The 67170-nt window shown below is 58.3% G+C and overlaps 4 protein-coding genes across 32 annotated transcripts in view; all 4 read left to right on the forward strand.

The window, feature by feature from the left end:
* Nucleotides 1-1468: 1468 nt before the first annotated feature.
* LOC126942883 (cytochrome b-c1 complex subunit 10) lies at nt 1469-59071 on the forward strand. 17 transcript variants are annotated; one of them, XM_050771022.1, is made up of 4 exons: nt 1469-1478; nt 52962-53065; nt 57553-57701; nt 58905-59071. In XM_050771022.1, exons 2-3 carry the CDS (start codon nt 53016-53018, stop codon nt 57671-57673), a joined length of 171 nt encoding a protein of 56 aa, XP_050626979.1. In that variant the 5' UTR covers nt 1469-1478; nt 52962-53015; the 3' UTR covers nt 57674-57701; nt 58905-59071. The 17 variants fall into 17 exon arrangements, with proteins under 17 accessions (XP_050626979.1, XP_050626976.1, XP_050626971.1 ...); XM_050771019.1 differs by lacking the exon at nt 1469-1478 and adding an exon at nt 7860-7869; XM_050771014.1 differs by lacking the exon at nt 1469-1478 and adding an exon at nt 8685-8694.
* On the forward strand, nt 2411-49455 carry TCF3 (transcription factor 3). Of its 12 annotated transcripts, none has more exons than XM_050770291.1 (20): nt 2411-2718; nt 4691-4801; nt 8550-8622; nt 26878-26951; nt 27165-27243; nt 30801-30868; nt 32513-32645; nt 35081-35130; nt 36676-36778; nt 36867-37036; nt 37118-37250; nt 37773-37831; nt 37943-38021; nt 39057-39130; nt 39427-39585; nt 39666-39789; nt 43286-43421; nt 46298-46524; nt 46879-47024; nt 47380-49455. In XM_050770291.1, exons 2-19 carry the CDS (start codon nt 4730-4732, stop codon nt 47019-47021), a joined length of 1956 nt encoding a protein of 651 aa, XP_050626248.1. In that variant the 5' UTR covers nt 2411-2718; nt 4691-4729; the 3' UTR covers nt 47022-47024; nt 47380-49455. The 12 variants fall into 12 exon arrangements, with proteins under 12 accessions (XP_050626248.1, XP_050626246.1, XP_050626244.1 ...); XM_050770289.1 differs by lacking the exon at nt 46298-46524 and adding an exon at nt 43588-43823 and having other exon boundaries at nt 39430-39585; XM_050770287.1 differs by lacking the exon at nt 46298-46524 and adding an exon at nt 43588-43823 and having other exon boundaries at nt 2431-2718.
* LOC126942749 (uncharacterized) lies at nt 21532-22925 on the forward strand. The gene is made up of 3 exons (XM_050770717.1): nt 21532-22012; nt 22045-22190; nt 22266-22925. Exons 1-3 carry the CDS (start codon nt 21783-21785, stop codon nt 22682-22684), a joined length of 795 nt encoding a protein of 264 aa, XP_050626674.1. The 5' UTR covers nt 21532-21782; the 3' UTR covers nt 22685-22925.
* A 4430-nt stretch (nt 59072-63501) lies between the features above and the next one.
* The window catches only part of MBD3 (methyl-CpG binding domain protein 3), a 16013-nt gene continuing 12344 nt past the window's right edge, over nt 63502-67170 (forward strand). Inside the window, exon 1 of one of the 2 annotated variants that reach the window (XM_050770701.1) lies at nt 63502-63845. In XM_050770701.1, coding sequence (XP_050626658.1) covers nt 63736-63845 — 110 coding nt within the window. In that variant the 5' untranslated portion in view covers nt 63502-63735. The remainder of the gene's footprint in view (nt 63846-67170) is intronic. The other variant, XM_050770702.1, reaches the window with a different exon arrangement.

Genomic DNA, 67170 nt, shown 5'->3' on the forward strand with positions numbered 1-67170 from the left:
TTACCACTGCACTCCAGCCTGGGCGACAGAGCGAGACTTTCTCAAAATAATAATAACAGTAATAATAATAATAATAATAATAATAATTGGTCCATGAATGGATGGTTGCTTCCCTTCCATGGGTGAAACTAAAGGGCTCCTTGGGGGGACTCTGGCTCCCACACTATGGCTTGGACCCAGAATGTGAGTGGCCCACATTGCGTGAGGCTCCAGCCCAGCCTTCAAGAGCCCCCTACACTGGAATGGGGAGAGCCAGACCCGGCCCCAGACACCCTCAGACCCATGGGATCAGGGCTGGGCCACAGGGGAGGGCTGAGGGCTGAAGAGACTGGGGTGGGATTGGAGCTGCTTGGAGACCCTCGCTCTGGAGAGGTGTCTCAGTGGGGGTGGCTGAGGAAGGCAAGCATCAGCTGTGAGCACCTACTCTGTGCCAAACGCCCCCCCTTCCACTGTCCAGATGGGGAAACCGAGGCCCGGAGAGTAGCATGAACTTGCCTGAGGTCAGAGTGAGGTGGAGAGGGATGAGGGATTGCGGCACAGACCCCGTGACCCACAGCCCTCTCCCCAGACCTGCAGCATGTGGGGATCTCTCTGGGCACAGAGGGTCAGACTGTGGACAGCCCAGGTGTATAGCAGGAGGGGCTTGTGGCTTTGGTGGGGGGCCCCTGTGGCCCTGCCTCCCCGCTGCCCTGGCCTAGGAGCGGCATTGAACTGTGATGACTCAGGGGCTCCAGATAGGGGTGGGAATAGCCTCCCAGGTAGAGGGCACAGCAAATGTAGAGGCTCAGGGTGGGGATGAGCTTAGCAGGTGCTGGACCATCCAGAGGGCGGGATGGCTGGAGCCAAGCGGGCCAGCGAGATAGCGGCATCTTCCCAGGCTGGAAGTGGAGCATTTCCCTTTGGGGCCACAGGGAGCCCTGGGACATTGTGCTATTTTCATTTATTTGTTTAGTTATTTATTTTTTTGAAACAGAGCCTCGTTCTGTCACCTACCCTTGAGTGCAGTGCTACGATCTCCACTCATTGCAACCTCCGCCTCCTGCCTCAGCCTCCCAAGTAGCTGATATTATAGGTGTATGCCACCACGCCCAGCTAATTTTTGTATGTTTGTTTTATTTTACTTATTTATTTTTTAGAGACGGAGTTTTGTTCTTATTGCCCAGGCTGGAGTACAATGGCGCCATCTTGCTCATTGCAACCTCCACCTTCCGGGTTCAAGCGATTCTCCTGCCTCAGCCTCTCGAGTAGCTGGGATTACAGGCACCCGCCACCATGCCCGGCTAATTTTTGTATTTTTAGTAGAGACGGGGTTTCACCGTGTTGGCCAGAGTGGTCTCGAACTCCTGACCTCAGGTGATCTGCCCACCTTGGCCTCCCAAAGTACTGGGAATACAAGCGTGGGCCACCGCGTCCAGTCAACTTTTTAAATTATTATTTTAAATTATTTTAAAAATTTTTAGAGATGGGTATAGGGGGGGTTTCACTGTGTTGTTCAGGCTATTCTCGAACTCCTGGCCTCAAGCGATCTTCCCGCCTCGGCCTCCCAAAGCGCTGGGATCACAGGTAGGAGCCACCGCGCCCTGCCCTAGGCGGGGTCACTTTTTGCTAAGATGTAGACACGGACTACTAAGAATCAGGAAGCCAGATCTGGCCTGAGTTCTGTCCAAAGTCAGGTCCAAATTCACAGATACCGAGACGGCGACTCGGGTCGGCAAAGGCACCGCGGAGGCTCCCCGTGGAGATCTCTGACCCAGAGCCGGAGCGAGCCTCGGTTTTCCCGCCAGGAAAATGGGTCCGACGTGGCCCCCTCAGGGCCGGGGTACCCGCTCGCACCACTCGGCACGCAGGGCCGGCCCGATCAACACAAATACAACCAAGCCGAAAGGGCCGCGCGGGCGGCCACGCCAACCTGAGAACAAAACTCCAGGACCCACCCCCGCCGCTTCTCGCGGCCTCTCGCTCGCAGAGTCCCGCCTCTGCCGCGGGGCGGGGCCGAAAAGAAACGAGGCGGGGACTCACCACGAATGGCTAGGATCCCCGCCCATCAGGCTTTCACGCCTTTCGACTGGCCAGACTGTTCTGTCTTATCTTTCAATCTCACGGGCCTTACTCGCTTGCGTAATAGACTAACCCCACAGCTCGTGTGTGCTTCCGCGGAGGGGGATAGTTCGTGCTTTCTACCTACGTCGTGGCCCGACCGCCCCCTCTGCGCGTCCCCGCTCCCAGGCTCTGGACCTCGCGGGGATTCGGGGTCCTTACGAGGGTGCTCTGGAGGCCCAGCTGCGGCGTTCGGGCCCGAGCCGCCCGGAGATGGCGGAGGGATCCGCGTGGGCCGCCGGGCGGGGCACGCGGGGGCGGGGCAGAGGCGGGGCCTGCGCGGGGCGGGGCGGGGCGTCGCGGGGCGGGGGGCGGAACATGTCTCCCGCCGCAGGAAGATGAGGCAGCGGCGGCGGCTGCGGGCGTAGCGGGCCGGAGCGACGCGGCGGCGGGCACCGCGGGCACCGCGCACGCCGCTGCCCCAGGGGCGCCCCGGCCGGCCGCGCGCACGGGCCCCGCTGGACGGGCCACGCGGGGGTGGGAGGGGCCCGGGCCACGCGCGCCGCCGCCGCCGCCCACGCGCGACCCTCGGGGGCCCGGCCGCGACGCCCCTTTGTCCGGGGGGGGCCCCGCTTCATGCCACCGCCCCCCACGGGCCGCGTGCCCGGCCGCGCCCAGCAGGTGAGCCCAGCGGGGGGCGGGGGGCGCGGGGCGCGCCTGGGACCCCCGCGCTTTGTGCCCAGGGGACCCCGTCCCGCCTCGCGCGCGTTTTTGGGGGTCGCGGAGGAAGTCGGAGCGGGGGCAGCCTCGGGGGGCGCCCCGCGGCCCGGGAGTCATTGTTCTTCAACTTCGCGCGGCGCCGGGGGGGCGGCGACGTGGAGGGGCCCGGAGCTCGCCAGGCCCGCGCCGCCCCCGTCGGGCCGGGCACTTCGGGAAACTTTGCGCAGCCCTGGGCTGGGGTGCGGGGGGCGCCGGACGGGCTATGCAACTTGGGCGCGAGGACCGCCCCCCCCAACCCGGGCGCACGGGGACCCCGGGGCGCCCCCTTTTTCGGGTAGAGGGGGGCCCGGCCCGGGCGCCGGAGTTTGTGGGGGGAGCGCGCGGGAGGGGCGTCCTTTTGTCTGCGCGGGGAAGGTGCCGCGCGCTGCAGGCGCTGGTCGGGGCCGGGCGGGCCGCGGGGGGGGGCGCGCGGGGAACATCTGCTCCGCGTTAATGCGGGGCGAGGCGGCGGCCGCGCTGCGAGCTTCAAAGGCTCCCGGGTCGCGCCGCCTGCACCGGCTGCGGGGGGGGAGGGGGTCCGGCTTCCCGGGCCGTCCCCCCCCCCGCCCCCGGGGAAAAAGGCGTTTCAGGGCTCCCCCCTTCGGCGCCGCGCAAAGTGGCTTCGAACATCCTCCAAGTCTCTCAAAGTCCTTGGGACGCCCCAGAAGTCTTCCAGCTCCCCTAGAATGCCCGTTTCAGCTCGCCACCCCCCCCCCAACTAAGTCTGTCTTAAAATCGGTTTCAACTACCCCACGAAAAAGTGCGGTTTCGTAGTCCTCAAAAAAAGTCAGTTTCACACGCCCTCCAAAAAAGAAAAAAACTGAGCGGGGGAGGGGCTGCGCTGGGGCGCCCGCTTCACACCCGGCCTCCAGTTGGCAGACAAAGAGGGGATTTCTATGCTGCTTAAGTTGGGTCTCCCTCGACCTCGGAGGCCCCTCCCCACCCCCAGACTCGGAGGTATCTCCCGGGCTGCCCCCGTCCCCACCTGGGGACCCCTGGGGAAAGTCGAGACTGGAGGGGCCTGGAGTGCATTTCTTGGGGACGGAGATTTTTCTCTGTATCTTTTTCTGGGGGTGGAATGGGTCCTGGCAGGTGGATCCCACATCCGCCATTCTAGAATGGCGGGGGCACCCTGGTCTTGGGACCCTCTCCCCGCTCAGGGAGGGCGGGCGAGGGATGTTGTCAAAGTTTTGCTTAAAAATAATTCCCGGATACATCGTGACAGTAAAGCAGCCTAGGGTTGTTTTTTTTCTTTTTTGAACACTGTTAGGGTTTTTTAGGGGGAGGGAGATTGAGGGTGGAGGGAAGCTTTACTGGTCCCTGCATAGAGTGCGCCCCCCCACTTTAAGTTGTGAAGCTTGTAAAAGAGTTTCGTGGTTTTCTGACTTGTGGATTTCCTTCATGTCGAATCTGGGGGCGACCTTGTCTTCAACGGGCTGTGACGTCTGGGTGGGGGGATCACCAAATTTCCCTCGGAGTGAGGTAGGGCCGGGCTGTTCCTCCTCTTCCCAGGGGAGTAGGGGGGCCTCAGAGGAAACCCGGGGGTGGTTGGAAATGAGAGACGTGGGGAAAGGAGAGGTTCTGGCTGCCCTGCGTGCAGTTTAAACGTGGCAACTTGACGCCCTGGTGGTCTCTGGGGGAGTTAGGGAGTTTATATTTGCACACCCTCCCCCCATTTTTCAGACTCCCGGTGGCCTCTGGGGAGGGCTCTACGGGGACCCAGACTCTGGAATTCCATCTTCCCTGCCCCTGCTCCCAGGGCTCCGCTGGAACTCAGACCCCAGGGCAGTTGAGGGTTTTTTAGGCGGCTTCCCCACTCTGTGTTTTGGCCACTCACACCTCTTTTCTCCTCCCTGTTTCTCCCTGTCCATCTGTCCCCACGTCCACCATGCAGGGTTTCCAGGCCTGAGGTGCCCGCCCTGGCCCCAGGAGAATGAACCAGCCGCAGAGGATGGCGCCTGTGGGCACAGACAAGGAGCTCAGTGACCTCCTGGACTTCAGCATGGTGAGCCAGGACCCCCGCCCAGCCCCCGACACCCCTTTGCCCCACAGTTCACGGGAAGGTTTTCAGGGGACAGTGTTTGCTGAATACGTCAGCGATGGAGCCTCAGCTGTTTGGATGGGAGGGTCCGGTGGGGCTGGGGGTGTGCGTTGCTCTGGCAGGAGGCTGACACCGCAAGGCAGTGGGTGCGCCATGGGGATCTCACCCGGACGCAGCAATGCTACAGTCCACTGCTGTACAAATGGGGAAACTGAGGCCTCAGGGGCGTGGTCCTGGGCCCCCAGCTTGGCTGGGTAAGCCAGCTCTGGCCTTGATCTTCTGATCTGTAAAATGGACCTGATCAGGGTCGCTTCCTCCATTGAAGATACAAAAATTAAAAAGTAAAAGGCCACTGCCCTCCAGCCTGGATAACAGTGAGACCCTGGAGACCTTGTTTCAATAATTGGGAGGGGGCTGGGCACAGTGGTTCCCCCCTGTCATTCCAGCACTTTGGGAGGCTGAGGTGGGAGGATCGCTTGAGGCCAGGAGTTCCAAGTCCAGCCCAGGCAACATAGTGAGACCCCGTTTCTCAAAAAACCAAAACAAAACAAAGCAAAAACAAAACTCAAAAAATTAGCTAATAGAGGTGGTATATGCCTGTGGTCCCAGCTACGCGGGAGGCTGAGGCAAGGAGGATCACTTGAGCCCTGGAGGTGGACGCTGCGGCGAGCTGTGATCGCGCCACTGCTCTTCCTCCGGGGCGATAAAGACCCCTCCTCAAGGAAAAAAGGAGGGGGTGCCTATTACTGAGCAGAAAAGCCTGCATGAACAGGGTGGGCACCACCTTCCCCACACAGCACTGCCCTGGTGGGCAGAGGACACGGGCATGAAACTGACTGTGTGTTTAATTAGTCACACGTGGGTGCTGAAGTTAAGATGCCAGGAGCCGGGCTTGGGCCAGGAGGAGGCCGGGTTAGGATTGAGTGGGAATTCGTGGGCCACTCAGCAGACGGCAGCGCCACCACCATTGTGCCTGTCACGGTTATCACCTCGGAGCAGGCAGGCCCGGTGGGGAGGGTGGGGCGGCTCCCTCAGAGTCTCAGGTTGTTGGGTCTGACCCTGAAAGGCCCATTTTCCAGCTGGGTAGATGGAGGCTCAGAGGGTGCTGGTCCTCAGAAGTCACAGGGCCCAGGCAGGTGCAGTGAGGCTGGAATGCCGGAGCGCCCTGGGGTACGGGGTGCTGTGAAGGCCTGGGGCCTCGGTTTACCTGCAGTCACAGTGGGGCTGTGTGTTGCGGATTCCTGGAGAAGCCCAGGGACCTTGGTTTGTTTCTTCTGGCCTGTCTGCAGATGTCCTTAAATCCTGCTCCCGCTACCCCATGCCCAGTAGCAGCGTTTGGGGTTGAAACAGGTTGGAGGAGGGCACTTTCAGTCTGAATTTAACCCTCCCCCATGTGAGGCGCAGGCCCCTGAAGTCTGTCAAAAACAAAAGTCCCCAAACTGAAACAACACCGGCCACCCTGTGGAAAAAAACAGCCCAAAGGCCGGAGGGCCCAAGGCTGCGGAAGGACCATGCTGGTATTTTTAAGCCGCGTTTTATTTTTGCCTCCCTGGCTGAGTAACCCGAGGTGCAGTTGGGTTGTTTTTTGTTAAACTGACAAGTCACAGACCGCTGGGCTGGAACAGAACGGCGGTGTTTTGGGGGGAGGGGGCACAGGTTCAGCCCCAGGACCTGGCTCCTCACCTCCAGCCACTCAGCACATCTCCCCGTCCCAGGTCGGAGCCAGCAGCCCTGTTCCCAGATGAGGAAACAGGCTGGGAGCAGCGAGGTGCCCGTCCTCTCTGGGCTTCCCCCCTCTGGCTTTACCCAGAACTGGAGTTTCACCTGCCTGGCCAGGACAGGGAGGCAGAGGCGGCCCCCATGACTGCCCGCAGCCCTGCTCTGTTCCTGCATACCTGCCCTCTGCCCCCGTCCCAGAAACTGAGTCCTAAGGGGAAGCACTTCCCTGGACCAGATTCGCGTAAAACGAGAGAACAGGGGACTCGGTTCTCTGGTTCTTGAGGGAGAACGCTAACCCAGGCTGTTCCCAGCGCGCCTTGGTCCTGCCCCAACCCAGGCTAGCTTTGTCGGGAAAGAAGGACCTGCCGGCGCTGGCCTGGGCTGACATGCTCTGCCTGGGTCCCAGGCAGTCCCTGGGCCTCAGTCGGGGGCTTCAGGGATGAAGGGGGAGCGAGTTCCTGGGACCAAGGCTGTTGGAAGCCAGCTCCCCAGACCCTGCCGCGTGCAAGACTCCCATGGGAGCTTGGGTTTTACCACGTCCCACGCAGCCAGAGCCCTGAGTCCATTTCTCAGAAGAGGAAACCGAGGCTCCAAGGGGTGCAGGGGCTGTTCTGGGCTGCTCACGAGGTCCACGGAGCCCAGAGGACACGGCCCGGTACCCCGTGGCCCATGCCACCTTGGTGCAGCGCTGGTGTCGTAGGGGACGAAGCAGGTGAAAACGCAGTGGGCTGCAGCTCCTTCCACGGGCTCGCCCAGGCCTGCCCGTCCCCCACAGCAGGCCTCTGTTTCCCAAATGGGAGGGTGGCCCTTGGAAACCAGGGTCCTGGGGAGGCTGGGCACACCCGAGCCTGCGGGAGGGGGGTGTGGTCCTGGGCGAACCCTGCCTGCAGCCCGGGCACCACTCCTACCCGCAAGGCCGTTCTTCCTCTCCAGGACCAGGGGAGAACGTGGCCTCCGTTTCCTCTTCTGTAGGACCAGGGAGTGGGGGACAGAACCCCGCTTCCTGGGTCCCCTTTGGACTGGAGGATTGTGGCCACAGACGCTGTGCCTTCGCCTCCTGGCTGGCTGCCTGGGGAAGGTGTTGGGGATCTTGGCCGCTCCTCAAAAACCGCCTGGCCCTGATTCCAGCCACTTTGATCACTTGAACCCCAGTGGGAGCTTTAAAACGCAGCCCCTTGGGGCAGGGCGGAGGCGTGTGTTTTTTTCTGTGGCAAAAGGGTTTGTTGCCGTTGGCTTTCCGGTTAATGCTGCTGAGCCAGTTAATCTTTAGGGACTTAGTGCCCTGGGTACGGGTGAGCCGGGCAGGAGGGGGGTGGCAGTCCCGCACCCCTGGCACCCAGGAGCTGGATCAGCGGTGGGGTGCAGCCTCTGCCCAGCCCCTGCAGCTTCCTGCCGGGCCCCGGGCTCCATTCTGTGTCTTCCTCGACCTGCTGCCTGTCTGAGCCTCGGCTTCCCCTTTGGTCGAGCAAACCCATACCCAGCCCTGGTAGGGGGACAGTGGGCGCCACCCCCTGCTCCAGGGCCTGCCATGCAGGGCCAGTTCGTACACCTGAAACGTGGAGTCAGCCAGGGCTCAGGTATCAGGGACCTCTCCACATGTCCCCTTGTTGAGTGTAAACCTGTCAGTTTTTAGAGCTGAAAGGTAAAGACAACATTGTATCACCGTCAAGAGCTGATAAGTTGCATCCTTTGCCTAAATAGGATACCGCTCCCCCCAGAGCAAACGCAGGGGGAACAGCAGGTTTTCAGTGGCAGGGACTCTGTGCCTGGCGGAGCAGCGGGGTCATCGTTGTCTGGAGTTTTCTCATTCTGGGCGTGGGTGTCCGGGGTGCAGTGTCACTTGAGGGCACAGCAGGACGGGCCGGACCTAGATGGAGCCCAGTCTCAGGTCCCTGGACGTCCCCAGCTCTGCTCCCTGCCTGGGTTGGAGCCCAGGACTGTAGGGTTTGATTTGCTGCCCGCCCCACTCACCTCTCCCCTCCCCTCCCTGCAGATGTTCCCGCTGCCTGTCACCAACGGGAAGGGCCGGCCGGCCTCCCTGGCCGGGGCGCAGTTCGGAGGTTCAGGTAGGATCCCGCCTTCCTGCCGGTGCTCGTGGAGTGAGGAGATCGAGGGTCTGTTGAAGATAGTGCATGGGGTGAGGGGAGGCTGGGGGCAGCAGAGGAGGGAAGGGGCCACAGAGGCCAGGTCAGGCAGCGAGCCTGAGGACCCCTGAAATCAGCTGCCCTTGCCTGTGTGACCTGCCTTGGGAGCCCGAGCCCCTCATCCCCTTGTCCGTCCGGCGCCTGGAGCCTGGGTCTGGGGGTGGGTGGGGCTTTCTCTTAGAACCAGGGTTGGAGCTGGACCTGTGGGTGGGTGGGGATCTTGAGCCTCCGTGTCTCCAGTCAATCCACAAGGGGAAAACTGAGGCTCTGGAGGGGCGTGATGTGGGATCCTGGCTCTCACTGGATTCCACCCACCTTGTGAGCCTCGACCGCTTTCATTTAAGCATGTATTAGGTGCTGGCTGTATGCAGGCTCCAGCACCAGGGTGACCGGCCATTGTGGTTTGCCTAGGACAGAAGGGCAGTTCCTGGGACCTGGGGCTTTGAGTGTTGAAACCAGAAACATGCCAGGCTGACCTGGATGAGCGGGTCGCCCTCGCTGATGACATGGCAGTGGGTGGGACAGATAAGGGAGACGTAGGGTCTGGGGGCGGCCTGCACATCACAATCTGGAGCGTGGGTGGGGCCCCCCAGGAAGGTCTCCGCAGAGTGGGTGTCCTGAGGGTGAGAGGAAGGGGCCGTGGGAGGATGAAGGGAAGAGTTTGCCAGGCAGAGGGAACAGCCCATACGGACACCCTGTGGTGGGACCGGCCGGTGGGGTGGGGTAGGAGGCGCTGTGTTCATTACAGGTGCGGCAGGGAGCCCTGGATGGTTGTGAATGGAGAGAGGGTCTAGTCTGATGTGCATTTGGGTGGCCCAGCCTGGCTGTCGACAGGATTTGATGGGGGAGACTGGGGGTGGGTGCCCCCGATGCTGCTTCAGAGCCACGGGTCTCTTTGTGGACATCAGCATCTTTCCGGGGAGTGGGGGCCTCGGGATTGGGGCCTCTGAAGCTGTGTCCGTCCTGCCTCTGGGATCTGGGGAGAAAGTGCCATCTCACAGTTGTCTCCAGAATCCCCCGGGGGTGGACCCTGGCTGGAGTCTTGGGGTTTTTTGAGTGGTGGGCAAGGGGGGTCTGTACTTAGGCACCTGTACCCCCGCACGGAGACACATCGCTTTGCTGCCCCCACTGCCTCACACTGGCCTTCCCCTCTGCCTGAGGAAGTGGCCGCAGGGCTGGCCGGAATATGCTCCTGAGGCATGGAAATCCCCAAACACCACCCTGCCAGCCCCCCGGAAACAGCCCCAGGAACCGGACATGCTGACGCTTCCTTGTGTGAGACAGAGGGTCAGGCCTTGGGGGCTTCCTGGAGGAGGAGGCGCAGCTACCAGGGCCATACACCCTCATTCTCCTGGGCCTCTGCCTGGGCTTACAGCAGGCCCTGGTGGGGAGGGTGGGGTGGGATGCGTCTTCCCTCATCCCCTGTCCTCTCTCACCCCCTCAGCCCTGGCGCGGACCCCTAGCTGTGAAACTGGTGCCGGGGTAGCCAGAGCTGTGGTGTGTGGACCGCCTGGTCCTGAGAATGCTCCCTCTGGGATTGCCTCTGCCTGGACGCCCAGCCCAGTCCCAACAAGAACGCTGTGAATGTTTACAGATTGATTTTCTGTGGTTCCCACAGAGTCTCGTGCCATGCCCTGGCCCTGCCCAATATTGCAGGTTGGGAGTGTCTCGCCTTGTGCCCCCACACATCAGGGAGGCTGCGGAGGGCCCAGTGAGGCCCAGTATGTTGCATTTCTTGCCTTCGAGGGACGTGATGTGGCTGCTGCAGCGCAGGACCCCCCAGCTCCTGGACACAGCGGGGTGACCCCTCCCAGTTCAGTCCGTGTATTAATGCCTGCCTGAGCCTGGGGTGGTGCAGGATGCAGAGCCCCAAGGCCTGAGTTGGTGACACCCTCATCACTGCTTCCACTCCCCCAGGCCCACAGGTGCGGCCCTTCCGAAGCTCCCGCAAGATGGGCTCCTGTTCTGTTCCCTGGTCAGGTTCAGCCAGTCCGTGGGTGCGAGCGGCGGAGGGATCCCGGCAGGGCCGGGAGCTGCAGTAACTCATTTCCCCTCTCCCGGCTTTTCCTCTCTAAGGACCCGGGGAGAGAGGAGTTTGGGGCTCATTAGCAGGATGGAGCCCCGGAGCTGTGGGATCCCTTCCCAAACCTTGGCTTCTTGCTGGAACAGTGGGTGCAGCTTCCTTCCAGGCGGGGCCCAGTTGGCTTCAGGGACCCCGCCCTTCGCCAGGAGTCCCCAGCGCTGATGGGGTCCCCCAGCCGCGTTCTCCACCTTGGCCCCTTCCTCATGCGTCCTATTTTAGCACCCTTTTTAAGTCGCTTTTCTTTTCTTTTTTTTTTTGAGACGGAGTCTCGCTCTGTCGCTCGGGCTGGAGTGCAGTGGCTGGATCTCAGCTCACTGCAAGCTCCGCCTCCCGGGTTTACGCCATTCTCCTGCCTCAGCCTCCCGAGTAGCTGGGACTACAGGCGCCCGCCACCTCCCCCGGCTAGTTTTTTTATTTTTTAGTAGAGACGGGGTTTCACCGTGTTAGCCAGGATGGTCTCGATCTCCTGACCTTGTGATCCGCCCGTCTCGGCCTCCCAAAGTGCTGGGATTACAGGCTTGAGCCACCGCGCCCGGCCTCACTTTGCTTTTCTTAAATTCATTTGAAAGGAATCTTTAGATTTGAGAAGCAGAAACCCAGGTGAAAGGTGTCCCTGAAAATTAATTAGACATAAGCTTTACCCTGTGAAGGTCTACTTGTTCTTCAATATTTATTAATACGTAAAAATTGGTGTCGAGAGAGGAGTTAGGTACTGGGCGAGGTGGCTTACGCCTTTAATCCCAGCACTTTGGGAGGCCAAGGCAGGAGGATCACTTGAGGCCAGGAGGTCAAGGCTGCAGTGAGCTGTGATTGAGCCACTCCACTCCTGCGTGGGTGATTGCGAGACCCCAATTCAAACAAACAGAAAAGGGCCGGACACGGTGGTTCTGCCTATAATCCCAGCACTTTGGGGGACCAAGGCAGAAGGATCGCTTGAGCTCAGGAGTTCGAGACCAGCCTGGGTAACACAGCAAAACCCCATCTCTACTAAAAATACAAAACTTAGCTGGGCATGGTGGCGCACACTTGTGGTCCCACCTACTTGGGAGGCTGAGGCAGGAGGATTGCTGGAGCCTGGGAGGCAGAGGTGGCAGTGAGCTGAGATCACGCCATTGGTCTGCAGCCTGGGTGACAGAGCCAGACCCTGTCTCAAAACAAAAACAAAGCAAAAAAGGCATTAGAGATGAATGAATAGGAAACCAAGATTTTCTGGTTGTGTGGATTGGAAGACATTTAAAACGGAAATAATTTTTGTACGCCTTCTCCTGCCCACCGCCTCCCATTTTTGGAAACCCTCAGGCACAGGTCCCTGAGTGACAGCTCATCTTCTGCCAAAAAAGACAGGATCTGAGGCCATGAGAGACACCAGGAAATTGCTTATTGACAGACGAAAGGAAAGTTCTTTCCTAGTTTTCATTTCCTGGTCGCTTTCTCTGTCCGTGCGATCGTAAGTTTGACACACGCTCAGAGTGAAAATCCACAGAACGGCACCTGCGGATTCTGATTGAGAGAAAACACTGGAGGAACCCGGCGCACGAGTTATTTCCTCCGGGCGCGTGTCTGGGAGTGGGACTGCTAGGTCCGTGGATGTGTTTTCACATTGAAAACGTCCCTTGTGAGGTTGGGTGCGGTGGCTCATGCCTGTAATCCCAGCACTTCTGGAGGCTGAGGCGAGAGGCGAGAGGATTACCTGGGGTCAGGAGTGTGAGACCAGCCTGGCCAACGTGGTGACAGCGTGGCGTCTCTCATTTAATAGGTGACAAAGATCATGTCCTTTCGCCTGCCACTCATTTGATGAATAGAGGGTGGTGGTCTTTTTGGAAGGGGGTTGATCCTGTGAATGGCTTTTTGGTGAATTTTCTGTTACTCTCTTGAGCCCTCGTCCTTGAAGTTGATCCGTTTTTTATTCTGAAGTCATTCGGGATTCACGGGAAGTGGCAGAGTGTTCGCCTCTCACCCAGCTACCCGCAGTCCAGCCACCTGCAGTCCGGCCACCCCCAGCCCAGCCACCCCCAACCCAGCCACCCTGGGGGTACTGTCCCACCCGCCCATGGTGCCGCATCAGACCTAGGAAGCCGACGTGGGTGCCATCCACAGATCCTCGTCAGATTCCACTGGCTTTACACGCACGTGTGTGTGTGTAGTTCTGTGCAGTTTTGAGACGTGCACCTTCCTTAAGCCCGGGAATCAGCAATCTGTTCTTCATCTCTACAATTTTTTTTTTTTTTTTTTTTTTTTTTTTTTGAGGCGGAGTCTCGCTCTGTCGCCCAGGCTGGAGTGCAGTGGCGCGATCTCGGCTCACTGCAAGCTCCGCCTCCCGGGTTCACGCCATTCTCCTGCCTCAGCCTCCCGAGTAGCTGGGACTACAGGCGCCGCCACCACGCCCGGCTAATTTTTTTGTATTTTTAGTGGAGACGGGGTTTCATTGTGTTAGCCAGGATGGTCTCGATCTCCTGACCTCGTGATCCGCCCGTCTCGGCCTCCCAAAGTGCTGGGATTACAGGCTTGAGCCACCGCGCCCGGCCAATTTTTTTTTTTTTTAAGACCGGGTCTCACTCTTAAAAAAAGTGAGTGCACTGGAGTGCAGTGGTGCAGTCATAACACACTGTAGCCTTGAACTTCTGGGCTCAAGTGATCCTCCCACCTCAGCCTTGTGAGCAGCTAGGACCACCTAGCTAATTAAAAAATGTATTTATTTTGTAGAGGGCTGGGTCAGCAGCTCACACTAGTAATCCCAACACTTTGGGAGGTCGAGATGGGAGGATCACCGGAGCCCAGGAGTTCAAGACCAGCCTGGGCAACAGGGAGAAACCCTTTCTCTGTTTAAAAAAAAAAAAAAATTTTTTTCAACTGGATGTGGTGACTCACACCTATCATCCCAGCATTTCGGGAGGCCAGGGTGGGTGGATCACATGAGACCAGGAGTTCAGGACCACCGTAGTCAACATGGCGAAACCCCCGTCTCTACTAAAAATAATAAAAATTAGCTGGGCGTGGTGGTGCATGCCTGTAATCCCAGCTATTCAGGTGGCTAAGGCATGGAAAGCACTTGAACCTGGGAGGCGGAGGTTGCAGTGAGCTGAGATTGCGCCACTGCACTCTGGCCTGGGGGACAGAGGGAGAGCCTGTCTGGAGAAGAAAAAAAAAATTGTATACATGGGGTCTTGCTGTGTTCCCCAGGCTGATCTTGAATTCATGAGCTCAAGTGAACCTCCCACCTCAGCCTCCCGGAGTGCTGCAATTACATGTGTGAGCCACTGTGCCCAGCCCAATTTTTCACTTTTTGAGTATTTTGTGTAAATGGAATCCTGTAGTTTGCAATCTTCTGAGATTAGCTTTGATTCTGTTAGGTTAGCATAATTCCCTGGAGATCCACCCAAGCTGTTGGCTGTATCATTTTTTTTTTCTTCTTATTGATGCCTCATTAACTTTTTTTTTTGAGACAAAGTTTTGCTTTTTTTGCCCAGGCTGGAGTGCAGTGGCGCAATTTCGGCTCACTGCAGCCTCCACCTCCCCAGTTCAAGCGATTCTCCTGCTTCAACCTCCCGAGTAGCTGGGATTGTAGGTGCCTGCCACCACGCCCGGCTAATTTTTTGTAGTTTTAGTAGAGACGGAGTTTGACCACATATGTTGGCCAGGCTGGTCTCGAACTCGTGATCTCTGGTGATCCACCCACCTTGGCCTCTCAAAGTGCTGGGATTACAGGCGTGAGCCACCGCGCCTTAACTTTAACTTTTTAACAACTTTTTAACAACATCAGTGGTACAATTTACATCACCTTTTTTTTTCTTTTTTCTTTTTTTTTTTTTTTTTTTTTTTTTTTTGAGACGGAGTCTCGCTCTGTCGCCCAGGCTGGAGTGCTGTGGCCAGATCTCAGCTCAATGCAAGCTCCGCCTCCCGGGTTCCTGCCATTCTCCTGCCTCAGCCTCCCGAGTAGCTGGGACTACAGGCGCCCGCCACCTCGCCCGGCTAGTTTTTTGTATTTTTTAGTAGAGACGGGGTTTCACCGTATTAGCCAGGATGGTCTCCATCTCCTGACCTCGTGATCCGCCCGTCTCAGCCTCCCAAAGTGCTGGGATTACAGGCTTGAGCCACCGCGCCCGACCCTTTTTTTTCTTTTTGAGACGGAGTCTCACTCTGTCACCCAGGCTGGAGTGCAGTGGTGCAATCTTGGCTCACTGCAGCCTCCGCCTCCCGGGTTCAAATGATTCTCCTGCCTCAGCCTCCCGAGTAGCTGGATTACAGGTGCCGTCACAACACCCGGCTAATTTTTGTATGTTTAGTACAGACAGGGTTTCACTATGTTGGCCAGGCTGGTCTCGAACTCCTCACCTCCTGCCCATCTCGGCCTCCCTAAGTGCAGGGATTACAGGCATGAGCCACCGCTTACATCACTGTTTCTTGAGCACTGTGGATTGGACACGAAGCTTGGCTTATTCCCTGTGAATTCACAGTTCTAACAGGTTAGCAAAATAGGTGCAATTATTACCCCGTTTTACTGGTAAAGAAGCTGAAACTTTCCGAACTAACTGCCTTGTGCCGCCTCCCTGTAACGCCCTGTGCCTAACCCTTTATGGTTCTTACTGAATCGCACACGCTATACGGGAAGGATGTTAGTGTTTTGTTTATGTTGCAGCCTTTTTTCTTTTTTCTTGAGACGGAATCTCACTCTGTTGCCCAGGCCGGAGTACAATGGCGCGATCTTGGCTCACTGCAAGCTCCGTCTCCCAGGTTCATGCCATTCTCCTGCCTCAGCCTCCCGAGTAGCTGGGACTACAGGCGCCCACCACCATGACCGGCTAATTTTTTTTGTATTTTTAGTAGAGATGAGGTTTCACCATGTTAACAAGGATGGTCTCGATCTCCTGACCTCGTTATCCACCCGCCTTGGCCTCCCAAAGTGCTGGGATTACAGGCGTGAGCCCAGCCTGTTGCAGCTTTTTTTCTAACTCTTCGTTTATAAATGTTGATGCAGATTTTTTTTTTTTGAGATGGAGTCTCGCTCTGTCGCCTGGGCTGGAGTGCAGTGGCCGGATCTCAGCTCACTGTAAGCTCCGCCTCCCAGGTTTACGCCATTCTCCTGTCTCAGCCTCCCGAGTAGCTGGGATTACAGGCGCCTGCCACCTCGCCTGGCTAGCTTTTTGTATTTTTTAGTAGAGACGGGGTTTCACCGTTTTAGCCAGGATGGTCTCGATCTCCTGACCTCGTGATCCGCCCGTCTCGGCCTCCCAAAGTGCTGGAATTTCAGGCTTGAGCCACCGCGCCCGGCCTGATGGGGATTTTTAGTTTGTTTTGGTGGCTTACAGGTGTAATTTTCATCTTGCCAAGTCTTTTTTTTTTTTTTTTTTTTTTAAGACAGTCTCACTATCACCAGGCTGGAGTGCAATGGCACTATCTCGGCTCACTGCAATCTCTGCCTCCCAGGTTCAAGCGATTCTCCTGCCTCAGCCTTCCAAGTAGCTGGGACTACAGGCACGCGGCACCATGCCTAACTAATTTTTGTATTTTTAGTAGAGACGGGGTTTCACCATGTTGGCCAGGATGATCTTGATCTCTTGACCTCGTGATCCGCCCGCCTCGGCCTCCAAAGTGCTGGGATGACAGGTGTGAGCCACCGCGCTTGGCCTCTTTTTTTTTTTTTTTGTCCCTAAGAGACAGGGTCTCACCATATTGCCCAGGCTAGTCTTGAATCCCTGCTCTTGCTTCAGCCTCCTGAGTAGCTGGAACTACAGGTGTGAGCCACTGCACCCAGCTAATTTATTTCACTTTATTAATCATTTCATTTTCTTACTTTTTTTTGGCTCTTATTGCCCAGGCTGGAGTGCAGTGGCACGATCACGGCTCACCACAATCTCCACCTCTTGGGTTCAAGTGATTCTCTTGCTTCAGCCTCCCAAGTAGCTGGATTACAGGCACCTACCACCATGCCCGGCTAATTTTGTATTTTTAGTAGAGACAGGGTTTCTCCACGTTGGTCACGCTGGTCTCGAACTCCTGACCTCAGGTGATCCAACCTCAGGTGATCCACCCGTCTCGGCCTCCCAAAGTACTTACAGGTGTGACCACCGGCGCCTGGGCATATTTTTTAGCAGATACGGGGTCTCCCTCTGTTGCCCAGGCTGGCCTCAAACTCCGGGGCTCAAGCGCTCCTTTTACCTCCGGCTCCCACAGTGCTGGGACTGCAGGCGGGAGCCGTCATGCTGAACCTCTGATGGATGGTTTTCTGCCCTGGGTGCCCTTCCTGAAGCTCTTTTTAGTTCTGGGTGGGAAGACTCGATCCCTTCGCATGGGCCTGTTCCCACCACCTCAGGGTGAGGAGTAGGCAGCAGAGGGAGTTAGGGGGAGAAAAGCATACCTGTGCAGCCCCTGGCAGAGGAAGGGAGTGAGAACAGGTGAGAAGCAGGGGACCGGAGCAGTGAAGGGGTCAGGGTGGAGCTGAGGCTGGGCGAACGTCGGCTCTCCCGTGAGGCTGCTCAGGACACACACCTTGGCCCGGGACCGAGCACCGCTATGGAGAAAAGGAAGGCTGGATGGGCCTGCGAGAGAGCGTCCCTGACGATTCCTGGGGAGAAGCACTTGTCTGCTTTGCTTTAAAAGCCACGCCCTATAAATAAGGACCACATCCTTGTTATAAAAATTGGGTATACCTATTTGGTACAAAGAAAACTTCTAATATGAAAGAAAGGGGCCGGGCGCGGTGGCTCAAGCCTGTAATCCCAGCACTTTGGGAGGCCGAGATGGGCGGATCACGAGGTCTGGAGATCGAGACCATGCTGGCTAACACGGTGAAACCCCGTCTCTGCTAAAAAATACAAAAAACTAGCCGGGCGAGGTGGCGGGCGCCTGTGGTCCCAGCTACTGGGGAGGCTGAGGCGGGAGAATGGCGTGAACCCAGGAGGCGGAGCTTGCAGTGAGCTGAGATCCGGCCACTGCACTCCAGCCTGGGCGACAGAGCGAGACTCCGTTTCAAAAAAAAAAAAAAAGAAAGAAAGGAAGGCCGGGCACAGTGGTTCACGCCTGTAATCCCAGCGCTTTGGGAGGCTGAGGTGGGCGGATCACGAGGTCAAGAGATGGAGACCATCCTGGCCAACATGATGAAACCCCATCTCTACTAAAAATACAAAAATTAGCCAGGTGTGGTGGTGGGTGCATGTAGTCCTAGCTACTCGGGAAGCTGAGGCAGGAGAATCACTTGAACAGGGGAGGTGGAGGTTGCAGTGAGCAGAGATTGTGCCACTGCATTCCAGTCTGGCGACAGTGAGACTCCATCTCAAAAAAAAAAAGTATAAGCCATATCTTTTGAGAACAACGTAGTAAAACCAGAAATAAAAGACCAGAAAGCAAAAAATAAACAGCCTCCCTGCTGGGAAGTATCCAGATTCCTTTTTTTTCCAGTTCTTGGGTTAAAGAGGAAATTAAAACGGTTTTGACAATAGACAGAAGTTGGTAGTAAACTCGTAGAAACTGTGAGGTGTGGCCAAAGCCGTGCTTGGGGGAAGAATCATAGTCTTCTGCATTCTCATTATTAGCGCAAGTAGAGCAAAAACAGAAACAGATTAAGCTTTTTTTTGTTTGTTTTGAGACAGAGTCTCGCTCTGTCACCCAGGCTGGAGTGCAGGGGCGCGATCTCGGCTCACTGCAAGCTCCGCCTCCCGGGTTCACGCCATTCTGCATCCTCAGCCTCCCTAGTAGCTGATACTACAGGTGCCCGCCACTGCACCCAGCTAATTTTTTGTATTTTTAGTAGAGATGGGATTTCACCGTGTTAGCCAGGATGGTCTCGATCTCCTGACCTTGTGATCCGCCCTCCTTGGCTCCCAAAGTGCTGGGATTACGGGCGTGAGCCACCGCGCCTGGCCTCATTTGGCTGTTTGAAAATGTTTGGAGGCGCCTGTCTTTCCACCTGCGCCAAAGGGCTGGGATTCCAGGCGTGAGCCGCCGCACCCCGCCCCGTTTGGCTCTTGGATAAGGTTTGGAGGCGCCTGTCTTTCCGCCTGCGCTGGGAGGCTGAGGGTGCCACGGTCCTCAGTGCGCCGACTTTTCGGTGGTTTCTTTGTCCTTGACTCCACTGCCCTGTGCATTTTCTCTCATTGATTTTTCTTCTGGAGGATCTGCTTCATTGGCGAATCAATATTGATCAATTGACTGCTTTTCTCTTTATCGGCATTTCTTCTCTTTCTAAAGTTTTTGGTGACTTTCAGATCACAGGTCCCCTTTGCTGACTTCTGCCGTCTTCCGTTCCATCACTGGGGTGTTGAGGATTCCACCCCATGAACCCCATCCCGTTGGTTTCCATAATGCATGTTTTTCTCATATTACTGACATTTGGTTTTGTTGTTTTTTTCTAATTTCCTCTTCAGGTCAGGTTGCTTCAGAGGTTTCTGAGTTCCAAGTTGGAGGTCCCTTCTTGAGTTCTAGGTCTCCAATGCCAAAAATCAGCTTTGGCTTAAATGGTAGATGCTGTTTGGAGGACGCAGAGCTCCTCTGCCGAGGCCGAAACATGGATTATTTTTGTCCTTCGTGAGTACTTGAGGGACAGTTGGATGTGGAGCTGCAAGGCCTTTGAACCATATTTAGATTTTTAATCTGTTTAATGTCAGGCTGAGAGTAGCACCGTGCCCCTCTGTTCTGTTTGTCGGTTTCTCTGTTGACGTATTTGGATGCCAGGTTTGTAGGCCCTTGTGGGCTGAGACAGTGGGATTTCGTTGTGGGTTGAGCCATCGTCAACAACAAAAAAAACCCTCCCTCGGTTGGTCGTGGTCTCTCACGCCTGTAATCCCAGCACTTTGGGAGCCCAAGGCAGGTGGATCACCTGAGGTCAGAAGTTCAAGACCACCCTGGCCCACATGGTGAAACTCCATCTCTACTGAAATATAAAAAATTAGCCGGGCGTGGTGGCAGGTGCCTGTAATCCCGGCTGCTCGGGAGGCTGAGGCAGGAGAATCACTTGAACCCGGGAGGCAGAGGTTGCGGTGAGCCAAGATGACGCCACTGCACTCCAGCCTGGGCGACACAGCGAGACTCTGTCTCCGAAAAAGAAACCTCCCTTTAATTGAAACTGATACGAATGTTGCGACCCTTCCTTTTTGTTGGCATTGCTTGGCAGCTCTTTGTGCACCTGGTTGTATCTCCTGAGTCGCTTGTTTCAGGACTGTCTTTCGTAGGCATCATGTTTTTAGCTTAAAGACATGAAGCACCTGTCCGTCTTCATTCTCAGCCTTTGCTTCCATCATCTGATTTTATATTTTTGCATCTGTGTGCTTCTGACTCCGGACTGCTTCCCCTGGTGTGTGATTTCTGAAGCTCTATGCAGCTTTGCGGCTCTGCCAGTGGCTCTTTTCCTAGTTTTGAATAACACGTTTAAGGCCACGATCGAATAGTGGCTAGTATTCTGCGTTGTGAATAACACATTAAAACACCGTTTCTCGTGCTCTCAACTTCCGAGGTGAAATCACATCTGCCCCCTTCTGTTGGAAAGTGAAAATTGAGCCTGTGTATTTCTCTTCCCTGCTGGTATTTGCTCTCAGTAAATTGCTACTTTTAAAAAACATTGTCGGCCGGGGGGCGGTGGCTCAAGCCTGTCATCCCAGCACTTTGGGAGGCCAAGACGGGTGGATCACCAGGTCAGGAGATCGAGACCATCCTGGCTAACACGGTGAAACCCCGTCTCTACTAAAAAATACAAAAATCAGCCGGGCGCGGTGGCTCAAGCCTGTAATCCCAGCACTTTGGGAGGCCGAGACGGGCGGATCACGAGGTCAGGAGATCGAGACCATCCTGGCTAACATGGTGAAACCCCATCTCTACTAAAAAATACAAAAAAACTAGCCGGGCGAGGTGGCGGGCGCCTGTAGTCCCAGCTAATTGGGAGGCTGAAGCAGGAGAATGGCGTAAACCCGAGAGGCGGAGCTTGCAGTGAGCTGAGATCCGGCCACTGCACTCCAGCCTGGGCGACAGAGCGAGACTCCGTCTCAAAAAAAACCAAAAAGCAAAAAAAACCCAAAAAAACTAGCCGGGCGAGGTGGCGGGCGCCTGTAGTCCCGGCTACTTGGGAGGCTGAGGCAGGAGAATGGCGTAAACCCGGGAGGCGGAGCTTGCAGTGAGCCGAGATCGCGCCACTGCACTCCAGTCTGGGCGACAGAGCGAGACTCCATCTCAAACAAAAAAAATTGTGTCTGTTCATAATTGTGTATTTGCATCTTACTAGGAAACACTTGTATCATTCAATAGTGACTGTTACTTATTCTGAGGACCTGAGCAAATGGCAGCTATCTTTTGCCTCAGTGTCCTCATCTGTAGAATGGGGATAATGTAGCCATTGCAAGGATTCAGTGAAATGAGAAAACTCACAAAGTGCCCGCAGAGGGCTTTCCTTGTGTGCCTGTCCTGTTACGGGTTCTAGGAGTCTCTGATTTGTGGTTAAACGTGCTCACCATCTCCTTCATTCTCTAGAACCCCCAGGCTCTGCCATTTCTTTGAGGATCCGTGCGGCTTACAGGTTTAGGACAGTCTTCTGGCTTTTTAGGGTAAATCATTGAACTTCTTGAACTTCATCCTTTATATTCTATGTTGGGTTCCCTCTTGTGTCTCTCTTTTTCTTTTCTTTTTTTTTTTTGAGACAGAGTCTCGCTCTGTTGCCCAGGCTGGAGTGCAGTGGCGCGATCTCGACTTGCTGCAGGTTCCGCCTCCCGGGTTCACGCCATTCTCCTGCCTCAGCCTCCCGAGTAGCTGGGACTACAGGCCCCCCCCAACCTTGGCCGTCTAGTTTTTGTATTTTTAGTAGAGATGGGGGTTTCACCCTATTGGCCAGGATGGTCTTGATCTCTTGACCTCATGATCTGCCCGCCTCGGCCTCCTAAAGTGCTGGGATTACAGGTGTGAGCCACCGCGCCCGGCCCCGGGTTGGTTTCTGAGCTTGTTTTGAGGGGTCAGGTTCTCTGATCCCCACACTCGGGTACCGTATGCTGGTGGTTCCCATAGACATGGAAGCAGGAGCGAGATGGGGGTCTCAGTTACCTCTGTGGTCTCTGAAATTCAAAGCGGGTACGTTTCTCTAGTTGTTACTTATATCTGTGCTCGACGCCCACTCTCGGGTCCAGCTCTGCCCTCGTGGGAAGCCCCAGGGCCTTGGGGGAGTGGGGTTGTGAGGCGTCCCCGGTTCTATGGGAGGAGGTTGTCCCCGGTTCCGGCGGAGGAGGTTACGAGGCGCCCCGGGTTCCGGTGGAGGAGGTTAGGCGGCGCCCCTGGTTCCGGTGGAGGAGGTTGTCCCCGGTTCTATGGGAGGAGGTTGTGAGGCGTCCCCGGTTCCGGCGGAGGAGGTTACGAGGCGCCCCTGGTTCTGGCGGAGGAGGTTGTGAGGCGTCCCCGGTTCTGGTGGAGGAGGTTGTCCCTGGTTCCGGCGGAGGAGGTTGTCCCCAGTTCCGGCGGAGGAGGTTGTCCCCAGTTCCGGCGGAGGAGGTTGTCCCCAGTTCCGGCGGAGGAGGTTACGAGGCGCCCCGGGTTCCGGTGGAGGAGGTTGTCCCCGGTTCTATGGGAGGAGGTTGTGAGGCGTCCCCGGTTCTGGCGGAGGAGGTTGCCTGTGTTGCCCACACAGCCTCAGGGTCCCTTTGCCAGAGGGCACATCCTGCCGCTTTAGGGGCTCTGGGGACCCCCACTCTTAGGGTGGTGTGTGGTCTCCACTCACTTTCTGTTCAGCCTCAGGTTTGTCTGCTCACGGGAGGGCCATGGGGCCCTGCTTTGCTGCCCCCCACCGCCAGACACTGGGGCAGACGGAAGAGGGGCTTCGCGGGATGTCCTCAGCGCCCCAGCAAGGAAGGGCTCTGTGCTGCCCCAGAAACGTTTTCTTCCCGACTCCGGATCCTGAGAATGCTGGGAGTGTGCGCCACAGCCTGCGGCCCCTGACCAAGAAGACAAGTCAGAAAGATAAACCCAGGGCAGCTGCAGCGCGCCAGCCAGGCCTAGGGCATCCTGGTGTTTCACCTTCTCCCGTAGCTTGAACTTAGATAAAATGGAGGCTGGGCCTGCTGGCGCACGCCTGTGATCCCAGGGCTTTGGAAAATACAAGGTGGGAGGAGCGCTTGAGTACAGGAGTATGAGACCAGCCTGGGCAATGTAGTGAGACCCCATCTCTACCAAAGATTTTTTTTTTAATTGGCCAGGCATTGTGGCTCATGCCTGTAATCTCAGCACTTTGGGAGTCTGAGGTGGACGGATCACCTGAGGTCTGGGGTTCAAGACCAGCCTGGCCAGCGTGTGAATTACCTGGGTATGGTGGCGGGCTCCTATAGTCCCAGCTATGTGGGAGTCTGAGGCTGGAAAATCACTTGAACCCAGGAGGCAGAGGTTGCAGTGAGCCGAGATCGTGCCACTGCACTCCAGCCTGGGCAACAGCAAGACCCTGTCTCAAGAAAAAGAAAACAATTTTTTTTTTTTTTGAAATAGAGTTTCGCTCTGTTGCCCAGGCTGGAGTGCAGTGGCACGATCTCGGCTCACTGCAAACTCTGCCTCGTGGGTTCACGCCATTCTCCTGTCTCAGCCTCTTGAGTAGCTGGTTCTACAGGTACCCGCCAGCACACCTGGCTAATTTTTTTGTATTTTTAGTAGAGACGGGGTTTCACCGTGTTAGCCAGGATGGACTCGGTCTCCTGACCTCGTGATCCGCCCGCCTCGGCCTCCCAAAGTGCTGGGATTACGGGTGTGAGCCACCGTGCCCGGCCGTTAAGTGTAATTTTTAATGCGCTTGAAAAAATGCTGGCCACGTTTCCAGCGGTTTATAGTGTGGCTCCTGTATTGGACAGCAGAGGTGGAGAACATTTTAATTCTCCAGGAAAATGTTCTTGGAAGCAGTTATTTATGAGTGAAATGAAGATGTTGAGGATGGGTGTTTTGGGGGCCTCCGCTGTGTTTCAAGCAATGCTGAGGACAAAGAGGGGCACCAGGCTGGGAAGGGGCTCAGGCAGGGGGCGTGGGTGGGGGTCACCTCATGTGTTGGGGAAGAGGAGAGTGACGAGGTCAGGGAAGAGTTTGGTCTTTATCCTGAGGATGATGGGAGCCATGAGAGAGGCTAGAGGGAGGGAGAAGAGCCAAGTTTTGCTTCTAAAGGCTCCATCAGGCTGCCTGAGGATGTCGGCAGAGTTGGGAGGAAGCTGCTGCAGGGACGGGGCTTAACCCGCTGCTGTATAGCTATGGGGCGAGCTGCTGTTCTTTGGGAGGAGGGAAGGTGAGAAGACTCCCAGGACTTTAGCCTGAGCACCTGAGTGGGGGGCTCATTGCAGAGCTGGGGCTACAGGATGAAGTCCCAGGCCCGTCTGAAGCCAGACCACCTGGTGGTGTGCTTGAGGGTTTGGCAGGGGCAGTACATAGGGCTGTGCTCAGGGCCCGTGTCCACCAAGAGTTTTGCTTGCCCAGCATGGTAACCCCACTCCTGGTACTGAAGTCTGTCAGTTGGGTTTCTTGTGCAGAGGCAGCTGAAGCCACTTGGGCAGTCTTCTGTATGAAGGTCAGCCAGCCCTCCCCAGAAAGGACCAGGGAGTGAATATTTTTGGCTGTGCAGGACAGATGGTCTCTATTGGAATTATTCAACTCTACTCTTGCAGCAAAAGCAGCCGTAGATAGTACATGGACAAATGGGTACAGTGTGTGCCAATAAAACTTTATTTAAAAAGCAAGCTGGGGGCCAGACTTGGTCCATGTGTACTATTTGCTGATCCCTGCTGCAGACAAATCTCAGTCCTACCCAGTATTTACTGAGCACCTTTTGAAGCCCCCCCTCCCATTTTGCCAGCAAGCCACCAGGCAAGGACCAGTCCCTGGTCCCTCTCAGGAGGGGACCCAACGGGGACTGGGGCTGGGAAGCCACCAGCATTGAGCGTTCCTTGGCCACCGATGGCCTCTCTTGAAGCAGCATTATTCGTTGTTATCCTCATGGCAGCCCAGGCAGGTGGGCAGCTTCCATACCCCTGTGACTGGAATAGGAACCGAAGCCCAAGGGATGGGCAGCTCCTGGGGCCCTCTCCCCAGCTCCCCCATGCCGTCCACTTGCAGGCCTCTCCCTGAGGCAGCCAGGCTGGCCCAGGGCAGGAAGGTGCCCTTCCTGGTTAAAACTCTGCAGTGCTTCACCAAAGAGATCACAGAAAACCAGACTCTGACAGCAGCGTCTTACTCTATTAGTACATTTTAATTAGAAAAGGAGCAGGGGATGCATTGTGAATATTCATGGTAGATTATTAAAATGCATAATTAATCGGTGGGGGGATTTTAATAACTATTAATGTGGGGGCTGTCCCTATTTTTGTCATTTCTAGGAGGAGGAGGCCAAGGACTGGGTGAGGGAGGGTTCCCCGAAAGAGCAGATTGAGGCATTGCCTCTGCCAGGGACCTATTGGAGTGAGCCTCGGGGGCAACCTGGGCATGGGGCCCCAAGGAGGCCCCCCACCATGCCACGCCTTCCAGGGGGTGAGGGCTGGGTGCCAGGAGCCTCCCGTTTGCTCAGTTGGGGGTCTCTGCACCTCCTGGGGAGCGGACTATGGCCAGAGGGGACCAGACAGCGGACAGGTGGCGTATAGGCAAACTGAGGCCCAGAGGGTGCCGGCGCTTTGCCCTCCCACCCACACAGCCAGCGCGCCCTGGCCTCAGCAGCTGCCCTGTTCGCCCGGGCCCACGTGCAGGACCAGGACCTCAGGGTGCAGATGGCCTAGACCTGACAGCGAATGCCGTGTGGATTCCTGGAGACTACAGGAGCCCCCTGCCTGGCCCCCAGCTCAGCCAAGGCAGCATCCCAGCCCCCTACTCATAATCACATTGGAAATTTTTGATTAGAAAACAAAATCTAAATGCGGCATATGAATATTCATTAGACTTGGAGATTAATATGCATAATTATGCAAATCAGACAGCAATTAAACACCAATACTCCCCGGGGGGAATGATTAACACAAAGGCACCGAAATAGAAGGATGCAATTTGAAAGAAGTTTCTGGTGCCCACGAGCAGGGAGGGCAGAGGGGTGGGGCGGAGGAGCGGAGCTGGGTCCCGCAGCCTGCCGTGTGGAGTCCGCGTGGGGAGAACAGCCTGAGGTTGTGCCTGTCACAGACAGCAGCGCTGGGCTGGGTACCCCAGGCCTGGCTCTTGGGAAGCCCCTGGACTTGAGAGTTGGACATGGACACCCCAAGCCCTTTAAAAGTAGGGCCCGTTTGTAATTCGTTTATGGAGAGGGAAACCAAGGCAGGGCATTGGCCCCGTGGCCAAGCTGAGGAGGCCCAGGGCTGCTCCTGCTTCTCCAAGGGTGTGCTCTATGGCCCCCGATGGAAGGGGAAAGGATCCAAGCAGGCCCGCCCTGCCCAGGGCAGAAGATTCTGGAGTCCTGGGCGTTGCCTGCGAGTGTTCTGAGAGATAAGGGCCCCGCCCGCCCCGCCCTGGGACCAAGGTCCTCATCCCGTCCCTTGCTGCACCGGCAACTCCTGCCCCACGCGGGCCTCTGGTGGCACTGGGCTTGTTCCGGGTGACGAGATTCGGCTCCACCCTCACGGGCTGCCAGTCTCCTGCCCAGTGGGTGGGCCTCTGCTGCTGCTTCAGCAAAGGGCAGCCCCACCTCCCGCACTGGCAGTTGGGGACAGGGAGACCCTGGGCCCCCCCAGAGTGCATGGTTCAGCTTCCACACCCTCATGCTCTCATGAGCCTTTCTTGCAGGGTCGGAAGCATCTGCATCTGACACAGACCCCAGCCCACGTAGTCAGGGCTGGGCCAGAGGGAAGGACTTGGGACTGATGGGGAGGAAGCTCGGCGTGAGAGCGAGGTCTCTGCCCAAGGAGGGCATGATGGCTGGGGCTTCAGTGGGTGGGTAGGAGTTTGCCAGCAGAGAGCCAATGGAAGAGTTATTCAAGTTTATGGACCTGTGAATGCTCCGAGTCCCAGGGTGTCTGGGTGTTAACTGCTGACTGGTGTCCTCATGAATCAGACGGGGTGAGCCTAGGTTAGGAAGGGTTCCACAAGCTCCCTGGGTCCGCTGAGGCTTGCCCCTGAGATGACAGAAACCGAAGCTTTCAGAGCTGGGCAGGCGTGAGGGTGACTTGTAACTCTCTCTGTCCTGCCTGCAGGTCTTGAGGACCGGCCCAGCTCAGGTTCCTGGGGCAGCGGCGACCAGAACAGCTCCTCCTTTGACCCCAGCCGGGTAGGAGCCCCCATGAGGCCTGAGACCCTGAGTTTCCTGTCCCCAGAGTGGGGGGCGGGCGGTGTGGGGAAACAAACTGAGAGAAGGGGCCAGTCTTCCAGGGGTTTGGACCAGGAGACGTGGGTTTGAGTCCTTCCTCTCCAGCTGTAATATGGGGGTAGGGGGCGGATTGTGGAGCCCCAGCACCTCTCATCCCCACCACGTCTCCCCTAGACCTTCAGCGAGGGCACCCACTTCACTGAGTCGCACAGCAGCCTCTCTTCATCCACATTCCTGGGACCAGGACTGGGAGGTGAGTGCCCGGCCTGGTGCGGTCCCTCTGCCGTGCACAGCTGTGCAGACGTGGGCCTTGGCGTGGTCAGTGCACGCACAGTGCCAGGCAGGTCCCCGGCATTCACCCAGAGGGTGTCGGACTGCCAAAGCCTCTGCCCGTCCTGGGAGCAGCTGCGGGAGGTGCAGGGGACGCAGCCTGGACTCCCTAGCACGGCGCCCTGCGACTCGGCTTCCCCGCCTGAGTGTAGAGGCAGGGAGGCTGGTCCAGACCCCACTTCCTGGATTTCTTCCTCCTGCTTCCTGGGGAGGGGCCAGCAGGGCCAGCCTGTGCCCGCTGGGAAGTTCTGGAGACTCGGGAAGGCGGCCAGCGTGTGCGGTGGTCAGAGCCTGTGCCCTTCCGCAGACCGCCCGCCCTCTCTCCCTGGGGGGCCCTCCTGTTAACTGAGAGAATCGTGACTCAGGCCGGGCGCGGTGGCTCATGCTTGTAATCCCAGCACTTTGGGAGACCGAGGTGAGTGGATCACCTGAGGTCAGGAGTTTGAGACCAGCCTGGCCAACATGGTAAAACCCTGCCTCTACCAAAAATACAAAAATTAGCCGGGCATGGTGTTGGGCACTTGTAGTGCCAACTACTCAGGGGGCCGAGGCAGGAGAATTGTTTGAACCCAGGAGGTGGAGGCTGCAGTGAGCCGAGATCACGTCATTGCACTCCAGCCTGGGTGACGCAGTGAGATTCCATCTCAAAAAAAAAAAAAAAAAAAAAAAAGAATGACGACTCAGGTCAGGTATCTGGTCCCACCCCACCACGGAACCGGGGCAAGCACCATCCTCTTCTGAGCCTCAGTTTCCCCACTGTAGGAAAGGGACCTTCTCTGAGGGAGAACCTTCTCGGAGGGAGGTGGGTGAGGACTGGCCCAGCTCTGCAGGCCCTGCCAAATGCCAGGTGGGGGTTGGTGCCTGGTCCTGTGACTATCCCAGCCTCAGTGCAGGCCCACCCGTGCTGCAGGGGAACGAACCGATGCTTGGGAAGAGCACCTGGCCGAGGGTCTGTGGCTGGGTGGGGCTGACCTGGGGCTGTGGCTGGGATGGTGTCCTGTGTGCCGTCCCTCCTGCGGGTGACCCAGGAAATCCCCCGAGCTTCACATCCTCCACCTCCTGCGGGAGTGGCAAGTCCTGTGCCCCGGGGTTCGGGGGGCTTAGGCAGGGGTCTTGCGGGGGTCTTGCTGCGTGGGGGACTAGCAAGGGGCTCGGGGGTCCCGCTGTCGTGGTCAGCCTCCTGCCCCAGTGCCTCCGCTGTGGAATTTGTGGTTTCATCCCTCAGTCATCCTGGGAGGCAGGATCCTTCCCGGTCTCTGGAAGCCGACAGTTTGAGGCGGGGTTTCCTCGTGGTTTTCGTGGTGCGGTGGGGGCATGCGCTGCTCAGAAGCCGGGAGCTGCAGAGCGCTGGACCTGTTGCAGGGCCTGGGTGCGCACCGTGTACCCCTCAGCATTGTTGGCCAGGGGGGAAACTGAGGCCCGAAGGACTTCGGGGGACCCAGCCTTTTCTCTGGACCCTAAAGGGCAGCCCCTGGTTCTGCCCCACAGCGGGGCAGGGGTGGTCCTGTCTCACTTTGCCCGGCCTAGGACTTGGAACACAGTAGAGTCGGTTGGTGTCATAAGTAGGAAGCGAATAGTGTGAAGGTGGGGGCGGGTGTGCTTGAGGGCCCACCACCTGCCACAGGCGATTTCTGCCCATTCCCCACACGGGGTAGGTGAGGTCTGGCCCCGGCCCCCCCGCCCTGGGTGGCCCCTGCACCCGGAAGGGCCGGTTCCCCACTGGCTGTTCCTTCTTCCCGGCCTCTTCCTCATGTCCCCAGTGGCCCCAGGGTGGGCAGGGCTGACGCGGGCAGTTCCCACGGCCCAGCCAGCAGTGCCCCGACTCCAGCCATATCCCATCTGCCTCCCCCACGGGTGGGGCCTGGGCCATAGCCAAGCAGCTTGGAGAGGACAGGTGGGGGTCCCAGGGAGGCATGTGGGGGCATAACCTCAGGCTCCTCTGGCCTCAGTTTTGTCACCCGAGTTGCTGAGCAAGCAGCTCCTGTAGGCGGGTGTGGCCTGTGGAGTGGGTCGTGGCTGTCATTTTCCCCATGTCCCCAGGGTCACCAAGATGAGGAAATGGGAGGCAAAAAACAGTAGCATTTGTTCGAGGAGTTGGGATATCATTGAACTTTTAAAATTCAAAAACTGGAGAACTTTTTCCTGGTTCGAGAATAATGTACATTAGTCAGTTGCGCTTTTCAGCCCCTCACAGCAGCCTCAGTCACATTCTGTGCCCAGTGTCAGCTAGAAGGGGATTTAAGTGGCTCAGGTGCTGAGTAATCGGGTGCCTGCTTCAGGCGAGGCTGGATCCAGGCGTCTCTGCAGCAGCCCCAGGCCCTCCACACTGGGGGCTCACCCAGGCAGTCTATCCCCTCTGTAGCCCAGGCCTTCCATGCTGGGGGCTCACCCCGGCCAGCCGTACCCCTCTGTAGCCCCCCAGGCCCTCCATGCTGGGGGCTCGCCCCGGCCAGCTGTTTCCCTCTGTAGCCCCCCAGGCCCTCCATGCTGGGGGCTCGCCCCGGTCAGCTGTTTCCCTCTGTAGCCCCCCAGGCCCTCCATGCTGGGGGCTCGCCCCGGTCAGCTGTTTCCCTCTGTAGCCCAGGCCCTCCATGCTGGGGGCTCGCCCCGGCCAGCTGTTTCCCTCTGTAGCCCCCCAGGCCCTCCATGCTGGGGGCTCGCCCCGGCCAGCTGTTTCCCTCTGTAGCCCCCCAGGCCCTCCATGCTGGGGGCTCGCCCCGGTCAGCCGTCCCCTCTGTAGCCCAGGCCCTCCATGCTGGGGGCTCGCCCCGGCCAGCTGTCCCCCTCTGTAGCCCCAAGGCCTCACCTGCCCGTTGTCACTGAGCACCCCAGGGAGGTGCTTACTGGCGGAGCGCAGGTCACATGCTCATTTGTGAATGAACCCTGGCCTGAAGGCTGCATGCTGGGCACTTTGGGGGAGCCTGTGCCAGGGGAACCCAGGGACCCGTGCGCTGAACCTGATGCTGTGTGCACAGGCCCCGGGGCTCCTGCCAGGGCCCCCAGGCCTGTCCCCTGGGACAGACAAATGCCTCTGAGCTCAGCACCCCAGGGCATCAGCCCCTCAACGCCTGGAACAGAGGAAACAGGCTCAGGAAGGGCAGGGTCCTGGCAGCAGGAAGCACGGCCCCGGCAAGCTCTGCTGTCCCCTTCCCACCCCCCCCATGCAGGGCTTATGTGGGCTGCAAACACTCAGTGTTGACGCCAAAATCATCGGGGACCCCTTCTTGTCCCCAAGCCTGTCGCTGGTGGGCAGGAGACAGGCACACCGAGGGCAGGGCTCTGTGGGAGACGGGCACACTGGGGTCAGGGCTCCCTGAAACGGGCACATTGGGGTCAGGCTTTGCCAGCGTCCTGCCACGGTGCTCTCAGTCGTGTGCACGTACTGAGAGCCTTTGTATGTGGACACATGTCAGGCATTCGGGGGGCCCTCAGGATGCTCCTTGGGGTCACCTCCCACTAACCTTCCTTCTCCTCTTGCAGGCAAGAGCGGCGAGCGGGGTGCCTATGCCTCCTTTGGGAGAGACGCAGGCGTGGGCGGCCTGACTCAGGTGAGGGGCTCAGGCCGGCCTGGGGGGTATTTTAATTGTAAACAAATGTGTCACCCACCCTCGCTGATCTGCAGAAGCTCTCCTGGCTCAGCCAGCTTCTGTTTGCTTCCTGATAGCAATGAAACCAGGCTGGGCCTGGGCCAGGGTGGGCTGGGTGGGTGTGGACCGGGAGGAGTGGGGAAGCAGGTGAGGACCAGGGAGGCCCAGGCCTGTGGGACTGCCATGCTCAGCTGGAGGGGCTCCGTTGCCCGCCCACCTGAGTGGCAGGTAGGAAAACAGGCCACGCAGCAGGCCTTTGCAGGTGTGAACCCCCTGGGGAGCCAAAAGCCTCACCCATGCTGGCCCTGGTTGTGAGGCTAGGGGCGGGGATGTTGGGGGCTGTGACCAGGGGTCACAGGGGTCCCGTGCAGCCTCCAGTCCTGGGCACTCCCAGGGTTCCTCCCTCATCCCAGGACTTCGTCTCTGTCCCTGCCCTCAGCTCCTGGCCCTCGGTGGGGCTCGGCCTTGTCACAGATGGGGCCATCTGTGTGTTCTCTGTGCCCAAGTCAGAACAGCAGCAGCCACCGTGATGGAGGGCCAGCCGGGTACCAGGCTCTGTGCCAGGGGTACACTCGTGTTTCCCCAGTCAGTCCCCACGAGGGGCCCCGGCCTACGTGCCCGTTTTACAGACAGGAATACACAGGTCCGGGGCTCCGCATCCGAGAAGCAGAACTAGGTCTCGGGCCCTGCTCTCTGGCGTTCCCTGGTGACTCATCGAGCCCCGCGATAGCCACACAGGATGCAGGCTCAGGAGAGGCTGGGCCTCGGGAGAAGGCCCTGTCCTGGGCACTGGGCCACCGCATGGGGCCACTGGATGATGATAGAGCAGATGAAATGCAGGAGTCGGTTCCGGGACCCGGCTCAGGGTGGCCCTGGCTCCCCAGGAAGAAAGCCCATTTCACACAAACACATACAGAATCCAACCGAGGGTTTTATTTTATTTATTTATTTTTTTTTTTTGAGACGGAGTCTCGCGCTGTCGCCCAGGCTGGAGTACAGTGGCCGGATCTCAGCTCACTGCAAGCTCCACCTCCCAGGTTCACGCCATTCTCCTGCCTCAGCCTCCCGAGTAGCTGGGACCACAGGCGCCCGCCACCTCGCCCGGCTATTTTTTTGTATTTTTTAGTAGAGACGGGGTTTCACCGTGTTAGCCAGGATGGTCTCAATCTCCTGACCTCGTGATCTGCCCGTCTTAGCCTCCCAAAGTGCTGGGATTACAGGCTCGAGCCACCGCGCCTGGCCCCAACCGAGGGTTTTACAAAACAAAACCAAAAAGATAGGAAGCAGCCGGGTGCACAGACGCTGAGCCACGCAGCTTTGTACGTTCGCGTCTCAGAATCCAGGGAGCAGCCCCTTGGGTTAGCCGCGCTGGCCTCTGTTTCTCAGTCTTTCGTTCTTTGTGAAGACAGCAGTGTGGGTTGCGGTCAGTCTTAAGTCGGAGAAACACGGCAGGTGTCAGACAGAAACTCCGCGAGCAGGCGGAAGGGGCATCGCCCACCGAGGGGCGGGTCCGAGCAGCCTCGGCCTTTGCAGTTTTTTCTTGAATGGAACAGCTTGGGGTCTGGATGCCAGCCCGGCGCTTCCTGACCACCCGCTCCCCACCAGGCTGGCTTCCTGTCGGGCGAGCTGGCGCTCAGCAGCCCCGGGCCCCTGTCCCCTTCGGGCATGAAGGGGACCTCCCAGTACTACCCTTCCTACTCTGGCAGCTCCCGGCGGAGAGCGGCGGACGGCAGCCTAGGTGAGCGGGGTCTGGCCAGGGCGTCGGGGGCTGCAGGGAAGGGGCCTACAAAGGGAGGTGGGGGGCCCCCGTTAGCTGAGGGCACCAGAGGGAGCACACCCTGCACCTTCCAGGTTCTGGCTGGACGCCAGGCGCTTGGGCCGTGGGAGGGGTGGACGGTGATGGGGGACGAGGCCGGGGCAGGCGGGGGCTCGTTACTCCCGGTGGCCCTGGCCCATGAGGCTGCCACAAACCGTTGTGGCAAAACCTGCAACGACTTGTGCACGGGGCTGATAGATTGTTCCTGTGACATGTCCAGGGAGAGGTTCCTACGAGCCTCTGGTCCCGCGGTTCCTGTGGCTGATGGGTGCGGGCTCTGTGCATGTGGTTTCTGTGTAAGACGCCTCACGAGGTGCATCGTGGTTCCTCTACACTGAGCCTTGCTGCTCACGCCTGAGCAGAACGTGCACGCCTGGGCATCCCCTGCAAGGCGCATCACAGCCTTCTGGGCTCAGGAGCACTGGACGGCACCTCGAACTACCCGGCGCCCATTCCACGCAGCGCACTTGCCAGGCGTGGTGGCACTCACCTGGGTCCACGCAGCGCACTCGCCAGGCGTGGTGGCACTCACCTGGGTCCACGCAGCGCACTCGCCAGGCGTGGTGGCACTCACCTGGGTCCACGCAGCGCACTCGCCAGGCGTGGTGGCACTCACCTGGGTCCACGCAGCGCACTCGCCAGGCGTGGTGGCACTCACCTGGGTCCACGCAGCGCACTCGCCAGGCGTGGTGGCACTCACCTGGGTCCACGCAGCGCACTCGCCAGGCGTGGTGGCACTCACCTGGGTCCACGCAGCGCACTCGCCAGGCGTGGTGGCACTCACCTGGGTCCACGCAGCGCACTCGCCTGGCGTGGTGGCACTCACCTGGGTCCACGCAGCGCACTCGCCTGGCGTGGTGGCACTCACCTGGGTCCACGCAGCGCACTCGCCAGGCGTGGTGGCACTCACCTGGGTCCACGCAGCGCACTCGCCAGGCGTGGTGGCACTCACCTGGTGTCCCAGCTACCGTGGAGGCCGAGACAGGAGGATCACTTGAGGCCAAAAGTTGGAAACCATTCTGGGCAACATAGGGAGATCCCACGTTTGCAAAAACTTTTAAAAATTAGTTGAGCATGGTGGCACACGCTTGTGGTCCCAGCTACTCAGGAGGCTGAGGCAGGAGGATGGTTTGACTCTGGGAGTTCGAGGCTGCAGTAAGCTGCGATCGCACCATTGCACTCCAGCCTGAGCAACAGCGCAAGACCCTGCCTGAAAAAAATAAGCGTGAGATCACCCACAAAAAGCACAAAAACGTAAAAAATTGTGGCTCTGAATACACCAAGGACAGGAGCCCTGTGATGCGGGAGGCGGCCTTTGTTCCGCTTTGGCTGGGCACGTGTGCGTGGGCCGCTCGACCTTTTTCCGCTCTGCCCATGTCCGCGAGTGATCGGGAAGGCGCCTGAGTGCTGATTTCCGGGTTATGGATTTTGTCCCACAGGCGGGTTTGCAAACAGCAGCCCCGAGTGGTGAGGCCTGACTGCGTGTCATAGTCGGGGCCATCTTGGAAGGAGGGTGGGGCCACGGGGCTTCTCAGCAGAGCCTTCGCTCAGGACCCATCAACTCCTCGTTTTCCAAACTGCGCATCGCAGGAGAAAACTGTCATGGTTCTTCTACATTTTTGGAGCCATGTAGATAGACTCGAGATTTTTTGTTGTCGTTGTGTTTTTGAGACGGGGTCTCACTTTGTCACCCGGGCTGGAGTGCAGTGGCACGATCTCGGCTCACTGCAATCTCCGCCTCCCAGGTTCAAGTGATTCTCCTGCCTCAGCCTCCCAAGTAGCTGGAATTACAGGCGCCCGCCACCACGCCCGGCCACTTTTTGTATTTTTTTTTTTTTTTTTTTTTTTGAGACGGAGTCTTGCTCTGTGCCCCAGGCTGGAGTGCAGTGGCGCCATCTCGGCTCACTGCAAGCTCCGCCTCCCCGGGTTCACGCCATTCTCCTGCCTCAGCCTCCCGAGTAGCTGGGACTACAGGCGCCCGCCACCTCGCCCGGCTAATTTTCTTGTATTTTTAGTAGAGACGGGGTTTCACCGTGTTAGCCAGGATGGCCTCGATCTCCTGGCCTCGTGATCCGCCCGTCTCGGCCTCCCAAAGTGCTGGGATTACAGACTTTTTGTATTTTTAGTAGAGACGGGGTTTCACTGTGTTGGCCAGGATGGTTTTCATCTCTTGACCTCATGATCCGCCTGTCTTGGCCTCCCAAAGTCCTGGGATTACAGGTGTGAGGCACTGTGTCCGACTGACCCGAGGTTTTTTATTTATGAAACGGGAATTCTGAGGGTCTCTCCTCCAGGGTGCAGGGCAGGGGCTGTTCTCATGGCCGGTGGCCGGTTCTCACCCTTTTCGCTCCTAACAGACACGCAGCCCAAGAAGGTCCGGAAGGTCCCGCCGGGTCTCCCATCCTCGGTGAGTCGCACAAGGGAGAAGGGACCCCACAGTTCGTCAGCGGCAGTGCCAGGCCCCATGTCCTGGCGAAGCTTGGGAACACACATGGGGGGTGGGCCGTGAGTGAACAGGTCCCCCGCGGTTTCTGAGCCAAGATCTGCCCCAAGGCCCGAGCTCTGACAGGAGGCCGCTTCCGAGGGAAGGCAGGGAGCTCATTCCCTAGGTCCAGCCTCTGTCTTGTTCTGAGAGAAAGGCGGTTCTGGTGTCTGAGGCCCCTTTAGAAAGGGCACAATTGGGCCGGGTGTGGTGACTCACGCCTGTCATACCAGCACTTTAGGAGGCCGAGGCGGGCGGATCACCTGAGGTCAGGAGTTCGAGACCAGCCTGGCCAACATGGTGAAACCCCGTCTCTACTAAAAATACACAAATTAGCCGGGCGTGGTGGCTGATGCCTGTAATCCCAGCTACTTGGGATGCTGAGGCAGAAGAATTGTTTGATACCAGGAGGTGGAGGTTGCAGTGAGCCAAGATTGTGCCACTGTACTCCAGCCTGAGCAACAGAGTGAGACTCCCTCTCAAAAAAAAAAGGTGGGGGCGTGCACAGTTGGGGCTCCCTGTTACGTCCTCGTGGGTTCAGGCTGTCCTGCATCCCTGCCTCCCTGCCAGGCCCCGCAGATGGTCTAGGCTGCTGTGCCACACTCCTGCGGTCTCATCTCACTGGAGGGGGCGGCAATTTGCTGATTCCCCAGCTCAGTAACTACCAACCACCCTCTGCCCAGCCCGCGTGCTGGCCCCAAGAGCCCTGGGCATACGTCTCCTCTCCCCTCGGGCTGACCAGCTCCCCACAGGCCCGGGTTTAGGGTTAGAGTCAGGCTGGTTTCCCAGGCCAAAAGCGTGTTCAGGCTCTGCTCCCAACAGTACAGCTCCCCTCCTTCCCCGGGACACACTTTCTCTGCCCTGAAACCGCCCCCCAGTGTCTTACAACATCAGGCCCACCCAGCACACTTTCTGCTGCAGCACAGGGGCAGACGTTACCAACTGGCCCCAGCCCCACAGTCCAGGCAGTGCCAGCCAGTCAGAGTTGGCACTAATCACAGATCCCTCTTCCTGTTACTTTAGCCAAAGATGAATGTTGCTCTGGGGCTGGAGGATTGATTCCAGCTGGGGAACAAGGGAGAAGAATGGGATGGGGGTGTTGGAGCTGGGGTTTTGACGGATCAATAGGTGTTTTTTGGATTAAGGAGGAAAAAGGCTTAGTAGGCAGAGCCAGATCCAAGTCCTCAGGTACAAAGGTCAGAAGTTCAGGGAGGCAGGAGGTGGGGGCTGGAAAAGGAGCAGGAGAGAGAGAGACAAGGACACCGTAAGAACCTCAGACTGGGCTAAGGGGCTGGGATTTACCCAAAACGGGGGTGGTTTTACAGGGAAGGGAAACAGGGTGGTAAATGTGCTACCAGGAGAGGGGACAGGAGGCCAGGCTTAGTGAGGCCTGCAAGGTGTGTGGGCTGATGGACCCCGCGCAGCCCCTCCGTCCTGACTGTGCACCCCCCACCACCCACCCGCCCACAGGTATACCCACCCAGCTCAGGTGAGGACTACGGCAGGGATGCCGCCGCCTACCCGTCCGCCAAGACCCCCAGCAGCGCCTATCCCGCCCCCTTCTACATGGCAGGTACACGGCGGCGGGGGGCTCGCCAGGGATGGTGGGGCAGGGCCAGGGTTCCCCACCCGGCCCCCGCCTTACCAGTCCCTCTCCACAGATGGCAGCCTGCACCCCTCAGCCGAGCTGTGGAGTCCCCCGGGCCAGGCAGGCTTCGGGCCCATGCTGGGTGGGGGCTCATCCCCCCTGCCCCTCCCGCCTGGCAGCGGCCCCGTGGGCAGCAGTGGAAGCAGCAGCACGTTTGCTGGCCTGCATCAGCATGAGCGCATGGTAGGGCCCGGGGCAGGGGACGGGGTGGGTGGAGGGTAGCAGTGCCTCATCTAATCCACCCTCCTCCTGCCCGGCCCCCAGGGCTACCAGCTGCACGGAGCAGAGGTGAACGGTGGGCTCCCGGCTGCATCCTCCTTCTCCTCGGCCCCCGGAGCCACGTACGGTGGCGTCTCCAGCCACACGCCGCCTGTCAGCGGGGCCGACAGCCTTCTGGGTATGGCCATTCCCTGGGATGCGGCCTCTCCGAGGGGACACTGAGCTCCAGGCAGGGCCTGGGTGGGCTCAGTTGGGGGCTGGCGAGGACTCCACGGGGGGGGCGCAGGCACGTTTGCTGACCCTGAGAGCGAGCTGTCGTCAGTTCACGTTGTCCGCTGTCGGTAGGGCCTGCCGCGTGCACTGGGCTTGGGATGTCTGGAAACAGCTCTTTAAGGCGCGGCTTTCCCGCCGTACAGCTGGGAAACAGGCTCAGAGAGGGACACCCAGGCTTGGAGAGGGGCTCGCTCACCCAGGGTCCCCTGCCAGTGGCCTATCCCCAGGGTCCCCTGCCAGTGGCCTATCCCCAGTGCGTCACCCCTGCGGAGGCCGGTTCCGGGGGGTCAGACAGAAACCGGAGCCGAGTCAGGCTGCTCTCCCCAGCGCAGTGGTGTCTGTGCGGGACGGCGGGACGCAGGAGAGCTTGCCGTCGGTGGCGGCACCCAGGCTGGGCTGCGTGGGCCTCACCTCTCTCCACCCACAGGCTCCCGAGGGACCACAGCCGGCAGCTCCGGGGATGCCCTCGGGAAAGCACTGGCCTCGGTGAGGCGTGGGGCACGGGGGGTGAGGCGTGGGGCACGGGGGTGGCCAGGCAAGTGGCCCGAGAGGCCGGCCCCTGATCTCCCGTCTCGTCTCTCCCGGTCCTACTCGCAGATCTACTCCCCGGATCACTCAAGCAATAACTTCTCGTCCAGCCCTTCCACCCCCGTGGGCTCCCCTCAGGGCCTGGCAGGTCTGTGAGGGTTTGGGGGGACGGGGGAGGCTGCTTCTGGTGCCTGCTCGTTGCTGGGATGGGCAGGCAGGTGGGAGGGAGCAGCCCACCCCCAGGGGCCTGTGGCATCTCTGGTCGGGAACTGACAGTGGAAGGAAATCCCTTGTGGGCTTGTGTTCCACTGGGCAATCCAGGAAGGCCGCCTGGTGGAGGCAGTCTCCAAGCCAGCCCTCCAAAGCTATGGCGCATAACCAGGCAGTGAGGGAGGGCTGGGAGGTGGCGTCCGGGTTAGGTCACAGCACAGGCAAAGCCAGGAGGCAGAACCTGGCAGTTCACGCAGCATGAACATGAGGGGACACTGGCGTGCCCAGCAGCTCCCAGATGCGATGGGGCCAGCGGCGCCAGGGCTGTGGCCTGGACTCTAGAACATGTGCATGTTGCTATTTGCTCACCCACCGGGTATTTATTAGATACTGGCTGTTTACCCTTTGCGGGACTCTGGCCCGGGGGGCAGACCCTCTTATCCCTGTGAGGATGTGCCTGCTTATTGGCAGGGGGTGGGGGGCAGGTGCAGGCGGAGTGGGAGTGAGAGCTGGAGGTTTCCAGAAGGTCTGGGTGGTTAAAAACACCCGTGAGTCCTCACCTCTGCCCCATGGGAAGCGCCAGGAGCCCTCACTTCACCTGGGCCTGTCTGGTCCCACCTGGAACTTGCCACTTCCCTGCCTGCTGCTGGAGCCCGGAGTGGGTCAGCCAGGGTGGGGCGGCATGGGGAGGAGCCCCGGCTGTGTGCTGCCGCTTTACCCCCTGGGGTGGGGGATTGGATTTTGTAGATGGGGAAACAGGCTCAGATGGGAACGGCAGTATCCACTGGGCACCCAGCATCCCTGCCTGGCGGGGCTGAGAGCTGCTTTGCGTCGGTGTGGGGTGCCCCGGAATGGCCGTCGTGGGCATCACCGGAGGCTGGACAGGCGGTTCATGAATCCCTCCCCACAGGCATCAGGCCGTGCTCACACCCTGCCCCTTGCACCCCATTCACGTGCCCCCACCCCCTTCCAGGGACGTCGCAGTGGCCTCGAGCAGGAGCCCCCAGTGCCTTATCGCCCAGCTACGACGGGGGTCTCCACGGCCTGGTGAGCGCCCACCCCGCCCCGCCCCGCCCCACCTTTCCCTGGCAGAATGTGCAGGACAGATGCCCCTTGAGAAGGAGAAACGTTTTAGTTAATCTCTCGTAAATAAGTCCCAAGCTGCAGTTGAGGCCTCGTGGCCACCAAGGCACACACATTTTGAGCTGGTCCAAAACACAGCTTCTCAGGGAAGGGGAAGACAGGACCACCGGCCACCTGCATGCGGAAGGGACATGAATGGGGTCCTGTGGGGTCCCGCAGCCCGGGCCCGGGCCCCTCACCACCCATCCCCCACCCTGCAGCAGAGTAAGATAGAAGACCACCTGGACGAGGCCATCCACGTGCTCCGCAGCCACGCCGTGGGCACAGCCGGCGACATGCACACGCTGCTACCTGGCCATGGGGCGCTGGCCTCGGGTTTCGCCGGCCCCATGTCGCTGGGCGGGCGGCACGCAGGCCTGGTGAGCACCGGGCGAGGGTGGGGCTGGGCAGTGGGCAGGGACCCGGCTCCCCCTGACGCGCCCCTCTCCCACGCCTGCAGGTTGGAGGCGGACACCCCGAGGATGGCCTTGCAGGCAGCACCAGCCTCATGCACAACCACGCGGCCCTCCCCAGCCAGCCGGGCGCCCTCCCCGACCTCTCACGGCCTCCCGACTCCTACAGCGGTGAGCCCTTGAGCTTGGCACTGTCCGGTCCCTGGTTCCAGTTGGGGAAACTGAGGCACTCCCATGCTTGGAGTCAGGGTGGGAACCCAGGGCAGGTGCGGTCACCGTGGGGGTACCTGATGACACAGGCGCCCCAGTCAGCAATTTCAGGAGGGTGGGTGAGACCAGCGGGGCCAGCGTTGGCCCTGGGTGTGTGAGGTGGACGGCTCTGGGCTGCTTCTTCATCCGCCTGCTCCCACGTGCCATGTGCCTGCCAGTGTTTGGCACTGGGGAAGGGGGGCAAGGGGTGCAGCAGGATGACCCTGCCTTGGAGAAGACAGACCAGGAGCTCGCTGTACAGCACAGGTGCCAGGGAGAATGAACGAAGTGGCCGGAGTGGGTTGGGGGTTTTGTATGGCTTTGAAGATGGTGGCCCTGGAGGCAACAAGGTGATGTTTGGGCAGCGTCTGGGAGGAGGTGAGAGTAGGCAAGTACCTGGAGGAGGAGGGTTTCAGGCAGAGGCCCTGGGGATGGACTGCTCCTGGGAGGAACAGCCAGGAGACCCATGGGGTTAGAGCAGAGTGAGGAGGGGGAGAGAGGGAAGGGGGAGGGCAGGGAGAGGAGGGCAGGTCAGGTCATGCAGGGCCCGACGGGCTACAGGGAGGACTTGGGATTTCACCATGAGAGAGGTGGCAGCCATGGAGAGCTGTAGGGTGAGGAGGGATGGGACCTGACCCAGGTGCTCACAGACACCCTCTGGTGGCTGCTTGGAGGACAGACCATGAGTGGCACCCGGAGACCAGGGCAGAGGCCACAGGGCTGGTCCAGGGGCCTGGGAGGGGTGAGCAGCGGGTGGTCCCTGCATCTCCGGAAGGCGGGGCCCCCAGGATTTGTGACGGACCCGACTTGAGGTTGAGAGGAGGCAGTGTGGCTCTGGGATTTCTGGCCCGAGCTGTGGGTGACACTGGGGCTGGGAACCCCGTAAGGAAGGGGACAAAGGAACGGACTGGGGACAAATCTGGACCTGGGCCTGGGGATTGTTGAGCGTCTCAGACACCCATGAGAGACCCAGGAGAAGGCGGGGTCATTGTGGGCCCTGTCCTGGCCCTGTCTCCTCCACCATCCCAGGAATCCTGCGTGCCTTCCAGTCAGCCTTTCCAAGTACCTTGATTTTATCACCCCTAGGCCAGGGCATCTCACCCCAGCAGCTCTGCCCCCAGGGGACACTGGGTGATGCCTGGGGACAGCTGCAGTTGTCAGAGCTGAGGGGGGGCTCCTGGCATGGAGTGGGTGGGGACCAGGGATGCTGCTTACCACCCTGCAGTGCCCGGGACGACCCCGTCCCAGAGAAGGGTCCGGACCCACAGGTCAGCAGTGCCCGGGACAACCCCGTCTCAGAGAAGGGTCCGGACCCACAGGTCAGCAGTGCCCGGGACGACCCCGTCCCAGAGAAGGGTCCGGACCCACAGGTCAGCAGTGCCCGGGACGACCCCGTCCCAGAGAAGGGTCCGGACCCACAGGTAGGCAGTGCCCAGGACGGACCCACAGGTCAGCAGTTTCCAGGGGTGACCCCAAGCTTAGTCTTTTGCCTGCAGGTTCTCCTCTGGTTCTTTCCTGTCCTTCACTTCGTATACTGAGGCCTGGGCTGGTCCTGGTGGCTGGTGTTGGCCAGTTGCACCAGAGTTCACTGTTGGGGGTGGGTGCATTTCTGAGGCTCCCCCTCAGGGTACGGGGGTCTTGGGTTTGGGAGCTGGTTTGCTCCATGTGCGCCCTGACTCTGATTCCTGGACTCCCCGATCCCGGGTTTTGGGGGTGGCCCAGGTCGTGCTGAATGCAGAGTGGCCGCATGCGTTTGGGGTAGCTGTGTGCCCTTAAGCCACATGTTTTGCTGTTATTGTTCTTGAGCTTCACGAACACAGCGTCCCGCTAGCATGCTCTTTACACCCCAAACATGGTTTGCTGGCTCATGTTGTGTATGGGGTACGTGTGTGGTGCAAGCGGCTGGGGTCTCATTTTGAGTGCACCGTTGACCCTGGCCTGGGCGTGGGGCACTAGGCCATCCCAACATCATGCTTTCCTGCCAACCTGCTCATCAAGGGTGTGATACACCTGTCGTCAGTTCAGAGGAAAGGCTGATGAATTATTTTGCAGAGCGGCCAACTTGCCCTCCCACAGACAAAATTTTGAATGTTCAGGTCTCTCAACTTCGCTAGCTGACTGGGTATGAAAGGGTAGCGCATCGCAGCCTTAATTTGCATTTCCTTAATGTCTTGATGTGCTGAAGCGGACTTCCACGTGTTTCTGGGCATGTGGTTTCATTGTCTATGAGATGCCTGTTTGAATACCTTGCTTATTTTTCTACTGAGCTCCTTTCTTTCTGTCCTTTCCCATTGATTTGTCAGAGGTTTTTGTATGTGTGGGAGATCACCTCCTTGTTGGCTACGTCTGTGGAGGGTGTCTTCTATTCTTTGGCAAATGCTTTTATTTGCCTGGTATCTTTGCTGATCAGGAACTCTCAACTTTGATAAAAGTTAAGCTTATTGATTTTTGTTTTTTCTTTTTTTTTTTTGTTTTGAGACAGGGTCTCATCCTATCACACAGACAGAGGGCAGGGGCGTGATCACAGCTCACTGTAGCCATGACCCCTTGGCCTCAAGTGATCCTCCCACCTCAGCCTCCCAAAGTTTGGGATTACAGGCATGAGCGAGCCACTGTGACTAGCCTGTTGTGTTCTTTTAAAAGCAGCTCTTTGAGCACTTGCTTGGACAGCTCTTGGACTAAAATGAGAATGACACATATTAGCATAGCATCTGCAAAACATGACGTGGAAATTCCTGAAGTGTTCCAATTTTTTTTTTTTTTTTTTTTTTTTTTTTTGAGACGGAGTCTCGCTCTGTCACCCAGGCTGGAGTACAATGGTGCAATCTTGGCTCACTGCAACCTCCGCCTCCTGGGTTCAAGTGATTCTCCTGCCTCATCCTCCCAAGTAGCTGGGATTACAGGTACCCGCCACCACACCCGGCTAATTTTTTATATTTTTAGGAGAGACTGGGTTTCACCATGTTAGCCAGGATGTTCTTGATCTCCTGACCTCGTGATCCACCCACCTCGGCCTCCCAAAGTGCTGGGATTACAGGTGTGAGCCACCATGCCTGGCCGAAGTGTTGCATATTTTTAAATCAATGATTGAAATAATTTCCTTCTCCAAAAAACCAGAGCATTCTTTTAGCATTTTAGGAGATTCCTGCCCCTGAGTTACTGCAGAATTTCTGCACACTTTGTTCCAAAGGTGGTAAAACTCTTTCCTTTTCACCTTCTGGTCCTTAATCTGTTTGACATTGGTAGCTACACATGGCGTGAGGTAGGGATCCAGTTCTGGTTGTTGGTTTTTTGTTTTTATTTTTGGCAAATACCTGGTTTTTCCAGGAAAGCCCAAGCCCCTCACCACAGGAGCACAGAGAGATATGTCATTGGCCCTGGAGGCCGATGCAGGCCCCTGACCCCAGGCCTGTTGCAGGGCTAGGGCGAGCAGGTGCCACGGCGGCCGCCGGCGAGATCAAGCGGGAGGAGAAGGAGGATGAGGAGAACACGTCGGCGGCTGACCACTCGGAGGAGGAGAAGAAGGAGCTGAAGGCCCCCCGGGCCCGGACCAGGTGCCAGCCCCCACCTCGGCCCTCCCCACCCCTACCCCATCAGGAAGCACATGTGCACAGGCCACACACACACTGCACCCACACCGGGAGGCCGTCGGCGGGCCCCACGCTCGTCCCCCAACCTCACTGTCTCCCTCTGGCCCCCTCCCGGCGCCCTCCCCCGTAGCCCAGACGAGGACGAGGACGACCTTCTCCCCCCAGAGCAGAAGGCCGAGCGGGAGAAGGAGCGCCGGGTGGCCAATAACGCCCGGGAGCGGCTGCGGGTCCGTGACATCAACGAGGCCTTTAAGGAGCTGGGGCGCATGTGCCAGCTGCACCTCAACAGCGAGAAGCCCCAGACCAAACTGCTCATCCTGCACCAGGCCGTCTCGGTCATCCTGAACTTGGAACAGCAAGTGCGAGGTCAGTGGGGGCGCGGGCCACCAGCGTCCCCGCAGCGCCACCTCCCTCGTGTTCCTGCCCTCGCTCTCCTTCCCTGCCCGCCTTCCTGGAGCCAGCCCTCCCTCTGCAGCAGTTGCCTCCTTGCAGTGACTGTGCCCTTCACCCCCCTGACCGCACCGCCATGACTGTCCCCTCCTGACTGCTGGCCCTTCTCCCTGTTTGCCTCAGCATCTCCTCCACCGTGGGAGGACTGGACTCTTTCTAGACTCTTAGCCCTGCAGGCCTGGGCTCTGTGGCTCAGAACTACATCTCCCAGCTCCCAGGGCTCCCACCCGCCCTGGTCCTCCTTTTGCGGGAAGCCCAGAACCCAGCTCACAGAGGCCAGTGTCCCCCGAGCCCAGAGACAGGAGCTGGTGTGCAAACCACCCTGGCCCCTTCCCCTCGAGCAGATGCCACGCAAGGCCACATGAGCCCGTCCCCTGCCTCTGACTCAGTTTCCCAATCTGAAGGTGGGTGTTAATCACCCCATTTCCCAGGGCCAGGGGGATGAAGGATACAGACAGACCCTGCCCCCACCCCCGGATGTGAGCTGACTCCTTCCCCGCTGCTGGTGGCTGCTTCCTTAACTCCTTCCTCTCCTGGCCTGCACCCCGTTAACCCTTTCTCTCCTGCAGCACTGTTGCTGGGACCGGAGCCAGAGCCCCAGCCCGGCCCACCCACTGTCCCCTCAGCTCTAAGGTTTCTGAGTCTCTGCAGCCATGTGTGGCACGCCTCGCGCCCCCCAAGCCCGCCTCTCTGCTGTCTGCCTTCCGCTCTCCCCTCCATCCCGCCCGTCCGTCCCTTTGCTTCCCGTGGCAGCCCCTCCTCACCTCGCACTTGCTGCCCGAGCACCGGGAGCGGCTGGGCTGCAGCCTCAGGGCGTTTCCTCCCCCAAAGCCCCCATCAGGGCTTGCGGGAAGAAACCAGACCCGGGAGCACGCAGCCCCTGGTCCTGTCAGTTTGGTCTGTGCGCTTGTCCTGGGCTCCAGGGGCCGCCCCCGCCACCTGGAGGGATCCCCTCAGGCCCCAAAGGCAGAGTGGGCAGGCAGGTGGGTGAGGCAGCCCCCTAGAGCCTAAGACAGAGCAGCAGGCATGCTGGGCACTGGGCCAGGCCTTTGCCCATTTCATCTTCACCACAACCCGCAGCAGTGGGTGCCTTGATGGGGACCGGCATCCCTTCTACTGAGCAGGAAGCCAGGGAACAGAGCCAGAGAACAGAGCGAGGTCACCCGTGCAGGGCCATGCAGCACGGAGGCCTGGGCCGGGACCCGCACCCCCACGGCGGCAGCAGCAGTGCCCGCTCGCCGGCTGCATGCTGCTTGGCAGGAGAGGGGGCTCAGCCTTGGGCCTGGCACAGAACAGGTGCTTGGAACTTCAGAGCTGCCACTGCGACCATTCACAGTGGCAGTGACAGCAGGGTTCCCGGAGGCCTCGGGAGCCAGTGTTCCCAGCCAGGGTCAGGTGCTACAGGGAAGCCTCATCTTGGGGCAGCCGGAGTTCACTGTAGGGGGTGGGCGCATTTCTGAGGCTCCCCCTCAGGGTGTGGGGATCTTGGGGGATGGGAGCTGGTGTGCTCCATATGAGCCCTGCCTCTGAGTCCTGGACTCCCTAGTCGTGGGTTTTTGGAGTGGCCCAGGCCTTTGCCTGCTGAGCCTGTGTCTTCAAGGCACCCTCTGTCCACAGTGGGTCTGGCCGGGCCTTGCTGTCCATCACCCCGCAAGCAGCTGCTCTGAACGGGGAAAGTCATCATCTTGGGAGGGAAAGAGAGAGAGAGGAGCAGGCACTGGGCCTCCCCTGTGCCCCACCCCCACCCCTAGCCCTGCCCTGGGGCCCACAGAGTGAGTAGGGTCAAGGGAGAAGCAGTTACCCAGTGAGGGCCCAGAGGGGGAAGCAGAGCCCCACCTCCCTCCACAGAAACGTCTGGGAACAGTCAGACCTTGGTTCTTCCCGGGTGTGACCACATCCACAGCCTCCCCTAGAGCTGAGTCTGAGGGCACTTGCACCTGGGCAGCCAGTCGCGCACACAGGCGCCCGCCATGGGTCTCTGCTGCATTCCAGGGAGCACATTCCCCACGCACACAGAGGAGCACATTTTCATGCATGTGACAACACACAGCAGCATGTGAACCTTCAGTGCTGCCCACACCACCACCAGCCATGTGCTTGCACTGCTGTGCCCAACACCAGCCGTGTACCCTCACTGCTGCCCACACCAACACCAGCTGTGTACCTACACTGCTGTGCCCACACCAACACCAGCTGTGTGCCCGCACTGCTGTGCCCACACCAACACCAGCCGTGTGCCCGCACTGCTGTGCCCCACACCAGCTATGTACCCGCACTGCTGCCCACACCAGCACAAACACAAGTAGCTGGATACCCTCTCCACAACCCAGCCCCGCCCTCCCACCCAGCCCTGGCCTGTCACTAACAGAGGCCTCGGTGCTGTGACCCAGCAGTACGGAGGAGGTGCTGTCCCTGGAGGAGAAAGACCTGAGGGACCGGGAGAGGCGCATGGCCAATAACGCGCGGGAGCGGGTGCGCGTGCGGGATATTAACGAGGCCTTCCGGGAGCTGGGGCGCATGTGCCAGATGCACCTCAAGTCGGACAAAGCGCAGACCAAGCTGCTCATCCTGCAGCAGGCCGTGCAGGTCATCCTGGGGCTGGAGCAGCAGGTGCGAGGTAGGCTCCCCGGCCAGGGCGGCCCCAGCACCCTCTCCCCTCCCCACACCCAGCAGCAGATGCCGGGGTCCTCCTGTGCTTGCCGGCCCCGGGCTCTGTCCGTGTCTCTCTTTGTGACTGGATTCAGACCCAGTGACGTTCCACAGACACCGTCTGATCTCACTGTCTTCTTTACAACCCCCCACCCCATCCCCCCAGCCTTCTCAAGGAAGGAGGTGAGAGCCGGAAATGCAGGAGACCACACGTGGAGCCCTGCCCCCATCCTGTCCTCCCCGACATCCTACCCCCCACTCCCACCTCACATCTTCCTCCTCCCGGGGACCATCTCCCACAGAGCTCTCCTCCTCCCCCCAGAGCGGAACCTGAATCCCAAAGCAGCCTGTTTGAAACGGCGAGAAGAGGAAAAGGTGTCGGGCGTGGTCGGAGACCCCCAGATGGTGCTTTCAGCTGCCCACCCAGGCCTGAGCGAAGCCCACAACCCCGCCGGGCACATGTGAAAGGTATGCCTCCGTGGGACGAGCCACCCACTCTCAGCCCTGTGCGCTGGGCCCAGAACAGCCACTCGAGACCCCAGGCTTCGTCCACGTCCACACCTCACACACCTGTTGTCAGCATCGAGCCAACACCAACCTGACGAGGTTCGGAGCGATGGGGGCGACCAAGGTGACGCTGGGTCCAGGAGCTCCCTGGGACCCTGGCCCACCCCTCCCTGGCCTCGCTCCCCCTGTCCTCGAATCTCAGCCACCGTGTCACCCTGTGACTTGCCCCGTGGATCCTGAAACTGCGTCTTGGCCCTGTTGCCTGGGCTGACAGGACCTTTTTTTTTTTTTTTTTTTTTTTTTTTTTTTTTCCCAGTAAACAAAACCTGACAGCGAGCAACAAAACATACACTTTGTCAGAACAGAAAAAAATGCCTTAACTATAAAAAGTGGAGAAATGGAAACATATCACTCGAGGGGGATGCTGTGGAGACCTGGCTTATGCTTCAAAAGCCACCAGCAAATTGTGCCTAAGCCTAATATTTTTTTTAAGGAAAATAAAAAGAACATTAGTTATAAGATTTTTTTTTTTTTTCTTCTTAATGTAGATGAAAATTAGCAAGGATGCTGCCTTTGGTCTCTGGTTTTTTTTTAAGCTTTTTTTTTGCATATGTTTTGTAAGCAACAAATTTTTTTGTATGAAAGTCCCGTGTCTCTCGCTATTTCTGCTGCTGTTTCTAGACTGAGCATTGCATTTCCTGATCAACCAGATGATTAAACGTTGTATTAAAAAGACCCCGTGTAAACCTGAGCCCCCCCGCACCCCCCCCGGAAGCCACTGCACACAGAACGGGGACAGGTGGGGGTCTTTTGTTTTTTTGATGTTGGGGGTTCTCCTCTTGGTTTTGTCACGTGGAAAGCGATGCGTGGGCGTTCCCTGATGAAGGCGCCTTGGGGCTTCCCTGCCGCATCCTCTCCCCTCAGGAAGGGGGCTGACCTGGGCTTGGGGGAAGGGACGTCAGCAAGGTGGCTCTGACCCAGGTGACCCTGCCAAGCAGCTCTGGCCCCCAGGGCTACTCCACACGATGTCCTCCCCAGGCCCCCATAAGCTGCTCTCCCTTGGAACCTGCACACACCTCCGAAACGGGGCATGTTGTTGGGACCAGTGACCCCTGGCATGGGGACCACACCCTGGAGCCGGGTGCTGGGAACCTTCCTGGACACCCTGTCCTTCACTCCTTTGCCCCAGGGACCCAGGCTCGTACTCTGAACTCTGAGGGGACGCGGCTCAGGAGCCAGCACAGGACACCCCCACCCTACCCCAGCATGTCCCCATTACACCAGAGGGCCATCGTGATATAGAGAGGATGCCAGGGCCCTGGCCGGTCTCCCGCAACGCTGGGAAGCATCCCTGGGCCTAGGGCCATACCTGCTGCCCTCCCTCTGTGGGGCCCAAGGGCGAGTGGCTGGAGCCGGGAGACTCTGCTGATCTGAGCCCCACGAAGGCCTTGGGCTGCGCAACCCGGCTGCAGAACCGGCAGGGTGGCCCCTCGGGCCCATCTGTGTCCTGTGTCCCAGCACCCAGGCCTCTCTCCAGGTCCCCTTTTCTGGTCTCTTGCCATGAGGGTAACCAGCTCTTCCCAGCTGTCTGGGGACTGTCTTGGGTTTAAAACTGCAAGTCTCCTGCTCTGAGATTCCGTTCACTTCCACACAAACTAGGGTGATGGTCACGGTGGCACCCAGGTGTGGGCTGGGCTAGCCGGGCACCTTCATGTGTTCTTCATGCCCCTCCCTGCACTGAGGCCTTGCGGACCCCCGGGCTGGCTGTGCTCACCCCGGCAGCAGGTCAGGTGTCTGCCCCTGTGCCACCCCTGAGACTCCCACCGTTACCCCCAGGAGAGCCTGGACTGCCTGACTCCTCTCCCCAGACTTGCTGGGGAGCCTGGGCCCCATGGCAGATTCAAGGGAAACCGCGAGGCCAGCTCAAGGCCTGGGATCTGCCCCCAGTCCAGGCCAGGTGGAGGGGAGGGGCTGTCTGCCACTCCCTTCTCTGTGGTTCCCCCTGCGCCCTGGGGATTCGGTCTCTTAGGAAACCTGCCTCTGTCTCCCTCTTGTTTTGATCCCGGCCCTGCCCCTAGGTCTGGGTGGGCAGTGGCCCCGTAGCCTCTGGAACTGCGCGTTCTGCATAGAATTTAAACGAGATTCACCCGGCGCCAGGAGGGAGAAACAGCAGTGTCGGGGAACCACAATTATGGGGGGGGGGGGTGGGGGGTGTGCTCTGAGTGCCTCAAGATGGTTTTCAAAAAAATTTTTTTAAAGAAAATAATTTTATACGTGTCAACACAGCTGGCTGGATTATTGGGACTTTTAAACGATCCTCTTTAAAGTGGATTCAGAGACCTGTCCTGTATATAACAGCACTGTAGCAATAAATGTGACATTTTATAACGAAGCTCTGCAGTCCCTGGATTCTTTCTGGTGTCACATGTTTAGGAAGGGAAGTGGGGGGCAGGGTCAGAGGTCTTGCCCTAAACTCTCGGCCCCTGACGTTCACCTTGGTGGGTGCAGCGAGGACTGTGGTCTGCCCTGTGCACTGGGCCTCCTCGAAGTCACTCCTCACTCTGAGGGGCCCGCAGCTCCCCTGGCAGCTGGGAACCTGCACCTGTACCCAGGGCTCCAGGCCACCTGGAAGCAGGATTGGCTTCCGGAGAAAAGCAACTCCCTGGGGGCTGTACTTGGGCACATCCAGGACCTGTGGTCCTCCCAGCCCGAGGGCTCCCGATCTCCCAACGTCTCCCCGGGCTGTTGGAACCCACTTCACTGCCCCTTCCTGCTCCCGAAGTCTGAGCCTGTCACTGCCCCTCTGGAACCTTCCACGGCCCCCTGTTGCTGGCAGCATCAACTCCGCACTCCTCAGTGGGGCATTCGTGATGTCCTCCACGGCCGGACACCCACAGAACCATGGACAAGGCTCTCTGGGGGGAAGAGGTGTGGCAGGACCCGTCGGGATGCTGCTCATCCTAAAGCGCCCACCGGCATCTGCTGTTGTGCCCAGAGGCTTCCCTGCTCCATCTCTTCGAGGACACAGCTGGACTGCCCTGGTCCCCTGTGGGGCTGGGGTGGGAGTGCCTTCCTGGCCACTTGAGGGGGGTGGCCCCCAGGAGAGAGCCCTTTGGTGCACAAGTGCCTTAGGGAGAAAGCCAAGCACAGTGACTCATGCCTGTCATCCCAGCACTTCAGGTGGCTGAGGTGGGAGGATCTTCTGAGGCCAGGAGTTCCAGTCCAGCCTGGGCAACATAGTGAGACCCCATGTCTTTTTTTTTTAAGGGGAAGAGAGTGGCCAGGAGTTGACAGAAGGTGCTGAGGGAGCCCTGTCCACCACTCAGCACCCAGCTCGCCTCTACATTCATGCTGGAAAACTTTTAAAACATGCATTGGCCAGGCGCGGTGGCTCACACCTGTCATCCCACCACTTTGGGAGGCTGAGGCGGGTGGATCACTTGAGGTCAGGAGTTTGAGAGCAGCCTGGCCAACATGGTGAAACCCTGTCTCTACCAAAAATACAAAAATTAGCCGGGCATGGTGATGCATACCCGTAATCCCAGCTACTTGGGAGACTGAGGCAGGAGAATAGCTTGAACCCAGGAGGCGGGGATTGCAGAGATCCGAGATTGCACCACTGTGTTCTACCCTGGGCGAGAGAGGAAGACTGTCTCAAAAAATTAAAATTAAATTGGTTGTGCCTGGTGACACACACTTGTAGTCCCAGCTACTTAGGAGGCTGAGGTGGGAGGATCACTTGAGACCAGGAGCTTGCGGTGGCAGTGAACTGTAATTGTACCACTGCACTCCAGCCTGGGCAAGAGAGCCACCCCAGACCCTGTCTCAAAAAAAGGTGGAGGGGGCATCCAGATGGTCCAACAAAATAACAAAAACCGGCTCAAGAAACAAAAAGGAAGTTCTATGTTATGTTGAATGGCTTCAGGCACAGCTGGATCCAGGCATCATTACAAATCTCTCTCCATCTCCCAGCTCTTGTTTTTATCACTCTCACTCTCTGGTGAACTCTTTTTTTTTTTGAGATGCAGTTTCACTCTCGTTTCCCAGGCTGGAGTGCAGTGGCGTGATCTCGGCTCACCACCGCAACCTCCGCCTCTCGGGTTTTCAAGCGATTCTCCTGCCTCAGCCTCCTGAGTAGCTGGAATTACAGGCATCCGTCACCATGTCTGGCTAATTTTGTATTTTTAACAGAGATGGGGTTTCTCCATGTTGGTCAGGCTGGTCTCGAACTCCTAATCTCAGGTGATCTGCCCACCATGACCTCCCAAAGTGCTGGGATTACAGGCGTGAGCCACTGCGCCCGGCCCCTGGTGAACTCTTACTAAACTGTGGCATCTGGAAACTGGGCTGACATTCCAGCAGCCCTTGTGTTCCTGTCCTTTCTCTTAATAGTCATTATGTCAACCCCTGCATCCCACTTTTTTAAGTTTCCACCAATGGGAAGAGTCTTATTCAGGTGTTCTCTGATCCCAAGCTCAAAAACCCCAAGGCAACTGGAAAGTTCTACAAACAACGCCCAGCCCGATGGCTCATGCCTGTAATCCCAGCACTTTGGGAGGCTGAAGTGGCTGGATCACTTGAGGTCAGGAGTTCAAAACCAGCCTAGCCAACGTGGTGAAACCCAGTCTCTACTAAAAATACAAAAACTAGCTGGGCATGGTAGCACGTGCCTGTAGTCCCAGCTACTTGGGAGGCTGAGGCAGGAGGATCGTTTGAACCCGGGAGGTGGACGTTGCAGTGAGTCGAGATCGCCTCATTGCAGTCCAGCCTGGATGACAGAGCGAGACTCCGTCTCAAAAAAAAAAAGAAAAAAGAAACAGTGCCCAGACTGTGGTATCCAAAACCTATTTCCGGCTCCCACCTTGAGTCCTTGACCAGGGATAGGGATGGGTTAGCACCCGCAGCCCCGAGAGAGCTGCAGGCTTGGAGAGTACTGAGGGCCGACCCCAGCAGGACAGGCCAGGCTGGGCAGACAGACGAACCCATGGTGTCCGTTCCTTATCACCAGGCCTGCAAATGAGGCTGGCACCCCAGGGACAAATCACGCCCAGTTCCCCGTCTAGGTTATGGCCTTTCCTTTCATGCTGTAAAGGTGCCTGGGGGTCAGGCAGTCCAGGAGGGCTTCCTGAGGGAGGCGACTCTTGAAAATGGGGGAAAAGACAGAAAAGTGCCATGGCGGTGTCTGGGAATGTGCCCCTCTTCCTTCTGCCCACACCGGCCCGGTGTGCATGGGGAGGCTGGAAGCTGGGAGCTGAGTGAACATGTACGGTGCTGCGCCGGGTTGTGGGAGAGCAGAGGAAGCAGGGACTGGAGAAAGGCGAGCCCAAGCGAGCCTGGTGCGGTGGAAAGCAGGAGGCAGAAGGACCTGCCTGTCATCAGCTAAGACCATTCAGAGACGTTCACCGTGCAAGGAGCCAGGCCTCCCTCTGCTGCCTGAATGAGGAATCACCCAGGCTCGCAAACGAAAACCTGCAAAGTGATTTCCGACAGCCTCCAGGCAACTGGCAACTTTGAGGCTCAGGGAAGCACTGCCGCTCGGCCAAAGTCCTACAGCGAATCAGGAACAACGCCTGACGCCTCCAAAAGTGGGCTCCAGTCCCAGCTCTTCCCCTCTGTGTGACTCTGGGCAAGACGCTACCTCGCTGGACGTCCTGGCATATGCTAGGCGCATAAAATCATTGGCAGGTAGCCCCGTGGAGCCTAGAGGCAAAATCGGCCGTTAGAACACGTGCCCAAAATGCCCCGCCCTAACCCCGCCCACTCCGGGCCACCTCTCCCTGGTCGTCCAACCCTCGCCGGAAGTTACTGTAAGCGGCTTCCGGGTCTGCGCGCATAGCAGCGGATGATTTCTTTTTTTTTTCCTTTCCCTGCGCGCGTGCGCGCCGCGGTCGCGCCTGCGCAGTGTGGCCGGGTCAGCCGACAGGGTCACCCTGAGGGTGCGACTCCGCCGCGATGGTGACCGGGTTCCTGGGCCCGCGCTACCGTCAGCTGGTCAAGAACTGGTGAGGACGTCGCCCCGCGGCCCCATCCGCCCTCCCGCCTCGGCCCACCCCCGCGCCGCTGCGTTCCGTGTTTGTGCGCGTTTCCGGGGGCTGGGCCCGGCCCAGGTCCCTTGTTGTGCCCGGTGACAGAGGGGGAAACTGAGGCCGAGAGGCGGAGCGGCGCGTCCCGACGTGAACGGGACGTGGCGGACCCAAGGCCAAACCCCAGCATGTCTGGCTCCAAGCCTCAGTTTCCCCGTCTCTACCGGGGGGTCCGGGTGGTGACCCCTTGGACGGAAACGCCCAGAAGGCGCCGAGCCCCGATCCGCAGCCCAGCACTCGCGGCATCTTCGGCCTTTGCCATTATTTTGTTTTTTATGATTTTTAACAAGGAACGTGAAAGCTGCCGCTGTGCCTGATCCCACGTGGGCAGCTGGCCGGCATAGGGGTGGCCCCTATAGAAGCCGGGCTGGGGGTGGCCTCCGTAGGGTTGTCTCGTGTTTCCACGTGGGTTGCTAAGAAGCAAGGCCTGGCTGGGTGCGGTGGCTCCCGCCTGTGATCCCAGCGCTTTGGGAGGCCGAGGCGGCCAGATCACCTGAGGTCAGGAGTTCAAGACCAGCCTGGCCAACATGCTGAAACCTCCAGTCTCTACTAAAAATGCAAAAATTAGCCAGGCCTGGTGGCGGGTGCCTCTAATCCCAGCTACTTGGGAGGCTGAGGAAGGAGAATTGCTTGAACCCGGGAGGCGGAGGTTGCGGTGAGCTGAGATTGTGCCAATTTACTCCAGCCTGGGCAACACCCGTTTTTAAAAAAGAAAAAAGCAAAGGCTATGATTGGCAGTGTGTCCGGAAGCCAGAACATAATTCCTCCATCCCAGACTGGGGGACAGGTTGGGGACAGGGTCTGGACAGTGGAGCTGACTGGGACCATCAAGGGGAACGTGATAGTGGCGTTTTATAGCGTGGGTAACTTAGGCCTGGGATGAGGAAGCCTGCTCCTAGCTGAGAACCCAGCAGCCTATAGTAGCCAGTGCAGCCCCTCCCGGGTGCAGCAGGTCCACTTCTGTGCCCAGTCACAGTGGGAACCACCCGTCATCCGTGCTTTCATCCAACAGCAGGCATTTATTGAGCACCTACTATGTGTTAGGGACACAACAATAGACAGAACCCTTGTGGGCGGACATTCTGGTTGGCGGGCAAGGAAAAGTGAAGAAATGAGACCTGTGGTGCAGGGCTGACCTAAAATAAGTGGGAGAGGAAGGGGTGCAGATACCTGCATGCAAGGGGCCGTGCAGGGCTAAGCCACCAGACAGTGGCTTTGGGAGGCCAGGGAGCAGGTCTCATCCCCAGGAGGCACTGTGGGGTTGTGTCTCAGAGTCTCAGACTCAGGACTGGGAGGGCCACAGTTCACCAGCTGGGGACCCTGCAGTCCACACCCGTTCTGGGCCCTGCTGGGGCTTGGTTTGAGGAAGGGGTTTTCATGGTGGCGAGGTCGTTGGTCAGTGTGGTCATGGTCTGTACATCCTTCCTCGGTGGCTAGTGGAAATCAGGTTTCGTGGGCTCTTCCCACACTGTCCAAATCCACAGGGTCCTACATGGGGTGACCAAGATGATAGGGGAGGAGGAGGCCGGCCCACTGGACATATTTATGGCAGGCTTCTCTGGTGGTTAATAACCCAGGGCTGGGCGTGGTGGCTCACACCTGTAATCCCAGAACCTTGGGAGGCTGAGGTGCGTGGATCCCTTGAGGTCAGGAGTTTGAGAACAGCCTGGCCAACATGGTGAAACGCTGTCTCTACTAAAAATACAAAAATTAGCTGGGCGTGGTGGTGGGCGCCTGTAATCCCAGCTACGTGGGAGGCTGAGACAGGAGAATTACTTGAACCCCGGAGGTGGGGATTGCAGTGAGCCGAGATCACATCACTGCACTCCAGCCTGGGTGACAGAGCGAGGCTCTATCTCAAAATAAAACAAACAAACAAACAAACAAACTTACCCAGAATGCCATCAAGACACAGGTATAAAGATTCCTACCCTGTTGGTGGCATCTGCCTCTGAGCCAGGTTCCAGGAGCAGCTGTGCATACCACCAGCTGGTGAGCGGGCACCGGGCCTGCACTTGGAGAGTGTCTCTGGTGAGGCCCTTGGGGCAGTGTGTGCAGGGTTTGTTCATCCGCCTTCTCTGCCTCCAGGAGGAGCACTCCTTGCCACCCCAACATCCCAGCTATGTGATTCGCTGTGATCCAGGGAGGTGAATCAGATTTCTTTTTTTTTTCCGAGACATAGTCTCACTGTCGCCCAGGCTAGAGGGCAGTGGTGCAATCTCGGTTCACTGCAAGCTCCACTTATAGAGTTCAAGTGATTCTCCCGCCTCAGCCTCCCCAGTAGCTGGGACTACAGGTGGGCACCACCACACCTGGCTAATTTGCGTATTTTTAGTAGAGATGAGGTTTCACCATGTTGGCCAGGCTGGTCTTGAATTCCTGACCTCAGGTGATCCGCGCCTCTGGGCCTCCCGAAGTGCTGGGATTACAGGCGTGAGCCACCATTCCCTGCCTGGAATTGGATTTTAATTTCAGCCCTCTGTTGGGCCAGCAGTGGGCCTGCAATTGTTATCTAGTGCTGTGTACATAAGAAATGGTCTCCCGGCCGGGCGCGGTGGCTCAAGCCTGTAATCCCAGCACTTTGGGAAGCCAAGGCGGGTGGATCACGAGGTCAGGAGATCGAGACCATCCTGGCTAACACGGTGAAACCCCGTCTCTACTAAAAAAAAATACAAAAAACTAGCCGGGCGAGGTGGCGGGCGCCTGTAGTCCCAGCTACTTGGGAGGCTGAGGCAGGAGAATGGCGTAAACCTGGGAGGCGGAGCTTGCAGTGAGCTGAGATCCGGCCACTGCACTCCAGCCTGGGCGACGGAGTGAGACTCCGTCTCAAAAAAAAAAAAAAAAGAAATGGTCTCCCAAAATTAGCCACTTAAACCAGCAAATACTCCTTATCTCACAGTTTCAGTGGGTGCACTGCGCCGACTCCTCAGGCTCTCTTGTGAGGCTGCAGTCTCATCCGAGGGCGTGACCAGGCAGATCCGTTTCCGAGATCCTTCACGGGGTCATTGGCTGGGTTCATTTCCTTCTTAGCTGGAGGCTGCCATCAGTTCTCTGCCACATGGATCCCTTCATAGGGCAGCTCACAGCATGGCAGCTGGCTTCTCCAGAGGCAGCTAGAGGGTGCACAAAGGTGCCCAGGATGGAAGCCAGTCTTTTTCTTTTCTTTTTTTTGAGATGGAGTCTCACTTTGTCACCCAGGCTAGAGTGCAGTGGCGCAATCTCGGCTCACTGCAACCTCCGCCTCCTGGGTTCAAGCTATTCCCCCGCCTCAGCCTCCTGAGTAGCTGGGATTACAGGCATCCACTACCACGCCCAGCTAATTTTTGTATTTTTGTAGAGATGAGGTTTCACCATGTCGGCCAGGCTGGTCTTGAATTCCTGACCTCCTTGGCTTCCTGAAGTGCTGGGGTTACAGGCGTGAGCCACCACGCCCAGCCTCTTTTTTTTTAATTTTAATTTTAATTTTTTTTGAGATACGGTCTCATATTCACCCAGGCTGGAAGGCAGTGGTGTAGTCACGGTTCACTGCAACCTCTGATTCCTGGGCTCAAGAGGTCCTCCTGCCCCAGCTTTCCTAGTAGCTGGGACTACTGGCATGTGCCACCACACCCGGCTAATTTTTTTAAAATTTTGTGTAGAGATGGGGTCTCTGTTGTCCAGGCTGGTCTCAAACTCCTAGGCTCAAGTGAGCCTCCTGCCTCAACCTCCCAAAGGGCTGGCATTCCCCTTCTGAGCCTCCGTACCTGAAGTCAGTCTTTTCTCACCTGGCCTCCGCAGTGAGGCCCCATCACTCGTGCTGCGTTCTGCGCATTAGAAGCCCGTGCCCACGTTCACACTGTGCGAGGGCGTGAACGCCAGCAGGTGGGCTTGCTGGGCCTTCCTACAATCTGCTGGTCCCAGGAAACTTGCGGGAGCTCTCACAGCATGCACCGTGGTGGGCAAGAGCGTGGGCTTGGAACCCGAGACCTCGATCCTCGCCAGCTGTGTGGCCTCAGGTGAGGGCCTCGCCCTGTCTGTTGTTCGGTATCCTCACCTGGGCACAGGGACTGTGATGGCAGCACTTCCCTGAGTCCTGCAGCTGTGGCAGGGATGGATGAATTTCTGCAGACTGCAGCAGACCGGACCCATCATCATGGTGGCTGCAAACTTACAAACACCTACACATGCCCCAGGCCCAGCCTCCCGCCAGCAGCGCTCCCACCCGGGAGCCCCTGGAGCAGTTACTGGAGATGCAGAAGCCCGGCTTCCTGAGGGCCAGCAGTGTGGGCAGGGCCTGTGCTGTTGGTGCCAACCCGCAGGGCCCACAGCAGTTGGTGGACACAGGCGCCAGGCCCACGCCTCAGCCATCACCGCTCAGGACAGGGGCCAGGGTGGAGCAGGCCTGACCATCCCCTCTCCTCTCACAGGATCCCGACGGCCTACACGTGGGGCGCCGTGGGTGCCGTGGGGCTGGTGTGGGCCACCGATTGGCGGCTGATCCTGGACTGGGTACCTTACGTCAGTGGCAAGTTTAAGAAAGATGATTAATTACACTGGCCCTTCGCACACCCCTCTGGTAAGTCTCAGTAGGCTGTGGTGGGTGGACTGCATGCTGGCCGGATGGTGGCCGAGGAGTGGGTTCTCCAGGCTCCCAGAGCCAGGGCGGCAGGCCTTACCGTTTCCCCTGGAGAGGCCTGCATGGGAGTGGGGCCCTGGGTGCCCTCTCTGGCACCTCCTGCCCACGGGCACAGAACAGTCACCCCACAGCCTTGGGTTGTGTGACTGGAGCATGGGCCCTGCCCTCTCTCTGGACAATCTCAGTTAGTCTTTGAGGCACACCCTGCTTCCATCTCAGTGGGCACCCCAGCCTGAACTGGGTGGGGGGCCCATGTTACAGATAGACGGGGAAGGTGGAGGCTGGCCCACAGCGGCTGGCCACCCGACGAGCTCTTGGAAGCACCTGTGAAGCCCTGGACACATCCACACGTTTCTCCAGCATGCCAGCTGCCCCTTCACCACAGTGCCTGTGGCATCTGACCGGTGCCCACATGACAGTCCCATGTGGCCCGGCTCTTACACCCCCATTTTCCAGGTGCCAGCCTGAGGCCATGCCACTCTGTTTGAACCTGGGCCTCAGAGCGCTGCTCCGGTCTGTGTTCCTCCCTGCTGCATGGAGCCTGGGGCCTGTGCCGTGCCGGTGTTCCTGCTAGGCTGCTGTCCTGGGCCACTTGCGCAGCCAGCTTCATATGGAAGGGAATTTTCTTTTCTTTTTTTTTTTTTGAGACGGAGTCTTGCTCTGTTGCCAGGCTAGAATACAGTGGCGGGATCACAGCTCACTGCAACCTCTGCCTTCCGGGTTCAAGCAATTCTTGTGCCTCAGCCTCCCGAGTAGCTGGGACTACGGGTGTGTGCCACCACACGCAGCTAATTTTTTTTTTTTTTTTTTTTTTTGAGACAGAGTTTTGCTGTTGTTGTCCAGGCTGGAGCGCAGTGGTGTAATTTCGGCTCACTGCAACCTCCACCTCCCGGGTTCAAGCGATTCCCTGCCTCAGCCTCCCAAGTAGCTGGGATTACAAGCATGAGCCACCACACCCAGCTAATTTTGTATTTTTAGTAGAGATGGGGTTTCTCCATGTTAGTCAGGCTGGTCTCGAACTCTTGACCTCAGGTGATGCGCCCACCTCGGCCTCCCAAAGTGTTGGGATACCAGGCATGAGCCACCGCGCCCGGCCCGGAAAGGACACTTCTACTCACCCTGCCTCGTCTGCTCTCCCTCCAGGTGCCTGGTGGCGCCAGCTCCTCCCGCCTCAGCGCCTGCTGCATCTGGAGCAGCCCAAGCCTCAGGATGGACATGAGGAAATCCACAGCTCAACTTCAGACCTCTTATGTTTCTGAAAACAGCTTGGATCTTTTAATGCATGTTGCATTAAACCTCCCTGAAACCTACTCCGTGCCCGGATGTTGATCATGCTGGTGGCTTGGTTACTGTGACTGTAGCTGGAGTGGCACAGGTGACCCAGGGGTCCTTTCAGCTCCAAAATGTTACGAATCTAGGAGAGTTTCCCAATGGCTGGCAGAAACTGCTTGTTTAAAATGTTTCATAAGTAATATCTGCAGTGTGTTTATCCATTGCTGCCTTAACAAGTTACCCCACACGTAGTAGCTTAAAGCACAAACGTTCACTATCTCACCGTCTGTGTCAGTCCGGGATTTGGGAGTGATGTATCTGGGTGGTTGTGGCCCAGAGTCTCTCATGAGGGTGCAGGTAAGACATCAGTCAAGGCCACTTCATCTGAGGAAGGCTCAACTGGGGCTGGAGGAGCCACTTCCAAACCAGTGCCCTCAACTTGGCTGTCGGTGACAGCCGCAGTTCCTTCCCATGGGGACCCCTACACAAAGTTGCTTGAGCATCCTCACAGCATGGCCGCTGCCTTCCCCAGCGCAAGTGAACCAAGGTAGAGGAAGGCGAAAGCCACAGTGCTTCTATGACCCACCCTGAGAAGTCTCATGTGGTCACTTCCGCCACACTGTGTTTATCAGAAGCAAGACCCTGAGGTCCAGCCCACATGCAAAGGGAAGAGAATGGGGTTCTGTGTTTTGAAGGGAAGAATATCAGAATTGGTAGACATTTCAAACCATCACGTTAGGGTTACAAAAATGAACAGGCTGGGTGTGGTCGCTCACGCCTGTAATCCCAACACTTTGGGAGGCCAAGGAAGGGGCATCATTTGAACCAGTTCAGTACTAGCCTGGGCAACAAAGAGGCCCCCGTCTCTGATAAAAAGAAAAAAAAATGAAAAAATAAAAATGAACAGGTACAAAAAGAGTATATGGTGCAGTCACACTCCCTGATACAGCTGCCCAGTTTTTTCCAGCTCTTGCCAATCTCTGAGCCAAGACTGCCCCACTGCACTCCAGCTTGAGCAACAGAGTGAGACTCAAAAAAAAAAAAAATCCTTCTAGACATACTCTCTGCATACATAAGTGTGTTGATGGAAATAGCTATTGTATCAGTCTGCTAGGGCTGCCATAACAAAATCCCACAAATCTTGCATGGCTTGAACAACAGAAATTTATTTTACTTTTTTTTTTTTGAGACAGAGTCTGGCTCTGTCGCCCAGGCTGGAGTACAGTGGCGCGATCTTGGCTCACTGCAAGCCCCGCCTCCCGGGTTTACGCCATTCTCCTGCCTCAGCCTCCTGAGTAGCTGGGACTACAGGCGCCCGCCACCTCGCCCGGCTAGTTTTTTTGTATTTTTTTTTTTAGTAGAGACGGGGTTTCACCGTGTTTGCCAGGATGGTCTCGATTTCCTGACCTCGTGATCCGCCCGTCTCGGCCTCCCAAAGTGCGGGGATTACAGGCTTGAGCCACGGCGCCCGGCCTACTTATTTTTTTTTTAAAGGCAGTCTTGCTCTGTTGCCCAGGCTGGAGTGCCATGGCACGCTCTTGACTCACCACAACCTCCGCCTCCTGGGTTCAAGTAATTCTCCTGCCTCATCCTCCTGAGGAGTTGGGATTACAGGCGTGTGCCACCACTACGCCTGGCTAATTTTTTGTATTTTTAGTAGAGATGGGGTTTTACCACGTTGACCAGGTTGATCTTGAACTCCTGACCTCAGGTGATCCGCCTGCCTCAGCCTCCCACAGTGCTGGGATTAACAGCTGTGAGCCACCGCTCCGGGCCTATTTATTTATTTAGTTTTGGAGACGGAGTCTCACTCTGTCACCCAGGCTGGAGTGCAGTTGCATGATCTTGGCTCACTGCAACCTCTGCCTCCAGGGTTCAAGCGATTCTCCTGACTCAGCCGCCCGAATAGCTGGGATTACAGGCGGTCGTCACCACACCCTACTAATTTTTGTATTTTTAGTAGAGATGGGGTTTTGCTACGTTGGCCAGGCTGGTCTTGAAATGACCTCAGGTGATCTGCCCGCCTCGGCTTCCCAAAGTGCTGAGATTACAGGCGGGAGCCATGGTGCCTGGCTGGATTTTGTTTTGATTTTTTTTTTTTTTTTGAGACAGAGTCTCGCTCTGTTGCCCAGGCTGAAGTGCAGTGTCACAGTCTCGGCTCACTGCAAGCTCCGCCTCCTGGAGGCTGAGGCAGGCAGATTGCTGGAGCTCAGGAGTTTGTGACCTGCCTGGGCAACATGGTAAGACCCTGTTTCTACTAAAAATACAAAAAATTAGCCAGGCGTGGTGGTGCACACCTTTGGTCCCAGCTACTTGGGAGGCTGAATTGGGAGGACTGCTTGAGCCTGAGGGGCAGAGGTTACAGTGAGCCAAGATCACGCCACTGCACTCCAACCTGGGCAACAAAGTGAAACCCTGTCTCAAAACATAATAATAATCGCCCTTGCATGGGGGCAGGTCCTTGCACTGGCTGCCCTAGCCAAGTACCATGGCTGGTTCTGGGATGTAAATGCCTGGCTTTGAGTCCACGGAATAGACTTTCCTGTCTCCTGAGAGCACTGATTCTTCCACGGCAGCCCAATGCTCTGGGGCCTCGGTGTTAGGCCACAGAGCTGGCTGTCTCACCTCACCTCACCACAAGGTGGGGTGAGCGGGTCATCCGACCATCATCCACCCATCCATCCTGATTTATTCAGTGCTTCTGTGGTCAGCACAACATCCTGAAACTGCACGTTCCGGCTCACACCTGTAATCCCAGTACTTAGGGAGGCCAAGGCGGGCAGACCACTTGAGGTCGGGAGTTCGAAACCAGCTGGCCAACAAGGTGAAATCTCATCTCCTCTAAAAATTCAAAAAAATTAGCCGGGCGTGGTGGCAGGCACCTTTAATCCCAGCTACTTGGGAGGCTGAGGCAGGAGAATTGCTTGAACCTGGGAGGTGGAGGTTGCAGTGAGCCGAGACCACGCCATTGCACTCCAGCCTGGGCAACAGAGTGAGACTCTGTCTCGATCAGTCAGTCAATCAATAAATGAATGTGCCAGTCCTACTCCCTGGAACCTGCAGCTAAAGGGACTTTGAAAATGGAATGAGATCTTCAGATGGGAAAGCATCCCAGATTCGGTGGACCCAATGTCAACAAAGGAGTCCTTAGAACCAGGACAGCTTCTCCAGCTGGAGGCAGAGGGGCACAGCAGCTAGACTCAGTCCTTGAACACCTGTGCAGGTCGGCCCAGCCCTATCCTTGGGAGCGATGCTGTCAGTGGGGGACCGACAGGGGGCAGCCCACCCATTTCCATTTCAGGATCCCTCTGGCTGGCTGGGGAAGGGGTTAAGAGGAGATTGGCCGGGCGCGGTGGCTCAAGCCTGTAATCCCAGTACATTAGGAGGCCGAGACGGGCGGATCACGAGGTCAGGAGATCGAGACCATCCTGGCTAACACGGTGAAACCCCGTCTCTACTAAAAAATACAAAAATCTAGCCGGGCGAGGTGGCAGGCGCCTGTAGTCCCAGCTACTCGGGAGGCTGAGGCAGGAGAATGGCGTGAACCCGGGAGGCGGAGCTTGCAGTGAGTTGAGATCCCGCCACTGCACTCCAGCCCGGGTGACAGAGCGAGACTCCGTCTCAAAAAAAAAAAAAAAGGATGCAACAGTGGGTGGGTGATTCCGCAGGAAGGTCCTGGAACTCTCCCGACCAGAGATGCTGGCTGGACTAAGGTGCAGGGGGTGGAGTAGGGGAGCAGGGGGCTCAGATACCTGGATTCCGAGGGGTCAGAAAGCTACTGGGCAGGGCGTGGTGGCTCACGCCTATAATCCCAGCACTTTGGGAGGCCGAGGTGGGCTGATCACTTGAAGTCAGGAGTTCGAGTCCAGGCTGGCCAACATGGTGAAACCCCGTCCCTACTAAAAATACAAAAATTAGCTGTGTGTGGAACCAGTTACTTGGGAGGCTGAGGCAGGAGAATAGCTTGAACCTGGGAGGCGGAGGCTTTAAGTGAGCCAAGATCGCGCCTCTGCACTCCAGCCTGGGCAACAGAGTGAGACTCCGTCTCAAAAAAAAAAAGCTACTGGAGGGAACTTGGGGGCATGGAGGGGGTCGTCACGGAGGAAGCCCCCCAGATGTGGACGCCCGTAAAAAGATCGGAAGCTGGGAGACCTGGAGGGTGGGGAAGCCGAGGTCCAGTCACTAGGCCAGAGTCCCCAAGACTTGGGCTGGAGAAAGGTCGGGGAAAAGGACCCCACTAGTACGAAAGCATGACCCCGCGCAGGCGCCCCAGGCGGCCGGGGAAGCGGGGGCACAGTGGAAGGGGCTGTGGGGGCTCCGGGAACAGCTGCTGGGCACTAGCGGCTCACGAGGCACAGGGCGCAGGCGCACACACCGCCGGAGGACCGCCCCCCATGCGCTGATTGGCGCTGCCGGAGAGGGGCGGGGCCTGGCGCCGCGGCTGCGCAGCACGGGGCCCCGCGCGGGCGGGTGGGCGGAGCGGGCCCCCCGAGCGGGGGCTGGCGAGCGCGGGGAGGGGGCTGAGAGGGCGGCAAAGCCGGCGCGCGCCCGGCTGGGGGCGGAGGGCGGGGGCCCGCGGGCCGGAACAGCCGCGGCAAGTGGCGGCGGCGGCAGCGGCAGCGGAGGCAGCTGAGGCGGCGGCAGCGAGCGGGGGTCCGGGCGGCGGCGGCGGGCCCGGCGGCGGGCCGAGGAGCCGGGCGCAATGGAGCGGAAGAGGTGGGAGTGCCCGGCGCTCCCGCAGGGCTGGGAGAGGGAAGAAGTGCCCAGAAGGTCGGGGCTGTCGGCCGGCCACAGGGATGTCTTTTACTATAGGTGAATGAGCGCGCCGGCCGCGCAGGGCCTCAACGGGCGCCTCCCAGCGGCCTCTGCGGCGGCCTCGGCGCCCCTGCCCCGGGCCGCGGCCCGGGCCCCGCGCGTGCGTCGTGCGTGCGTGCGTGCGTCTTGCGTGCGTGTCCGCCCGGCGCGCGAAGGCCCAGTGCGCGTGCGTCGGTTGTTGGGCCGCATGGCTTTCGGCCGGCCGTTTGGGGACTGGCTGCCGGGCGGCGACTGTGGCCTTTGTTCGTGCGCGCTGGGCCAGGGGCGCCTGGCGACGGCCAGACGCTGCCGGGAGGCAGGGGTGGGGGGTGGGCTATTCCTTTGGTTTCCGTGAGACGCAGGGGGTGCCTTGGGGCGCTGCTGGGGTGGCGCGGAGCCCGAGGGGCTGGCCAGGCGGGGTTTCGGGGAGCAGGGCTCATGGGGGGATCGGGGAGAGCGTGCGTGAAAATGCGGGTTCTTGGGCTCAACCCAGTCCTGGGAATAAGCGCCTCAGGGTGACTGGTCTCCCTCGCAGCGTTGCTTTTTTCAAAGGTATTCCACCTCCTCCCCCGCACTCCTTCCGAGGACCTCGTGGGTCGTGGCCCCCTCAGGGTGGAGACCTGAGGCTTGCGACTTTCCGAGCCGACCTAACGGTAGTCTTTGCGTAGATATCGGTGGTGGTCGAAGGCTTTCAGAGACCCCCCCACTCCCCAAATTGGAACAGGCGCTGCTCAGAAAGGTCGCAGGGAACCCCCTCCGTGGAACAAAGACTTAGTCGCCTGCTGCAGCCAATATCCAGTCAGTCGGCCACCTGCTGTTTGTCTTCCTTTTTTTTTTTTTTTTTTTTTTTTTCCCTGGCTGGGGAAAGATACTTTTGATTCTGGGCCAGCTTTGATTGCGCCCTCCCCTTGGTTCACTGTCCCGCGGCCCCTTCAGGTCCCCCATGAGGGGCAAGAGGACGCCTGCCATGTGCCGAGCACCTGGGTAAAGGGGGGTGTGCGGTCGGCCCCCCTTTTTCCCACAGCTCGGGGTCGTGGGCCGGAGACCGCCCAGGTGAGGGCGGGTGGTTTCCACGAGCCAAGGAGGGGCAGAACCAGCGCTCGGTCCACTGTGCACTTCGGTCCCCTGTGGTTCCTGACTGTCCCGGTTTGGGGAGATTAAGTGAGAAAAGTGAGCAGGGAAAGGATGGCTGTGATCAGAAGCAGTGTGTGGGGCCTCGTTCTGCAGGAGGAGCTCGGGGACTGGTTCCTGGAAAGTTGGATGACAGCAACAGAGAGGGGAAACTTGGTCCCCAAATGTGTACCTTTATGAGCTGGAACCCTGTAATTGCAGGCATTGGCATAGTGGGACTGCAATCCCTGTCTCGGACAGGGTCGTGCATCCCCCTTTGGTACTCGCCCCCTTCGTTGGCTCTCTGGCTCTAGAAAGCCTGAAGCCCTGTGTTCTGTCCTCTGTCAGTAGGAGGTCGGGCCTGCCGGCATGCTCCCTCCAAACACATTTCTGGCTTTCCCTCTCCCAAAGGCTGCCCTAGAGTCCACAGCAGGTCTGTGTCAGCCCCTTGGCAAAAACAAGCCTCCCCAGCACCAGGCGCTGCCTGGATCCGACCATTCAGCCAGGAGTGAGGCCGGGCCCTCCTGCTTAACAGGTGACAGCCAGGACACCAGCCACTTTCCATGACAGCCGTGGGTACACGTCCTGAGATCTGCGGTGACGCATGCTAAAATCTGGGAGGGCAGATGCGGGGCCTGACTGAGACTGGGGTCAGGGAGGGGGCCTCTCTGAGGACGTCACATCGAGCGACAGGGAGAGGCGCCCAGGCAGCAGGAACCCCCTAAGAGGTGGCTGCAGCTTGGGAGCTGGGATGAAGGCCAGCTTGTGCGGAGTGCCCTGAGGCTGTCTTCACCCCAGCCCTCTCATTCCCACTTTGGGCCCTGGCCCTGAGCATGAGGGTCTAGCAGTGGAGAAAAGCGGGGAAAGGCTCTAAACAGGCTGGGGAGATTTCAGGTTTCTCTGCAGAGGGTGAAGCCAGACTCTGCCTAGAGCCGCCCTCTGCAGGTCTGGGGCCTCCTCAGCCCAGGCTTTCATCTGAGGCTGCAGGCTTCCAGGCTGCGTTCTCTGTTGGGGGTGCCTGGGATAGTTCAGGCCGTGACGCCCACCTTTTTCTATATGTGTGGTTTTATCAAGGCTGTTCTTGGTTCATTGAATAAAATTTCAGGGACATCTTTCTGTGTCAATAGACAGGCATAACCTTTATTAAAAATTGAGATATAATTCACATTCCACAAAAGCTAGTTTTCTTTTTCTTTGTGACAGGGTCTCACCCAGGCTGGGGTGCAGTGGTACAATCATGGCTTATGCATTCTCAACCTCCCAGGCTTAGGTGACCCTCTCAGCTCAGCCTCCCAAGTAGCGGGAATTACAGGCACACGCCGCCATGCCTGGCTTATTTTTATAGGGATGGGGTTTCACTATGTTGCGTAGACTAGACTGGTCTCGAATTCCTGTACTCAAGCAATTAACCTGCTTCAGCCTCCCAAAGTGCTGGGATTACAGGCATGAGCCACTGCCTGGCCAAAGCTACTTTTTAAAAATGTACAATTCAGTGGGTGGTTTTTTTTTTGTTTTTTGTTTTTTGTTTTGAGACGGAGTTTAACTCTTCGCCAAGGCCACAGTGCAATGGCGCGATCTCAGCTCACTACAACCTCTGCTTCCCGGGTTCAAGCGATTCTCCTGTCTCAGCCTCCCAAGTAGCTGGGATTAAAGGCATGCGCCACCACGCCCGGCTAAGTTTTGTATTTTTAGTAGAGAAGGGGTTTCGTCATGTTGGCCAGCCTGGTCTCGAACTCCTGACCTCAACTCCTGACGCCAGCACCTCAGACTCCCAAAGTGCTGGGATTATAGGCGTGAGTCACCACACCTGGCCACCAGTGGTTTTTAGTGCATTCACAAAACTGCAACCATCACCACTGTGTAATTCCAGAACGTTCTCATCACCCCGAAAAGCAGCTCTGTCCTCATTAGCAGTCACTCCCCACTTCTTCCTCCCCCAGCCCCTCGTTACCACTAACCCCCTCTATCTTGCATTTGCATTTATTTATTTATTTATTTAGAGACAGGGTCTTGTTCTGTCACGCAGGCTGGAGTGCAGTGGTGCAATCCTAGCTCACTGCAGCCTTGACCTCCCGGGCTCTAGCGATCCTGCCTCCTCAGCTTCTGGAGTAGCTGGGACCACAGGCATGAGCCACCGCGCCCAGCTAATTTTTTATTTTCATTTTTTTTTTATTATTTATTTATTTTGAGAGGTAGTCTCGCTCTGTCACCCAGGCTGGAGTGCAGTGGCACA

The sequence above is a fragment of the Macaca thibetana genome, chromosome 19 (assembly GCF_024542745.1).
Source record: "Macaca thibetana thibetana isolate TM-01 chromosome 19, ASM2454274v1, whole genome shotgun sequence".
In the NCBI taxonomy this organism is placed as follows: domain Eukaryota; kingdom Metazoa; phylum Chordata; class Mammalia; order Primates; family Cercopithecidae; genus Macaca; species Macaca thibetana.

Bases quoted from the DNA above. Each gene is read 5' to 3' on its own strand.
- TCF3 (XM_050770287.1), top strand. From the start codon at position 4,730: ATGAACCAGCCGCAGAGGATGGCGCCTGTGGGCACAGACAAGGAGCTC. The intron at 32,646-35,080 runs GTGAGCGGGGTC...CGCTCCTAACAG, and splicing joins AGCGGCGGACGGCAGCCTAG to ACACGCAGCCCAAGAAGGTC. The intron at 37,037-37,117 runs GTAGGGCCCGGG...CCCGGCCCCCAG, and splicing joins TGCATCAGCATGAGCGCATG to GGCTACCAGCTGCACGGAGC.
- LOC126942749 (XM_050770717.1), top strand. From the start codon at position 21,783: ATGGGGGTCTCAGTTACCTCTGTGGTCTCTGAAATTCAAAGCGGGTAC. The intron at 22,013-22,044 runs GTTAGGCGGCGC...CCGGTGGAGGAG, and splicing joins CCCGGGTTCCGGTGGAGGAG to GTTGTCCCCGGTTCTATGGG. The intron at 22,191-22,265 runs GTTGTCCCCAGT...CCGGCGGAGGAG, and splicing joins CCCTGGTTCCGGCGGAGGAG to GTTACGAGGCGCCCCGGGTT.
- LOC126942883 (XM_050771022.1), top strand. From the start codon at position 53,016: ATGGTGACCGGGTTCCTGGGCCCGCGCTACCGTCAGCTGGTCAAGAAC. The intron at 53,066-57,552 runs GTGAGGACGTCG...CTCCTCTCACAG, and splicing joins CGTCAGCTGGTCAAGAACTG to GATCCCGACGGCCTACACGT.